Source organism: Arachis hypogaea, chromosome 16 (genome assembly GCF_003086295.3).
Source record: "Arachis hypogaea cultivar Tifrunner chromosome 16, arahy.Tifrunner.gnm2.J5K5, whole genome shotgun sequence".
Classification (NCBI taxonomy): Eukaryota; Viridiplantae; Streptophyta; class Magnoliopsida; order Fabales; family Fabaceae; genus Arachis; species Arachis hypogaea.
Window position 1 is genome coordinate 73,581,355 of NC_092051.1, and position 72,089 is coordinate 73,653,443.

Here is a 72,089-nt window from a genome sequence, read left to right on the forward strand (position 1 = left end):
GAATCTTGCCTTGCTTGTTTGGTGTATTTTCACGGAGAGACCGGTGAACGTTCCACTTCTTGTCAAGCAAGCGATGGGACAAGTCCACGCCCGGGGTAATTTGCCATTTCCAGCATTAGTATCTGATTTAGTTGCTACTGCGGGTGTTCCTTGGGAAGACATGGATACGAAGGCTATAATTCCGGCTAAGGGCGTTATGGTCCCAACCGGAAAATACTTACATCTTCCCATGAACAACCCAAGCCTTGACATAGCCCTTCCATCTACTATTCCTTCTACCTCATCATCACCACCACGGCAAAGTTCTACACATTAAAGGATAGAAGATCTACACTGGAAGATTGATAGATATGAGCGGCGCAACCAACGCCGATACACTTATATCCAGAAGCTTCTGCGTTGTGTTACCCCTAGCATGATGGAACCTGAAATATTCACATCCACCTCAAACTCAAGTGATGGGAGCTCTGATGGAGGGATAGTGAAGGTTTCGGTCCCCACCGTCCTTTGCGCATTGTTGGTAGCACGGAGGACCGTGCTAAATTCTAAGTGTGGGGAGGTCGTTCGACCGATCTCCATGGGTAACAATCTTTTCCTTTCAACACCCATGGATTTATCTTTTTTCTTAGTAGTTAGTACATTGCATGTGTAGTTAGTTTTCCTTGTAAATACTCCTTGCATGATAGTTAGTTTCTATAGAGTTACTTGGTCAAAATAATAACTTCTTCCTTAAGAAACTGTGTTTTGGGGTACCCTACCCAATTTTGATAAATTTTTTTGCAGAAAACTTGCTTTAAGAATGTATTTTTGAACATAGTGATTGAGCTAAGAACACAAGCATGTAAGTTTTGAGCCTATTATGTGGTTATATCTTCTAACCATTAATTCCCATTCTTGTGTGCATTATTCTCTCTCTGTGATTGTAATCCTTGCTTTGTCTGATTCTATATGTCCATTACTTTGTGTATGAATGCATTTACATGATTGAGGCCATCATTTCAATAGTCACTTTTCCCAAACGGCCTTAACCCTTTTATCTACCATTGCTAACCGATTTTAAGCCTATGGTAAACCCTCTTTGTTCTTAAAAAGAGAACATCAACAACCCTAAGTGAAAAACAATGAATGTCCCTGGATTTGAATCCTTGATTAGCTTAGGTAAGTTAGGGTGTGTGTCATCAAATGGGAGGGTGTACTTGGGAACTTGGATAGATATAAAGGTGTGTATTTGTAATTATAATTAGAAATTTTGGGAAGTGGGAACATACTCATGTATTGAATGATTGAGCCATGTGTATTGGAACTTTTATACATGAAACCCCAAGAAAGAGGGGACCAAAAAAAATTTGTATGTGTATCTATGAGAATGTAAGAAAAAAGGAATAGAAAAATAGAAGAAACAAAAATAGAAAAAGAGAAAGCAATGAAAAGGGACAAAAATGCCCCAAGACAAAGTGATAATAACAATGCATATGGAATGTGAATTGAAAAGAATGCATGAGTATGCAAAAAGTGAAACTCAAGGGTAGCTAGGTATTGTATTACAGTTGTATAGGTTAATCAAGGACTCAAATTTTAAGCTAACTTGACCATATACATCCCTACCTTCACCCTAACCCCATTACAACCCATGAATAATAAGACCTCATGATACTTGTAAGCATGCATTAAGTAATTGTTGATTGTTAGATGAAAGTCAAATCTTGGAAAGCATGATTAGGAGAGGATTGAGTGGCGAACCCTATACACTCGAGTGAATAGAGCGGATACACTTCCGGTGAGGGTTCGAGGCTCAACTCCTTGTTCCCGGCTTTCACAAGTGTTCATCTAGCAAGTTATATGCACTTTATGTTGATGTTCAAATTGGTAGGATTCATGAACTACATAGCATTTTCATCCCGTATGCTCATATGTGTTCTTGGAGGATAGATTTACCCTTGACCAAGTGGATAGATGATTTTACATTAGTTGTATGCATTCATTTAGGAAAATTACATTTCATAAACTCTTTCTTACCATGATCTTTGGTCTTTTTATTTTAAACATGAGGACATGCTTGGTTTAAGTGTGGGGATATTTGATAAACCCCAATTTTGTGTTTACATTATGCTTAATTTGGGGGTATTGCATCGTTTTGTGTTCTCTTCCTGATTTTGCTTCATGATGAAAAACATGCTTATTTTGCCTTAGAATTGCTATATTTTAATCCTCTTTTATTGCCATTCGATGCCGTGATGTATTTGTTGAGTGATTTCAGGAATTATAGGGCAAGAATGCCCTAGAAGAGAGAAAGAAAGCATGCACAAGAGGAAGGAACATGAAGATTTGGATTTTGGGAACTTGATGCCAGGGAATTTTGGCCAGTTTCACTGACCTTTTCTTTACTGTTTTAGGGTAGTTTCATGCATTTTCTTAGTAAATAAGCAAGTTTTGGGTATATATTCACTTACATCTTGATTCAAGCAAACATTGTGAACTTTACATGATTTTATGAGAATTATGCATGAATTGAATGATAAAATGGATGATGCATGATCTTATGATTTAGAACCAAGCTTTGATGCACTTTATTTGCTTGATTTCAGGACAAAGGAAGCAAGAAAAAGCAACATTAGTAGCCACGTTAGTCTAACTAACGTGACCACTAACGTGGAATGGGAGCTAGCTTGCAACGTTAATGGAAAAAGTGATCACCAATAACGCCTTCGAAAGCCATCATGGCCCACGTTAGTGGCCACGTTAATTACATTAACGTGGAAGCTAACGTGGAGGAAAAGGGAAGCTCCAACGTTAGTGGTAAAAGTGAATACCACTAACGTTCCAAAAGGGCATAATTCGCCACGTTAAGAGTCACGTTAATTACATTAACATGAACTCTAACGTGGGAGGAGCAAGGAATCGCCAACGTTAGTGACACTCACCTTTGTCACTAACGTTGGACTAAGCCAATATTGCCCACATTAGTTGCCACGTTAATTACATTAATGTGGATGCTAACATGGAGGAAAAAAATGATGGGCCAACTTTAGTGACACTCACCTTTGTCACTAACGTTGGAGATGGCAATCACCACCACGTTAGTGGTCACGTTAATGCAATTAACGTTAGGCACTAACGTGGGAAGAAGGGGCGTTTGAAGCATTAGTGACAAAGGTAAGTGTCACTAATGCTCTCGAAGCATAAGCATGCCCACGTTAAGGGTCACGTTAGTTATACTAACGTGAACTCTAACGTGGGAAATAGGGGCAATAAGCAATATTATTGGAAAAGGTGAATGCCAATAACGTTTGTGAAGTACCAAGATGCAACGTTAGTGGTCACGTTAGTGCCACTAACGTTGAAGTTAACGTGGATCATTTTTGGCTTGGAACGTTAGTGAAAAAGGTGATCGTCATTAACGTTCTCGAACCCACATTTTCACTTAACGTTAACACCACTAACGTCCTAACTAAGGTTCATGCCTAACTCACACTTTTTCTGCAAGCAAAGCTGATCCCACTGAAGACTATAACTGCTTCAACTAAAGATCCAAAGGCCCATATCCAAGACTTGAAGAGCCAACTAGAAGATCAGAAGAGTAGTATATATAGGAGTAGTAGGGAGCTTTTGGCATTTTGTTGAACTACACTCTATATATTTTACTTTCTCTGCAACCTCTAGTTTTATTTTGAAAATGTACTTTTCATTTATGCTTTCCATTTCCAGAGCTATGAACAACTAAACCCCTTTCATTGGGTTAGGGAGCTCTATTGTAATTTGATGGATCAATAATAGTTTTTATTATTCTTCTTCTTTTTTTTCTCTTAATTTTACTAGAAAGCTTTCAATCTTCATCCTATTGGGTAGTTGTCTTGGAAAAAAAGCTATTCATACTTGGATCTCTTCGGAACCTTGGAAGAGGAATGAAGAGATCATGCTAGAAATGCTTTCTCATGTTGGACTAAATTGGGGTTTGGATGGATATAGTGACATATAATCCTACCAACACTTTGATTTGGAAATACATGTGGTATAATCAGTGACCATACTTCATCTCTTCTCAAGAGCAATTAGACTAAGGAATTAGCTGTTGATCAAGATTTGAGAGATTGGGTTGCCAAGAAATTGGAATCCAATCACTTAAGATTGCCAAGGAGATAAATGAATGCATTGATTGAGAAAGAGATGAGAATGAACTTGATCCGGAGAATACAACATCTCCTGAGCCCAATGAATCCCTCATTTCTGATCTTATCCATTCTCTTTACTTTCTGCCATTTATTTTTATGTTCATTTCCCCAAATCCCCATTTAAGATTCTGCAATTTACTTTCCACCATTTACATTTTTCTCTTTATTTCCAGCATTTACACTTTCTGTTATTTACTTTCCCGCCATTTACATTTCTGCAAAAATCAACTCAATTTCTGCTTAGCTCAACTAGAACATTCCTCCGATTAAAGTTGCTTGACCAATCAATCCCTGTGGGATTCGACCTCACTCTATTGTGAGTTTTTACTTGACGACAATTCGGTATACTTGCCGAAGGAAATTTTTTGAGAGAAAAGTTTCTGTGCATCATGTTTATGGCGCCGTTGCCGGAGATTGATTTTGTATCAACAATGATTAAATTGGTGGATAACTAGATTGAGCATTTTTCTTTTGTTTGATTTAATTTTATTTGAGTGATTTACTTTCAGTTTTAGTTATTTTCTTCCCTTTACCCCTTACCCGTTATGGTGTTATCTTTAATTTTTTTCTACAATTCAGTTCACTAACCCACTAACCGATTGATATAATGCATCACTCACCCTAGCAGCTTTCCTAACAAGTGTAAACTCCATACAATTTCTCTCTTGCTTTTGCTCTGTTGCTTGTATGACAGGTAGAAGAAGCGGGGCTTCAACTTCCTTTGATTCTGAACTTGAGAGGACCCTCCTTAGATTAAGAAGGGGAGCAAGAGGAAAGAGAGACGTTAGTACTGAGGAAGAGGAGGAGTACTTTGAACCAAACATGGATGAGAATATGGAGAACCATCATGAAGAAGAGGCTCACAACCATGGCAGAGAAGGTCCAGTGCATCATGCTGGACAAGAGAGAAGAGTTCTGGGCTCTTACATCAATCCAAACCCAGGAAACTGTGGAAGTAACATCCAAAAGCCAACCATACATGCCAATAACTTTGAACTAAAGCCATAACTCATCACCCTTGTTCAGAACAACTGTTCATTCGGAGAAAGTGTCCAAGAAGACCCCAATCAACATCTAACCACCTTCCTGAGGATATGTGATATTGTGAAGTCTAATGGTGTTCATCCTGACACCTATAGATTGCTTTTGTTCCCCTTTTCACTCAAGGACAAAGCTTTTAAATGGCTGGAATCTTTCCCGAAAGAGAGTTTAACAACCTGGGAAGATGTGGTGAACAAATTCTTGGCGAGATTTTAGTCTCCTCAAAGAATCAACAGGTTGAGAGCTGAGGTACAAACCTTCAGAAAACAAGATGGTGAAACTCTCTATGAAGCATGGGAGAGGTTTAAGGACTTGACAAGAAGGTGCCCGCCAGATATGTTCAATGAATCGGTGCAGTTACACATTTTTTATGAAGGTCTTTCTTACGAATCAAAGAAGGCAGTAGACCACTCATCTGGGGGGTCTCTGAACAAGAAGAAGACCATTGAAGAAGCCATAGATGTCATTGAGACTGTAGCTGAGAATGACTACTTCTATGCTTCTGAAAGAGGTAACACTAGAGGAGTGATGGAGCTAAACAACGTGGATGCACTGCTGGCTCAAAACAAGATGATCACCAAGCAGCTAGCTGACCTTACCAAGAAGATGGAAAGAAACCAAGTAGCAGCAATCATTACCTCATCAGCAGCTTAAGAAGGAGTGAATGCAGAGGCAGAGGATGATCAGGAACAAGCCAACTACATTGGGAAATCACCTAGGCAGACCCATGATCTATACTCCAAAACTTATAATCCTGGTTGGAGGAACCACCCAAACTTTGGGTGGGGAAATCAACAAGATTAAGGCCAAGATTAGAGATGTCACAACCCCAACAACAATGCAGCTCACCAACATTTCACACAGAGATCATATCAGCACCCACCTAACAACACCTCTTAACATCCATTTCAAAACCAAAATGGCCCTTCTCATCCCTCCAATCTCAACTCACCATCATCCGAAGATCGACTCTCAAGGATTGATACTCTATTTGAAGGTATATGTAAGGAAATCCAAGACAACAAGGTGTTCAAGGAGGAGGTACGAGCCAATATTAAAAACCAAGGAGACACTATCAAGAGGCTAGAATTTCAAGTGGGATACCTCTCTGAGAAGATTCCCAAACCTACTGACAGCTTTCCAAGTGACACAGAGAAAAACCCGAAAGGTGAAGCAAAAAAAGTAAGATGGGAAGAATGCAAGATGGTCACTATAAGTGATAGGGGGACTGAGGAAGAGCTGAACAAACCCTTCGAACACTCTAGAGATACTTCAGCAAAGAAGCAGGAAGAGGGTCACCAAGAAACCAAGACTACACAGAAGGAGATTCTGAACCTCTATGCACCTTTTCCCCAAAGACTATGGGTGGCGTAGAAAAGAGAATATACTCAAAGTTCCTTGACATGTTTGCATCCCTTCATGTAAACATACCATTCATGAAGGCTCTCCAATAAATGCCCTCATACATTAAGTGCATGAAGGAGCTGCTGACCAGGAAAAGCTCACTCAAGGGAGGGAAAACAATAGTGATGAATAAGGAATGCAGTGCTCTCATTCAACCAGAGTTGCCTACAAAAAAGAAGGATCCAAGGAGTTTTCACATCCCCTGTGCCATAGGAGAAACAAGGTTTGATAAAGGACTCTGTGACCTGGGAGCAAGCATCAACTTAATGCCTTTATCCCTCATGAAGAAGCTGCAGATCAATGAGCTAACGCCCATAGACGTAGTCATCAAGCTGGCTGAAAAAACTAAAAAACAAGCAGTAGGAGTGGTTGAAAACGTGTTGGTAAAGGTTGGGAATCACTTCCTTCCCACAGACTTTGTCATATTGAAAATAGAAGAGAGTCACCTTCACCCAATCATATTGGAAAGACCATTCCTAGCTACAGCCAGAGCGCTTATAGATGCGGAACGAGGAGAGCTAATACTGAGGATACATGATGAACAACTCGCATTCAATGTCTTCAAACCCTCACAAGAAGCAGATCAAGAAAACAAGAAACCAAGGGAAGATCATAACAAGGCACTGGTGGAAGAAACAAGCACTGAAACACAAACTGTACACCTGGAAATCCCTTTGGTTGGTAAGCAAAACAGTCAGAAGGTGTAACAGTTAAAGGAAACCCAAGAGGAGCCAAATCCACCAGAATCATATGAGACCAGCAACAAAATTTTCCCGGGAAAGGAGGCCACAAGGAGCAGGGTAGAGTTAAAAGAAACAAGGAAGAAGACACCAAGGAGATGGAAGAACAAGAAGATTCCTACAGAGGATTTCTCTCTAAGGGACAAAGTGATCTCAGCTTATCTCCCAGCTATCCCACCTCATCTCCCCACCATCCCATCTCAGCTGCCTAAAGTCTTCACCATCAGCAGAATTCTCTCCTTAGAACATGTGGAGATCCTTAATGAAGCCAATGGAGATAGATTCACTGCGAGGGGGGAAGATTTGAAGCATTACCAACCACCCTGACAAAGACAGAACGTTAAGCTAGTGATGCTAAAAGAGCGCTTCGTTGGGAGGCAACCCAACCTAAGGTAGTTTCCTTTTCATGATCATCTCAATAAAAGGTATAAGTGGTTTTCCCTGTATTGTGAGGAGCTAAGTTTGGTGTTGCACACCAAAACAACCCAAGAGTGAGTGTGTAATTCTAAGTTTGGTATTCCACCAAAGATTTCAGTTAGAATCACATTACACTTCTTCAATGGCAAGTTGCTAGCCCCAACCATTCAGGGAAACCACTTAACAATAGTTTAGTTTCTAGTTCATAGTCGTTTTATTAATAAAAGCACATGAGGTTCTCTGCATGTATTCAATCTGTGCATTAGGCAAGGAACTAAGTTTGGTGTTCACAAAGTTCAGAAATTCACAAGCATACATGCATGCTAACTATTTCTCAAGTGCTTTGGGAACAAGCAACTTCCAATAACTTTGCAGGGATTCAATCAATCTTCTGGAAAAATAGTGCACCATCATCCAAGGAGGCGAAGAAGGACACAGAAGCTATGGATGATGACAACAAAGGGATAGCTAGAAGGCACCACCAAAAGGTTATATTGTTACTTGATTTCATATGCTTGGAAATTATCAAATTGGAAGTCTGAATGTGTCCCTGATTCATAGTTACTCTTTAGTTTAAATCACTAGAATTTAATGTTTATTTTTCCTTGCTTTTGTCATATGTGTGCTGGTCCAAGTTACCTATTTTCATCTTCATCCTACTTACTTGTATGCTTGTCCTTTGAATTTAATAAAAGAGAATATTATGAAAGAAACTAGAGTAGGGTTCATATGGTGAAATAAGTCCTCAAGGTTGGTGGTGGGATAATAGATTAGCTAAGTTGGATCACCTATAAAGTATGAGGGCACTTATGTGTATTGAAGAACATGCTTGAAGCACATTCTATGAGATTAACCAAACAACAAGATCCGAATAAGAAAAAGAGAAAAAAATAATAAGATTTGAAAAAGAACGAAATAATAAGAAATAAGGCTAGGCACCAAGGGTTTAAATCTTGAGGGATGTGTCTGTGGTGATCCTGTACCAAGGATCTGCTTGGATGAATAAATTCTTAGGAGTGCTTCATCACTTGGTAACTTGGGTTAACTAACCCGGGATTATCAACTGAAAATCCACTATCAAGAGCAACCTTGCTACAGAACATTTAGTAACCCAAAGAGGTGCTGGACACCAAGGCCTCAAGGAAAGAAAATAATAAACCATGTGCCTGTGGTGTGCATGTATGGGGGAGAGAGACTTGAGGGAGTAAGTCCTTAGGGGTGTTTCAACACCTAGCACCTTGAACCAACTGGTTCGGGAGTGTTGGCTGAAAGCTTATTTTAAAGAGTTGCCCCCTCACAGAGCACTTAGCCTAAGGATGCAATAAACCCTGAGAAAAAAAGGGAGGATAAAAAAAATAAGGATCTCATAGGATGCAATCAAGCAAGTATTCAAGAGCATGATAAGGACCTGGAAACCAGTAAAGAAATGAACCTAAGTTGCTATGCATGAAACCCCATAAACCAAGAGCTTTACTTCTATAATAAGAACTTATTTCTCTTGTTCTTTCATTCATCATTCTTCTGTTTCAGTACTTGCTTAGGGACAAGCAAGCTTTAAGTTTGGTGTTGTGATGCCAGGGCATTTTGGCCAGTTTCACTAACCTTTTCATTATTGTTTTAGGGTAGTTTCATGCATTTTCTTAGTAAATAAGCAAGTTTTGGGTAGATATTCACTTACATCTAGATTCAAGAAAACATTGTGAACTTTACATGATTTTATGAGAATTATGCATGAATTTAATGATAAAATGGATGATACATGATCTCATGATTTAGAACCAAGCTTTGATGCACTTTATTTGCTTGATTTCAAGAGAAAGGAAGCAAGGAAAAGCCACGTTAGTAGCCACGTTAGTCTAACTAACGTGACCACTAATGTGGAATGGAAGCTAGCTTGCAACGTTAATGGAAAAAGTGATCACCAATAATGCCTTCGAAAGCCATCATATCCCACGTTAGTGGCCACGTTAATTACATTAACGTGGAAGCTAACGTGGAGGAAAAGGAAAGCTCCAACGTTAGTGGTAAAAGTGAATACCACTAACGTTCTGAAAGGGCACAATTGGCCACGTTAAGAGTCATGTTAATTACATTAACGTGAACTCTACTGTGGGAGGAGCAAGGAATCGCCAACGTTAGTGACATTCACCTTTGTCACTAACGTTGGACTAAGCCAATATTGCCCACGTTAGTTGCCACGTTAATTATATTAACGTGGAAGCTAACGTGGAGGAAAGAAATGATGGGCCAACGTTAGTGACACTCACCTTTGTCACTAACATTGGAGATGGCAATCACCACCACGTTAGTGGTCACGTTAATGTAATTAACGTGAGGCACTAACGTGGGAAGAAGGGGCATTTGAAGCGTTAGTGACAAAGGTAAGTGTCACTAACGCTCTCGAAGCTTAGGCATGCCCACGTTAAGGGTCACGTTAGTTATACTAACGTGAACTCTAACGTGGGGAATAGCGGCAATAAGCAACGTTATTGGAAAAGGTGAATGCCAATAACGTTTGCAAAGGACCAAGAGGCAACGTTAGTGGTCACGTTAGTGCCACTAACGTTGAAGTTAACGTGGATCATTTTTGGCTTGGAACGTTAGTGAAAAAGGTGATCGTCATTAACGTTCTCAAACCCACATTTTCACTTAACGTTAACACCACTAACGTCCAAACTAAGGTCCATGCCTAACTCACACTTTTTCTGCAAGCAAAGCTGAGCCCACTGAAGACTATAACTGCTTCAACTAAAGATCCAAAGGCCCATATCCAAGACTTGAAGAGCCAACTAGAAGATCAGAAGAGTAGTATATATAGGAGTAGTAGGGAGCTTTTGGCATTTTGGAGAACTACACTCTGTATATTTTACTTTCTCTACAACCTCTAGTTTTATTTTAAAAATGTACTTTTCATTTATGCTTTCCATTTCCAGAGCTATGAACAACTAAACCCCTTTCATTGGGTTAGGGAGCTCTGTTGTAATGTGATGGATCAATAATAGTTTTCATTATTCTTTTTCTTTCTTTTTTCTTGATTTTACTACAAAGCTTTCAATCTTCATCCTATTGGGTAGTTGCCTTGGAAAAGAAGCTATTCATACGTGGATCTCTTCGGAACCTTGGAAGAGGAATGAAGAGATCATGCTAGAAATGCTTTCTCATGTTGGACCAAATTGGGGTTTGGATGGATATAGTGACATATAATCCTACCAACACTTTGATTTGGGAATACATGTGGTATAATCAGTGACTATACTTCATCTCTTCTCATGAGCAATTAGACCAAGGAATTGGCTATTGATCAAGATTTGAGAGATTGGGTTGCCAAGGAATTGGAATTCAATCACCTAAGATTGCCAAGGAGATCAAAGAATGCATTGATTGAGGAAGAGATAAGAATGAACTTGATCCGGAGAGTACAACATCTCCTAAGACCAATGAATCCCTCATTTCTGATCTTACCCATTCTCTTTACTTTCTGCCATTTACTTTTATGTTCATTTCCCCAAATCTCCATTTAAGATTCTGCATTTTACTTTCTGCCATTTACATTTTGCTCTTTATTTCCAGCATTTACAAGTTCTGTTATTTACTTTTTCGCCATTTACGTTTCTGCAAAAATTAACTCAATTTCTGCTTAGCTCAACTAGAACATTCCTCAGATTAAAATTGCTTAACCAATCAATCCCTGTGGGATTCGACCTCACTCTATTGTGAGTTTTTACTTGACGACAATTCGGTATACTTGCCGAAGGAAATTTGTTGAGAGACAAGTTTCCGTGCATCAGAACTTCAGCACCGGCACGCACGCGCACGCGCACTGCACGCGCACGCGTGCATGAGAAAAGCTGGAAGCGGCGCGCAATGATGGACGCATCCGCGTGGATAAGAGAATTCCCACCATCGCGCACGCGCATATGGCGCGCACGCGTGGATCACAAAAGCAATCGGCGCGCACGCACGCATAGCGCGCACGCGCGGAAAGCTCACGTGACCTCATTAAAGGAAATCGTACCTGGCGATTTCTGAGGCTCATCAGGCCCGATTTCATGCTGTTTTTTCATGGAAAAGACCCAAGGATGCTAGGGGGAAAGGGGGGATCAATCATTTGACACTTAGACATAATTTTAGCTAGTTTTTGGTTCTTTGTTCTTTTAGAGAGAGAAACCTTTGTTCCTCTCTAGATCTAGCTTTTATTTGATCTTCCCTTGTTGAATTCTGAATTGGATCTTGTTAATTACTAGTTTTAATTGTTTAATTTGAATTCTCTTGTATCATTTTGCTTAGATCTTGTGTTAGTTTTATGTTTCCTTGTTGTTTGTCATTTTATACCCATTCCATGAATCTTGTAGATCTTGGTTTGTTATTGTTGCATTGAGGATTTTCATGATTACTTGTGTTGTTTGAGTGATTGTATATTGATAAATTTTAGTGGGTACTTGTTAGTTTCAACTTAATTACAATTTAATTAGTTCTTTTATTAATGCTTACCATGTGTTTGATGAAATGTTTCCTTTGATTATGGAGTAGTTCTCTTTACTATTGGCCTAGGCTAAGGAAATTGGGTAAGCTTGAGTCATTGGGTCTAATGGATTTGATGATTTGGGAACCCTTAGTGGTCAATTTGATAGCTATTGACACTAGCCTACTACTAGGTTAATTAGTAGTGAGGTTGGACCTTATGGGTTGATGTTGACCAAACCATTTAACATACTTCAAGTATAGAAGTAGACTTAATGAGTTTAGTTCCTCATAATTGTCAAGATATGGTTATTAAACAAGGATAGTGACCTCAATTCCCATGCCTAGCCAAGAGTTACTTTTATCATTCTTATTTGAAAACCCAAAAATCTTGATTGCTTTGTCTTAGTTATAGTTACTTGTTTAGTTAGGATAGAATTACATTGGATGTTATTTGATGAGTTTGGAATTATTCACATTTTGTTTTAATTATTTGCATTAGTTTCTTGCATTCAAAGATTACTTGCTTGTTAAGATTCCTATTTTAATTTCTTGCTCATGACTTGCAACCCCGGATTTCTAACCAATGTTGAAGCACATGTTTTTCCATTCTTTGTGAGACGACCCAGGGTTTGAATATTTCGGTTACTTTTATTGGGGTTGAACTTGTGACAACCAAATTCCTTCTAAATTTGATACTCGAGGATTGTTGTTGGGAAGAGCTATACTTGCAATGGGATTTTATTGAGAAATTCTATACCAACATAGTCTCTTGAGTCGCATCATACACATAGTACATGGCCTATTGTTCTTATGGTGTACAATCTACCCCCTTGGATGAGCATGAAGCCTGATATTATGCTCTCTTTACTCATTCCTGGACCACAATCACCGGGAAATGACATTGATGTCTTTCTTCAACCGCTTATTAACGAATTAAAAGAACTGTGGGAGTTAGGTGTAGAAACATATGACTCTTCAAAAAATAAAACATTCAACAAGAGAGCATGTCTTTTATGGACAATTAATAACTTCCCTGCGTATGCTATGTTATCTGGCTGGAGTACAAAGGGAAAACTGGCTTGTCCGTGTTGTAATGATGAGACTTCTTCTATCTATTTGAAACATAGTCACAAGACTATTTATATGGATCATCAAACATTTTTACCCATGAATCACTCGTGGAGGCATAACAAAAGATCTTTCAATGTAAAAACTGAACTTAGGTCTCCACCCCAGTTGTTAGAGGGAACAACTGTATTTGACATATTGCAAGAGATAGATAACTCTTTCGAAAAGAAGCAAAAGAGATCAAAGAATGGGGTATCAAATTGGAAAAAGTGGTCAATATTTTTCGAATTACCATATTGGAAGAACAACATGTTTAGACATAACTGTATTGTCATGCACATAGAGAAGAACATAGCTAATAGCATAATAAGAACTCTATTGGATATTCCCAGAAAGACAAAAGGTCATACAGATGCTCGTCTTGACCTTAAAGACATGGGTATCAGGAAAAACCTTCAGCCGAAAGATACGAAGGATGAAAAAAAAATTAAGTTAGCAGAGGCATGCTTTTCAATGACTCTAGCAGAGAAAACAATCTTTTGTGGTGTGATGAAAGGGGCAAAATTACCAAACGGAAGTGCTTCCAACATCTCTTGATGTGTGCAACAAACAGAAAAGAAGATTTCCGGTTACAAGACCCATGATGCTCATTTCATGTTACATTACTTGTTGCAAGTACCAATCAAGAGCATACTTCCTAACCATGTTGCCATCGCTCTATTCGATTATGCTCATTTTTCTGCCGGGTATGTCAGAAGGTAATTAGCCTAGCTGAGGTGGCAAACTTAGAAGCAGAGATTGCTGAGACATTATGCCAACTTGAGAGGATATTTCCTCAAGCTTTTTTGACATAATGGTGCACTTGCCTATTCATGTTGCAAATAAAGTAAGGTTAGGTGGTCCAGTTCAATATCATTGGATGTACCCTGTTGAACGGTATATGTGCACACTAAAATCGTATGTTCGTAACAGAAGTCATCCAGAAGGGTCCATTGCTGAAGGATATTTGGCTAATAAGTGTATAAACTTTTGCTCAAGATATTAGCATGAGGATGTTCAGACAAGATTGAATAGAGTCCCTCGAAACAATGATGAGTGTGTTTCAGATGAGATGCAAACTCCCAGTTTGTTTCCAAACAAAGGATGTCCCTTGGGTGGAAAAATGGGAAATATGTTCATCTTAGATGAAAAATTAGAAGCACAAGGCCATGCATACATCCTGAACAACTGTGATAAGATTGAAGTTTACATGAGATATTTTGATTGCTTTATTATCATCTGTTAGTTTGCAATTACAACATCGTACCTTACTAACAAATAAGAATATTTGATATCTTCAGAGAGCATGAGAGTCAAGTTAATGATAACAATCCATGCAGAACGAAGTGGGAGAAAGCCAAAGACCATAGTCAACAATTCTCAGAATGGTTTAAAGTTCGTGCCATGAAAAAAGATGTGCCTGGTTGGGCAAAAGGGTTGGCTAGAGGTCCAAATAAAGTTGCAAAAAGATTTTCAGGTTTTGTTATCAATGGGTATAGGTTCCATACAAGGCACCGTGATGTGAGACGTAAAACCCAGAATAGTGGTGTCACATTAGAAGCATTGACTCCTAGTTTTGCTAATGTGAAAGATAAGAACCCAATTGAAGCAAAAGTAACCTACTATGGTAGAATAGTTAATATGTTTGAGTTAGATTATTATGGCCAATTTAAAGTAGTCCTATTTAAGTGTGAGTGGTATACAGTTGCAAAAGACCACTTTGGTCTCTCATATGTGTATTTCAGTAAAAAATGCTACCAAGAAGAACCATTTGTGTTAGCATCTCAAGTAAACCAATGCTTTTATGTGCAAGACCCATATGTGAGTGACAAATACTATGTTATGAAAAGAATTCCGAGAGATTTATTTAGAATAAGTGACGACCTTGAGTCTGATTCCTCCACAATATATGCAAGGGAGCCATGTGAACCTGAAATGATTCCAAGTCTTCCAAATGATAATGGCGAAGTTGATCTAGTGAGGAATAATCTACGAGCTACCATCCTAGATATGGCTCCAAACATGTTTGCCAAGCAACATTGTGAGGAAGACGAGGAAAGTGAATATGATAAGTTCATGGAGGATGTTGATTCTGATTCTTCTTGACATGTGTTTATCTTTGCATTTTTTTGGTAGTATTCTAAATGAATTTCTTTTGTTGGTTATTTTACTTATTTAGTTACATGCTTGTGCTGATTATATTTATTTAATTAATAGAATTACATTTTTTCTTCTTATTTCTTATGTGTGCAAGATGGAGAAAGGGGAGATCAGTAAAAGAAAAAGAGTAATTACCTTAGGTCAAAAGAACATGAAACAGAAAAGTTCAAAAAAAATAATTCTTTTGAGGTTATGGAAGCTAAGTCAAGTGCTGAATTGCTACAACAACATAATATTAAGAGAGAGAAGATCATGGCTGACAATAAGAAAGCTAGGTTTCAAGCTCAAGGCCCAAAAGATCCGACAAGAAAACAACCCATCATAATAGTGGAAGATACATTTGAAGAGTAAATTGGGGATCCAAAGAAGAAAAAGAAGGTCCAACCAAACTCACTGTTTCAAGAATGTGAGGGTAATGGGAATAATTCAAAGGCTACTAAAAAGAACCCCCAAAGTGGGAATGAGACAATGTTTCAAGCTGAAAAGAACTCAAAAACTGGGAATAAAAAAACTGTTGAAGATGATACAATGGATCAAGATGATGCAAGTTCTGATGAGGAGGGAGAAGATACAAGTGGGCTGAGCATAGAATCAAACAAAAAAGGAATGAGTATTGACATGTCTCTTAAGATGAGGAAGATGAGCAAGATGAGCAAAATGCTGCAAATATTGAGGGTAGTGGAGGACAAGCTAGTAATGAAGGTACTTTTTCTTATCTCCCTTATTGCCTAATTATAGCTTATATTACTTTTCAATTAGGCAGAGTTAAAATTCTGTTATTCTAATTGGACTTAGGCACTAAAAAGAAAACTCGTGGCAAGACCTTATGCAAAAAACTTCATGCAACTGATTTTAACGATCGACGGGAGGAGGAGTTTTTATAAGGGCAGCCTATTCGTCCAACCAAAGAGGTCGTAGCTAACCTAGGCCAATTTTTGGGTTCAACAGTTAGAAATCCCTGTTTTGTGACTTTGCTATACACTAGTTGGCATGGTGTGCCAGATAATATCAAGGAGGGCATGTGGGAGTACGCCAATGTATGTAAATATGCCTTTATGGAAAGTTTATTTATTTATTTATTTGTTATGTTGTGTGTGCTAACCTTTGGCATTCTAATGTATGTGTTGCATAGCAAAAGTTCATTCTTCCAATAAGTTCAAAGCCGTGGGTCATGTGGGGATTTTGTCGTGCATGGAAAAAATACAAGGGTGAAATTAAAAAAGCACATTTCTTAAAGTACAACACAAAGAAAGAAATGATAAAGAACCGACCATTAGAGATTCCTGAATTTCAGCTTCGCAAGCTAATTCGATATTGGAGTCTTCCCACTATCAAGGTAATGTTATGTCTTCTATTTCTTCTAGCTATCCTTGATTTTTTTTTTGTGATTAGACTTGCTATTTCAAAAAAAGGTGATGTGATTTTCAAAGAGAAAGAAAATGTGTCCGTTAAGAATAAAACCTCTTTTTCATGTTTATATTTAGGCTATGTCTATTAAGAATACTGAAAATAGGTCAAAGCAAACATGTCCTCACCGAATGGGATCCACAAATTTTGCAATAGTGCGCAAGCAGCTGGTAACATAACTTATTTTTTTGTGATTTCTCCTTTATATCCATGTTATATTGTCTTCATATAAAATTTTCTCTTCATACTCTAACGTGACTCTAAAGAGAACAATGAAGAGTCATCAAGGGCTGAAGTTTTCACAGCAACTCGCACAAGTAAAAATGGAAAAGAAGTTTATGCTAAAACACAAACAACAATTGTGAGTTATTTTGTATTTGTATTTAGATTTGTACAATATAAATGCTAGACAGATTTGTGTTTATATTAAGTTAATGTGACTTTAATTTTTTTTTGTTACTTTTGGTAGAATAAACTTCAAAGCCGCATAGAGGCAGGGGAAAATCATGAGGATGCATTTGTAGCAGTGCTAGGAAAGGACCAACCAGGTCGACTTTGTTGTTATGGGACTTCCATTACAAGAGGCTCTCTTAGAAAGGATGAGGAGATTCGCCAAGTGAAGGTTGAATACAATGATAAGGTCTCATCATTAGAAAAGAAGATGGACGGTATTTGTGGTCTATTAAAGGTGATGTTGCACCAACTCAATCCTGGAATGAGTAACGAAGAGGTAGCAGCCTTAGTGCAAGCAGCCCAAAATTCTCCTTTGGAAGCCTCAAGTAGTAGACCAAAAAATACTCCGCACTCCTCCGAAGCAACTCACATTCCACCAACCGATGATGTAAGTAACTGTCCTAACCTCGTATTATTGTCATTCCCTTGATTTAGATTATAGAACTTCGTTTTTCATGTTGAATTTATGTTGCTGGCTGAATATGGACTGTTGATTTATGTTCTAACCTCGTATTATTGGTTGTTGAATTTATCTTCTCATTGACATGGTCAAAAGTAACTAAGGAAGGTTTACCAAATAGCTAATTACTCCCTAATTACTATATTTTATCTTTAGCTATGCATGGATGAACTGATCACTAGAAATTGTTCGTGTTCCACTTTTTAAAAAGTAAAATAATAAAGAAAATAAAAGAATAGAAAGAATAGGGAAATGTGGAATTGAGAATTGAGAATTAAGATAAAGGGTGTGTGAAAGAAAGAGATTTGGCAATTTAAACCCTATATTCTCCTTTGTCATTTTGAGTTTTGACACGGCCCTTTTTTTGTTTGAGTTTTGACCATATATTCTCCTTTGTCATTTTCTCTTCCTTAGTTTCTCCCCTTTCTTTCTTGTCATTTAAATTTAATTACTACTATCCTGAGGTAGTGTAACATTAATCAGGGAAAAAATATGAATTTTAATTATAGATGGGTTGCTTACCATTCAACTAAACCAATAGCAGTAAAGTAAGTTTAAGGTTTAATCTATCCTCTGTAAAATGGAAATTGAGATATATGTTTTTTAAGGATATGATAAGATATGATTATATTTGGGAAGGTGTCGGTGAAGATAGAGAATCATATATAGTGAGACATGAAATGGATGATGATAACTCCTCTGAATATTGATGAGGGTTTGGTGTCGGGTTGTCCGGCATTGCATGATGATGATGCACCTGTGAATTGTAGCATTCTTTTTAGTTTTTAATTACTTGTTACCTACGAGTCAACTTTACACCATCTCTTCCCTTCCGAATTGCGTGTTATTCCTTGCCTCTTCCATTTCTAGCTTAGTTAATTTTGACTCGCACACCAAATCTGCTTAATAATAATAAAAAACAAAATGTAACCAAAGTTCTGAAAATTGTTTACTCATGTAAATGTTTGTTCCTCTGCTCCAATAATTTAAAATTTGTGTGTGAACAGCTCCTTTTGTGACCTTGTATACGGGACTATTTCTTTTGTGTTTGATATGTGTTTTTTGTTCTAATGGCTGAATATACAATATTGCAGGACCTAATTAAAGTTGCCTTGCCATTTTCATGTTTAATCAATTTGGATTTGGAATTGGATTTGTTGGACTTAATTGAAGTCCCTTTTATAACATATACTAACACAAGATTATTTAAAATTCTGCAGGGTAGTGATAAAAACAATAGAGCTCATAATGGATGATCACACTACTCATGAAATTTGATATTTTGTAACTAAGTATATAAAAGAAGTAGACATGTGACACTTGTTGGAATTGCAATTCTTATTTACTTGTTATGACTTTACCTTTTGGTACTTTGTCATCAAAGACTACTTTTGTGGTGACAACTTTATATATCTGTATATCTTTTTTTATGGGAAAGTTTATATTTGTTGGATTAGTTCAATATATATAATTTTATTTTGGTCTATGATTTTAAAATTATATATGAATTTTCAACGAAATATTAGGAAGATTAATGAAAAAAAATTTGACCAAACTTATGGGCACGCTTAAAAAGGGTGGCCATATCTTAATTTTGGGCTCAACAAGCACGCTTAATAAGCGTGGCCATAACTTGGCAACCGGCACGCTTTAAAAGCGTACCCATATCTGCATCTACTGCACATTTTCTAAGTGTAGCCGTATCTTTTCGTACTTAAAAATAGCCACACTTTTAGAGCATAGCCATATGTTTACCCTATCAGCACGTTTAAAAAGTATAGCCATATCTTCCTCTATCGGCACGCTTTTAAAGAGTACCCAAAGCATACATTCTGGGACGTTTTTAAAGCGTGGCGATATGTGCACTTTTCGATATGCTTAAAAAGTGTACCTATAGGTTAAGACCTATGGCCACGCTTTTTAAGCATGACAAGAGATGAAAGCGTGCCGATAGATCCACAAAAGCGTAAAGATAGAGCAACCGGCAAGCTAGCGGATGTAGCCCTTACAAAAGCGTGCCTATAGCTCAAAAAGCATGCCGAAAAGCTATCGGCACGCTTTTTTCACTTTTCGGTACGCTTTTAAAGCGTGGAAGAAAGCTTATTTTCTTGTATGTTTCCTATTTCTAGAGGATTCTCTGACTTTGGGTGCCACAAGTGTGAATGGAAAGCAAAAAGCAAGGCTTTTTCGCACAAAACTTAAAAGCTTTGCTCGTCCTCGAGCAAAAAAAAAGAAAAAAAAGAGTAGAAGAAGAAGATAATGGGTGGAGAAAGAGGGAGAGAGGGGCTCGGCCAAGTGGGGGCTTATGTGTATGAATTGCGTGTTGAGAGGGTTGGAAGCAGGGTATTTATAAGGGTGAGATGGGATAGGGTTCGAATGTGAGGGGGGAATTGGGTGGAAAATTTTAAATTTAAAGTGGGTGGGGCTTGGTGGGAGTTATGATGATTTTGGGAACATAGATGGATGTGATTGGTTGAGAGTTTATGGGAAAGAGTGTGCGGGGAAGAGTGAAAGTAAGAGAGAGAAGAAGGTGGGGTAGGTGGAGATTCAATGGGACCCACTGGACCAGAAAGGCTAGGGAATTCGAATTCCCTGTCCCCTTGTGGGCGTTGAATGCCCAGCTTATGCTCCTTAATGCCAGCTGCATGCTCTATTTAGGGCGTTGGATGCCCTCTAGGGATCTCCATTCTAGCGTTCAACGCCAGGTTACTACCTCCCCTTGGGTGTTGAACGCCCACTAGGGGTTCCCTGGCTGGTGCTCGACACCAGCAATGATGGTTTTTTTGGGCGTTGAATGCCCACTAGGGGTTCCACCCTTGGTGTTCAACGCCAGTTTGGCTACTTTTCTTGGGCGTATTCATGCCTCCTTGTCTGGCGTTCAACGCCAGCAAGGTACCTGCTCTAGGGTGTTGTGTTTTTGTTTCTAACTGTCTCTATTTCTGTTCTAACTACTGCACATGATCACAACTTAAAGAAACAAATATGAAAAATAACTTAAAGGAAAAGCAGAAATAACTAATATTGATGGGTTGCCTTGATAAACCCCGTTTTCAGGGTTTATCTTGTGTTGAATTTATAGCATTTTGATAACCTTTCCTCACATTTATTCAATGAATTAGCATAGTTTTGTGATTGTCTCCTTACTTGTGCTTAAATGTGAAAATATGATTTTTTGACCTTTAAATTGATAGTTTTAATCTTCCTTTGATTCTACTAGATGCCTTGACGTGTTCGCTAGTGATTTCAGATTGAAAAAGGGTCAGGAAAGGATCAAAGGAGTGAAAGGAAAGCATACAAAGTGGAGAAATCATGAAAAGCCAAAGATTTGAAAAAGCTCATAGGCGCGCGCGCGCACTGTGCGCCTACGCGCAGATTGTGAAATGCTTCAGGGACGCGTACGCGCACCATACACGTATGCACCGAAGGCCGCACGTGACTTTTAAAGAAGAATTCGTGCCTGGAAATTTTGGAGGGTTTCTGGCCCCATTTGGAGCTGAGTTTTTGGCGGGAAAAGGCTAAATGGACCAAGGATTGAAGGGGAAGGCATCATGCACACCATTACACACATTAGGATTTGTTTTAGTTAGTTTTAGAGAGAGAAGCTCTCACTTCTCTCTAGGATTAGAATTAGGATTAGGTTTAGTTCAATAATCTTATATCTAGGTTTTAATTCATGCTTCCATCTACTTCTACCTTTCAATTCCTTGTTGTTACACTCACCATTCTTCTATTGTTTGTAGAATTTCTTCTACTTTGTTTCTATGCTTTGTTGTAGATCTACTTTTGTTCATTCTATTTTCTTTCAATTCAATTTGAGGTAATTCATGATAATTGTGTTCATTTTGATTGTTGTTATTAATTTCTTACAATAATTGTTGTTAGATTCTATTCTTGTTGTCAATTTACTTTACTTTCCTTTTATGCCTTCTAAGTGTTTGATGAAATGCTTGGTTGGATTTTAGTGTAGATTTTGTTCCTCTTAGCCTAGGTAGAGTAATTAGTAATGCTTGAGTTATCTAATTCCTTTGTTGATTGATAATTAGAATTTGCTAATTGATTTGGATACCACTAATGCTAGTCTTTCCCTTGGGAGTTGGCTAGGACTTGTGGAATCAAGGTAATTGATGAGCGGATAATTTATACGCTTTTTGACATTGTTTTTAGTATGTTTTTAGTAGGATCTAGTTACTTTTAGGGATGTTTTCATTAGTTTTTATGTTAAATTCACATTTCTGGACTTTACTATGAGTTTGTGTGTTTTTCTGTGATTTCAGGTATTTTCTGGCTGAAATTGAGGGACTTGAGCAAAAATCAGATTCAGAGGTTGAAGAAGGACTGCTAATGCTGTTGGATTCTGACCTCCCTGCACTCAAAGTGGATTTTCTGGAGCTACAGAACTCGAAATGGCGCGCTTCCAATAGCGTTGGAAAGTAGACATCCAGGGCTTTCCAGAAATATATAATAGTCCAGACTTTGGCCAAGTTTAGATGACACAAACTGGCGTTCAACACCAGCTTTCTGCCCAAATCCGGCGTCCAGTGCCAGAAAAGGAGCCAAAACCAGAGTTGAACGCCCAAACTGGCACAAAAACTGGCGTTCAACTCCAGGAAGGACCTCTACACGTGCAACACTCAAGCTCAGCCCAAGCACACACCAAGTGGGCCCCGGAAGTGGATTTATGCATCAATTACTTACTCATGTAAACCCTAGTAGCTAGTTTATTATAAATAGGACCTTTTACTATTGTATTAGAGGTCTTTTTGACCATCTTTGGTCTCAGTTTTAATTCATTGTTCAGGAGACTATTGATCACGTTTTAGGGGGCTGGCCATCTCGGCCATGCCTGGACCTTTCACTTATGTATTTTCACGGTAGAGTTTCTACACTCCATAGATTAAGGTGTGGAGCTCTGCTGTTCCTCAAAGATTAATGCAAAGTACTACTGTTTTCTATTCAATTCATCTTGTTTCGCTTCTAAGATATTCATTCGTACTTCAATCTGAATGTGATGAACGTGACAATCATCATCATTCCCAATGAACGCGTGCCTGACAACCACTTCCGTTCTACCTTCGACTGAATGAGTATCTCTTAGATCTCTTAACCAGAATCTTCGTGGCGTAAGCTAGAATGATGGCGGCATTCAAGAGAATCCGGAAGGTCTAAACCTTGTCTGTGGTATTCCGAGTAGGATTCAATGATTGAATGACTGTGATGAGCTTCAAACTCGCGAGTGATGGGCGTTAGTGACAGACGCAAAAGGAGGGTGAATCCTATTCCAGCATGATCGGGAACCGACAGATGATTAGCCGTGCTGTGACAGAGCATGTGAGCATATTTTTCACTGAGAGGAGGGGATGTAGCCACTGACAACGGTGATGCCCTTGCATAAAGCCAGCCACGGAAAGGAGTAAGACTGATTAGATGAAGATAGCAGGAAAGCAGAGGTTCAGAGGAATGAAAGCATCTCCATTCGCTTATCTGAAATTCCTACCAATGATTTACATAAGTATTTCTATCCCTATTCTATTAATTATTATTCGAAAACACCATTATCAATTTATATCTGCCTGACTGAGATTTGCAAGGTGACCATAACTTGCTTCATACCAACAATCTCTGTGGGATTCGACCCTTACTCACGTAAAGTATTACTTGGACGACCCAGTGCACTTGCTGGTTAGTTACACGGAGTTGTGAACCATGGTCTTGGCATCATGTTTTTGGCGCCATTTCCAGGGAAAGAAAGAGCAATGAATTTTACATAATTAAAGTGTAATCACGATTCCGCGTACCAAGTTTTTGGCGCCGTTGCCGGGGATTGTTTGAGTTTGGACAACTAACGGTTCATCCTGTTGCTCAGATTAGGTAATTTTATTTTTGTTTTATTTTCAAAAAATTTTCAAAAATCTTTCAAAATTTTCAAATAATTTTCGAAAAAAAAAAACAAAAAAATTTAGAAAATCATAAAAATCAAAAATATTTTTGTGTTTCTTGTTTGAGTCTTGAGTCATATCATAAGTTTGGTGTCACTTGCATATTCATCTTACATTTTTCGAAAATTCATGCATTCATAGTGTTCTTCATGATCTTCAAGTTGTTCTTGGTCAGTCTTCTTGTTTGATCTTGATGTTTTCTTGTTTTGTGTCTTTTCTTGTTTTACATGTGCATCTTTCGTTTATTAGAGTCTAAACATGAAAGATTTCTAAGTTTGGTGTCTTGCATGTTTTCTTTGCATATAAAATTTTTCAAAAATATGTTCTTGATGTTCATCATGATATTCACGGTGTTCTTGGTGTTCATCTTGACATTCATAGCATTCTTGCATACATTCATTGTTTTGATCTAAAAATTTCATGCATTGCATTATTTTACTTGTTTTTCTCTCTCATCATAAAAATTCAAAAAAAAAATCAAAAAAATATCTTTCCCTTTTTCTCTCATCAAATTTGAAAATTTGAGTTGACTTTTTCAAAAATTTTTAAAATCAAGTTGTTTCTTATGAGTCAAATCAAGTTTTCAATTTGAAAATCTTATCTTTTTCAAAATCTTTTTCAAAAATCAAATCTTTTTCAAATTTCTTAGTTATTTTCGAAAATTCCAAAAATATTTTTCAAAAATCTTTTTCTTATTTTTATATCAAATTTTCGAAAATAACATAATCAATTAATGTTTTGATTCAAAAATTTGAAGTTTGTTACTTGCTTGTTAAGAAAGATTCAAACTTTAAGTTCTAGAATCATATCTTGTGATTTCTTATGAATCAAGTCATTAATTGAGATTTTAAAAATCAAATCTTTTTCAAAACTAATTTCTAAAATATCTTCTTATCTTACCTTTTTTCAAAAAGTTGGTTTCAAAATATCTTTTCTAACCTCCTAACTTCTTATCTTTTCAAAATTTGTTTCAACTAATTAACTAACTTTTTGTTTGTTTCTTAACTTTTTCAAAACTACCTAACTAACTCTCTCTCTCTAATTTTCGAAAATATCTTCCCTCTTTTTCAAAATTTCTTTTTAATTAACTAATTATTTTTATTTTTGATTTCAAAATTTTTCGAAAATTACTAACCTTTTTCAAAAACTATTTTCGAAAATCACTAACCCTTTTTCAAAAATTATTTTCGAAAATTCTCCCTCTCCCATCTTATTCTATTTATTTATTCATCTACTAACATCTCATCTCACATCTCAACTCTCCTCACAGTTGTGTTTCTTCCATTACACTACATTCTTTGTCTCCCTCTCTTCTTCTACTCACACAGGGATCCCTATACTGTGGTATAAAGGATCTCTATTATTATTATTATTTTTCTGTGCCCTCTTCTTTGTCATATGAGCAGGAGCAAGGATAAGAACATTCTTGTGAAAGCAGATCCAGAACCTGAAAGGACTCTGAAAAGGAAACTAAGAGAAGCTAAAATACAACAATCCAGAGATAACCTTTCAGAAATTTTCGAACAGGAAGAGGAGATGGCAGCCGAAAATAATAATAATGTAAGGAAGATGCTTGGTGACTTTACTGCACCTAATTCCAATTTACATGGAAGAAGCATCTCCATTCCTGCCATTGGAGCAAACAACTTTGAGCTGAAACCTCAATTAGTTTCTCTGATGCAGCAGAACTGCAAGTTTCATGGACTTCCATCTGAAGATCCTTTTCAGTTCTTAGCTGAATTCTTGCAGATATGTGATACTGTTAAGACTAATGGAGTAGATCTTGAAGTCTACAGGCTCATGCTTTTCCCTTTTGCTGTAAGAGACAGAGCTAGAATATGGTTGGACTCTCAACCTAAAGATAGCCTGAACTCTTGGGATAAGCTGGTCAAGGCTTTCTTAGCCAAGTTCTTTCCTCCTCAAAAGCTGAGCAAGCTTAGAGTGGATGTTCAAACCTTCAGACAGAAAGAAGGTGAATCCCTCTATGAAGCTTGGGAGAGATACAAAGGACTGACCAAAAAGTGTCCTTCTGACATGCTTTCAGAATGGACCATCCTGGATATATTCTATGATGGTTTATCTGAGCTATCAAAGATGTCACTGGACACTTCTGCAGGTGGATCCATTCACCTAAAGAAAACGCCTGCAGAAGCTCAAGAACTCATTGACATGGTTGCTAACAACCAGTTCATGTACACTTCTGAAAGGAATCCTGTGACTAATGGGACGCCTATGAAGAAGGGAGTTCTTGAAGTTGATACTCTGAATGCCATATTGGCTCAGAATAAAATATTGACTCAGCAAGTCAATATGATTTCTCAGAGTCTGAATGGAATGCAAGCTACATCCAACAGTACTCAAGAGGCTTCTTATGCAGAAGAAGTTTATGATCCTGAAAACCCTGCAATAGCAGAGGTGAATTACATGGGTGAACCTTATGGAAACACCTATAACTCATCATGGAGAAATCATCCAAATTTCTCATGGAAGGATCAAAAGCCTCAACAAGGCTTTAATAATGGTGGAAGAAATAGGTTTAACAATAATAAACCTTTTCCATCATCCACTCAGCCACAGACAGAGAACTCTGAACAAAATACTTCTAATTTAGCAAATCTAGTCTCTGATCTATCCAAGGCCACTGTGAGCTTCATGAATGAAACAAGGTCTTCCATTAGAAATTTGGAAGCACAAGTGGGCCAGCTGAGTAAAAGGATCACTGAAATCCCTCCCAGTACTCTCCCAAGCAATACAGAAGAGAACCCAAAAGGAGAGTGCAAGGCCATTGACATAAGCACCATGGCCGAACCTACAAGGGGAGTGGAGGACGTGAATCCCAAGGAGGAAGACCTCCTGGGACGTCCAGTGATCAATAAGGAGCTTCCCTCTGAGGAACAAAAGGACTCTGAGGCTCATCTAGAGACCATAGAGATTCCATTGAACCTCCTTATGCCCTTCATGAGCTCTGATGAGTATTCCTCTTCTGAAGAGAATAAGGATGTTACTGAAGAGCAAACTGCCAAGTTTCTTGGTGCAATCATGAAGCTGAATGCCAAATTATTTGGCATTGATACTTGGGAAGTTGAACCTCCCTTGTTCATCAATGAACTAAGTGATCTGGATCAACTGACATTGCCTCAGAAGAGATAGGATCCAGGAAAGTTCATAATACCCTGTACCATAGGCACCATGATCTTTAACGCTCTATGTGACCTTGGTTCAGGAATAAACCTCATGCCCCTCTCTGTAATAGAGAAACTGGGAATCTATGGGGTGCAAGCTGCTAAAATCTCATTAGAGATGGCAGACAATTCAAGAAAACAGGCATATGGACAAGTAGAGGACGTGTTAGTAAAGGTTGAAGGCCTTTACATCCCTGCTGATTTCATAGTCCTAGATACTGGAAAGGAAGAGGATGAATCCATCATCCTAGGAAGACCTTTCCTGGCCACAGCAAGAGCTGTGATTGATGTTGACAGAGGTGAACTAGTCCTTCAATGGAATAAGGACTCCCTTGTGTTTAAAACTCAAGGATCTCCCTCTGCAACCATGGAGAGGAAGCAGAAAAAGCTTCTCTCAAAGCAGAGTCAACCAGAGCCCCCACAGTCAAACTCTAAGTTTAGTGTTGGGAGGCCACAACCAAACTCTAAGTTTGGTGTTGAACTCCCATATCCAAACTCTAAGTTTGGTGTTGGAGAGTCTCAACAAAGCTCTGCACATCTGTGAGGCTCCATGAGAGCCCACTGTCAAGCTATTGACATTAAAGAAGCGCTTGTTGGGAGGCAACCCAATTTTTATTTATCTAACTATATTTTCCTTAGTTATATGTCTTTGTAGGTTCATGATCATGTGGAGTCACAAAATAAATATAAAAATTGAAAACGGAATCAAAAACAGCAGAAGAAAAATCACACCCTGGAGGAGCATCTGTCTGGCGTTCAGCGCCAGAACAGAGCATGGTTCTGGCGCTGAACGCCCAAAATGGGCAGCTTCTGGGCGCTGAACACCAGAAATGGCAACAAATGGGTGTTGAACGCCCAAAATGGGCACCAACCTGTCGCTGAACGTCCAGAGTTGTGTGCAAAGGCATTTTACATGCCTAGTGGGTGCAGGGATGTAAATCCTTGACACCTCCGGATCTGTGGACACCACAGGATCACCTCAAGATCTGTAGGACACCACAGGATCATCTTAGGATCTGTGAACTCCACAGGATCCCCACCTAATTCATCTCTCTTTCCATTCATGATCATCCCTTCTGTTTTCCATTTACCACTCACATCCATACACCCACTACCTTCAAAATTCATCAACATCTCTCTCTCTCACCCAATCCCACCCATATGGCTGAATACACACTCCCATCCATCTCCTCCATATCTTCTTCTTCTTCTTCTATTCTTTCTTCTTTTGCTCGAGGGCGAGCAACATTCTAAGTTTGGTGTGGTAAAAGCATAAGCTTTTTGTTTTTCTATTACCATTAATGGCACCTAAGGCCAGAGAAACCTCAAAGAGGAAAGGGAAGACAAAAGCTTCCATCAAGGATCTATAGCTCAGTGGTAGAACATTTGACTGCAAATCAAGAGATCCCTGAGATACCTCAGGGGATACATTTTCTTCCACACAATTATTGGAAGCAACTAGGGGTGGAACATCAAGAGCACTCCATCATCCTTCATGAAATCAGAGAAGATCTAAAAGCAATGAAGGAGGAGCAACAAAGACAAGGAAGAGACATAGAAGAGCTCAAGGACATCATTGGTTCCTCAAGAAGGAAATGCCACCATCACTAAGGTGGATTCATTCCTTGTTCTTATTTCTTCTGTTTTTCGTTTTCTATGTTATGTGCTTATATGTGTTTGTGTCTTCATTACATGATCATTAGTAGTTAGTAACTATGTCTTAAAGTTATGAATGTCCTATGAATCCATCACCTCTCTTAAATGAAAAATGTTTTAATTCAAAAGAACAAGAAGTACATGAGTTTCAAATTTATCTTTGAACTTAGTTTAATTATATTGATGTGGTGACAATGCTTCTTGTTTTCTGAATGTATGCCTAAATAGTGCATATGTCTTTTGAAGTTGTTGTTTAAGAATGTTAAATATGTTGGCTCTTGAAAAAATGATGACTAGGAGACATGTTATTTGATAATCTGAAAAATCATAAAAATTATTCTTGAAGCAAGAAAAAGCAGCAAAGAACAAAGCTTGCAGAAAAAAAAATATAGGCGAAAAAAAAATAGAAAGAAAAAAGAAAAAGCAAGCAGAAAAAGCCAAAAGCTCTTAAAACCAAGAAGCAAGAGCAAAAAGCCAATAACCCTTAAAACCAAAAGGCAAGGGCAAATAAAAAGGATCCCAAGGCTTTGAGCATCAGTGGATAGAAGGGCCTAAAGGAATAAAATCCTGGTCTAAGCGGCTAAACCAAGTTGTCCCTAACCATGTGCTTGTGGCGTGTAGGTGTCAAGTGAAAACTTGAGACTGAGCGGTTAAAGTCAAGGTCCAAAGCAAAAAAAAAGGAGTGTGCTTAAGAACCCTGGACACCTCTAATTGGGGACTTTAGCAAAGCTGAGTCACAATCTGAAAAGGTTCACCCAATTATATGTCTGTGGCATTTATGTATCCGGTGGTAATACTGGAAAACAAAGTGCTTAGGGCCACGGCCAAGACTCATAAAATAGTTGTGTTCAAGAATCATCATACTGAACTAGGAGAATCAATAACACTATCTGAACTCTGAGTTCCTATAGATGCCAATCATTCTGAACCTCAATGGATAAAGTGAGATGCCAAAACTATTCAAGAGGCAAAAAGCTATAAGTCCCGCTCATTTGATTGGAGCTATGTTTCATTGATAGTTTGGAATTTATAGTATATTATCTTCTTTTTATCCTATTTGATTTTCAGTTGCTTGGGGACAAGCAACAATTTAAGTTTGGTGTTGTGATGAGCGGATAATTTATACGCTTTTTGACATTGTTTTTAGTATGTTTTTAGTAGGATCTAGTTACTTTTAGGGATGTTTTCATTAGTTTTTATGTTAAATTCACAATTGCGTTGGAAAGTAGACATCCAGGGCTTTCCAGCAATATATAATAATCCATACTTTGGCCAAGTTTAGACGACGCAAACTGGCGTTCAACGCCAGCTTTCTGCCCAAATCCGGCGTCCAGCGCCAGAAAAGGAGCCAAAACCAGAGTTGAACGCCCAAACTGGCACAAAAAATGGCGTTCAACTCCAAAAAGGACCTCTACACGTGCAACACTCAAGCTCAGCCCAAGCACACACCAAGTGGGCCCCGGAAGTGGATTTATGCATCAATTACTTACTCATGTAAACCCTAGTAGCTAGTTTATTATAAATAGGACCTTTTACTATTGTATTAGAGGTCCTTTTGACCATCTTTGGTCTCAGTTTTAATTCATTGTTCAGGAGACTATTGATCACGTTTTAGGGGGCTGGCCATCTCGGCCATGCCTGGACCTTTCACTTATGTATTTTCACGGTAGAGTTTCTACACTCCATAGATTAAGGTGTGGAGCTCTGCTGTTCCTCAAAGATTAATGCAAAGTACTACTGTTTTCTATTCAATTCATCTTGTTTCGCTTCTAAGATATTCATTCGTACTTCAATCTGAATGTGATGAACGTGACAATCATCATCATTCCCTATGAACGCGTGCCTGACAACCACTTCTGTTCTACCTTCGACTGAATGAGTATCTCTTAGATCTCTTAACCAGAATCTTCGTGGCGTAAGCTAGAATGATGGCGGCATTCAAGAGAATCCGGAAGGTCTAAACCTTGTCTGTGGTATTCCGAGTAGGATTCAATGATTGAATAACTGTGACGAGCTTCAAACTCGCGAGTGCTGGGCGTTAGTGACAGACGCAAAAGGAGGGTGAATCCTATTCCAGCATGATCGGGAACTGACAGATGATTAGCCGTGCTGTGACAGAGCATGTGAGCATATTTTTCACTGAGAGGAGGGGATGTAGCCACTGACAACGGTGATGCCCTTGCATAAAGCCAGCCATGGAAAGGAGTAAGACTGATTGGATGAAGATAGCAGGAAAGCAGTGGTTCGGAGGAATGAAAGCATCTCCATTCGCTTATCTGAAATTCCTACCAATGATTTACATAAGTATTTCTATCCCTATTCTATTAATTATTATTCGAAAACACCATTATCAATTTATATCTGCCTGATTGAGATTTGCAAGGTTACCATAGCTTGCTTCATACCAACAATCTCCGTGGGATTCGACCCTTACTCACGTAAGGTATTACTTGGACGACCTAGTGCACTTGCTGGTTAGTTACACGGAGTTGTGAACCATGGTCTTGGCATCATGTTTTTGGCGCCATTTCCAGGGAAAGAAAGAGCAATGAATTTTACATAATTAAAGTGTAATCACGATTCCGCGTACCAGTAATTCATCCACTTGACTTTCCTCCATGGTTAGAGGTTAACTAAGTGGTAGCAATGGACAATTATGGTCACAGTTGAAGAGGATAACTAGGATAGGACTTCTAATTCTCATTCCTTCGCCAAGACCTTTTTAGTTGTTAGTTTATTTTCATTGCCATTTACTTTTCATGTACCTTATCCAAAACCCCAAAATATACAATTCATAACCAATAACAAGAACACTACTCTGCATTTCCTTTGAGAGACGACCCGAGGTTTAAATACTTTGGTTTATAGATTTTAGGGGTTTGTACTGGTGACAAACAAAATTTTTGTATGGAAGGATATTTGTTGGTTTAGAAACTATACTTGCAACGAGAATTCATTTGTGAATTCTAAACCACACAAAAATCTGTTTATCATGCCTCCCAACAAGGGCTTCTTTAACGTCACTAGCTTGACGGTTAGCTCCTTTACTGAGTTAGATAGTGGCTCAGAATTTCGCCACTTACAGTGAATTTCTTGCCTGTGCTCTCATGGATGAGTTCCACATGTTATAGAGACAGGATCTTGTTAACAATATGTGGAATGACTGGATTGTCAGTGAAGACGACTTTCATGCCAGGTGAGAGGCCTTTAATCGGGATTTTCTTTCCCCTACAGCCTTTAGGTACCTTCTTCTTACTACCTTTATTCTCAGTGCTTGATAATGGCTACCCAACACTAAACTTAGAATTGGCGTCTGAGGCCTCTGTATAGCTTTACACCGAGAGAGAGGGTTAAAACACTAAGCGTTGCACAATTTTCTCTCTTTTGTCAGAGGAAGAGTTAGGGCTAGGTATCTTGAATAAGATACAGTCCTCATGGAATTGAAGGACTAGCTCTCCCCTTGCTACATCAATGATGGCATTGGCAGTGGCTAGGATGGGTCTTCTAAGGATGATAGATTCATCCTCTTCTTCCCCAGTATCCAAGATTATAAAATTCGCAGGGATGTATAGGTTTTCAACCTTTACTAAGACATCTTCTACTAGACCATATGCCTTTTTCATTGACGTGTCTGCCATCTCTATTGAGATTCTTGCAGCTTGCACCTCAAAGATTCCCAGTCTCTCTATTACAAAGAGTGGCATGAGGTTTATGCTTGACCCTAGGTCACCAAAGCCTTCTCAAAGGTAATGGTGCCTATGGTGCAAGGAATTAGGAAGCGTCCAGTATCCGGCACCTTCTGAGGTAGTTTCTTTTGAACCAAGGCATTGAGTTCCTTGGTGAGCACTGGAGGTTCTTCCTCCAATGTCTCTATTCCAAATAACTTAGCATTTAGCTTCATGAGGACTCCTAGATAACGAGCAACTTGCTCTTCCCTAGTTTCATCTTCCTCATCAGAGGAGGAGTAATCTTCACAATCCATAATTTGTAACAAGGCATTCAATGGAACTTCTATGGTCTCCTCATGAGTCTTAGTTGCCTTCAGTTCTTCAATAGGGAAGTTTTTAGTGGGCGTTGAACGCCCAGCTGCCCCATTACTAGCATTCAACCCTAGCTGTTGTGCCACTTTGGGCATTGAACGCCCAGTAAGGACTCCCTTGCTGGCATTCAACGCCAAGAATGGCTCTTCTTTGGGCGTTGACTGCCCAGTAAGGACTCCCTTACTGGCGTTCAATGCCAGGGATGGCTCCTCTTTGGATTCGGCCTCAACGTCTACAGTGATGGCCTTGCACTCTTCCCTTGGGTTTACTTCAGTGTTACTTGGGGGAGTGTTAGGAGGGGTCTCAGGGATTCTCTTACGCAGCTGACCAACTTGTACCTCTAGATTTTTTATGGAAGACCTAGTTTCCGTTAAGAAACTGTGAGTGGTCTTAAAGAGTTCAGAGACTATGGTTGCTAAATTAGAAAGGCTTTGCTTAGAAGCTTCCGTATGTTGCTGAGAAAATGGGAATGGTTTATTACTGTTAAACCTATTCTGGTTTCTTCCACGTTGATTATTGTTGAAGCCTTGCTGAGGCTTCTGTTGATCTTTCCATGAGAAATTGGGGTGATTCCTCCATGAGGAGTTGTAGGTGTTTCGATAGGGTTCTCCCATGTAATTCACCTCCTCTATCATGAGTTAATCTGGATCATAAGCATCTCTTTCATAGGAGGTGTCTTGAGTGCTGTCAGTTGCAATTTGTATTCCTGTGAAATGTTGAGAAATCATATTGACCTGTCCGGTTAAGATTTCGTTCTGAGCCAATATGGATTCAAAGTGTCAACCTCTAGGACTCCTTTCTTCTGAGCTACCCCATTGTTCATAGGGTTTCTCTCAGAAGTGTACATGAATTGGTTGTTTGCAACCATTTCAATGAGTTCTTGTGCCTCTTCAGGCATTTTCTTCAAGTGGAGTAATCCACCAGCAGAATGGTCCAAGGACATCTTGGACATCTTACATAGACCATCATAGAAGATACCTAGAATATCTCACATAGGACATCTTGGACATCTCACATACATCCTGTGCCCCATTACTTTCTTATCATTTACATTTCTTGCTATTTATGTTTCTCCCCAGTTAAATTTCTGCAAATCTCAACTCAATTATGTTTAATTCAACTAGAACATCCCTCTGATTAAAGTTGCTCATGGTAGCCAATCCTAATGGTGGAGGAGATGCAAGGAAGGTCCTAAGAGACTTCACTGCACCCATTTTTGACTTATATGGAAGAAGCATCTCCATACCTGCCATTAGAGCAAATAACTTTGAGCTTAAGTCTCAGTTAGTCTCTCTAATGCAACAGAATTACAAATTTCATAGACTTCCACAAGAAGATCCACATCAATTCCTATCTGAATTTTTGCAAATCTATGATACTGTTAAGACCAATTGAGTGGATCCTGAGGTCTACAGGCTTATGCTTTTCCCTTTTGCTATTAGAGAGAAAGCTAGGATATGGTTGGATTCTCACCCCAAAGAAAGCCTAGACTCTTGGGAAGATGATGCGTGAAATCTGTATCACTAAAAATTTCCTTCGGCAAGTATACCAAATTGTCGTCAAGTAAAAACTCACAGTCCATTCTCTTGGTGATCCTACTCAAAATGCCACAGACAAGGTCGGATCTTCCGAATCAGAGATTGCTGCTTCATTATTCTAGCCTATACTATAAAGGCCCTAATCGGCCTGTACCTCGGCTGAACTGATGTCTCCTAGTCCCAATTGAAGTCGTGGATTAGCCATCTAAGAGATGTATAATCAAGCTTGTGGTTCAATACTATCCTATCAAGGACTCGTAAGAACCCATGTAGAATAGGGATCATAGTCAAGTTACACTCCCAAATTATTAGGATGAAGAACGAAGATACATCTTAGAATAGAATCAAGCATAGATTGAAGTAGAATAATGATATTATTAATCCATAAAAATCAGCAGAGCTCCTAACCTTAACCTAGGAAGTTAGTGACTCATAGCTTACAAAAAGTAGTAATGTATTCGAAAATATGGCATAAGGTGTTGAACAAGGGTGATCCTTGTTCTATATATAGTAATCTAATAACTAAGAAGTACAAAAATATGATAGAATAGACTAGAGGTGCAAAATCCATCCTTGGGCCCACATTGGTTGAGTACTTGGGCTGAGCTTGGTATCCATTTGGAGGAATAGGAGGTGAACCACACTGCCTTGTGCTTGTGTGAGGCATTGAAAGCCCACTAGGGGGTGGTTGGCATTCAACGCCAGCTTTGGATCTCTTTTGGGACGTTGAACGCTAGCTAGGAGGTAGCTCCTTGGCGTTCAATGCCCAAAATGGGCAGGCTCCTTCGAAGAAAAGTATAAACCATTATATACTGCTAGAAAGCTCTAAAATTTAGCTTTCCAATGCCGTTAAGAACACGTCATTTGAGCCTCTATAGCTCTAGAAATGCTCGTTTGAGTGCACGGAGGTCAGATTCTGACAGCATGTGCTACGCTTTCCTTGCCTCTGAATCAAGCTTTGCCAAAACTTCTCAATTTCAGCTAGAAAATACCTGAAATTATCATAAAACAAGAGAACTCAAAGTAGAATCCAAACATATGAATTTTAGCACTAAAACCTATGAAAATATAATAAAAATTAAACAAAACATAGTAAAAGCTATATGAAAATGATGCCAAAAAGCATATAAAATATCCGCTCATCAGGTGCCAAAAATTTAGTAAGCGAATTTGTGACTCACACAACTACACCAGCAAGTGCACTGGGTCGTCTAAGTAATACCTCAGGTGAGTGAGGGTCGAATCCCACGAGGATTGCCGGATTGAGCAAGCTGTGGTTATCCTACAGATCTTAGTCAGGCGAATAGAAATATGGTTGTTGTTGAATGCACATAAAATAAGTAAAGAAAGCAATAAAGAAATAACAAAGAAACAATGATGAGAAATTAGTTAAGTCTTCAGAGATGCTTTATCTTTCTGGATTAACTTTTCTTATTGATTACTTCAATAATGAATGATTTATTCAATGGCAAAGCTGTAAGTAATTAACTCATGTCCTCTCATCAAGTTAATCTCCCCTAAACCATAACTCCACACCGTATTTGAATAACTCATGTCCTCTCATCAAGTTAGCTCATAGTGCTTCACTATAGCCAAAGATGAAGCCCATGCAATCCACTCTCCTTTTGTTGATCCTACTCAAAACGCAACAGACAGGGTCGGATCTTCCGGATTGGAGAATGATGCTTTATGATTCTAGCCTTAGCGCCACAGAGACCTCATTTACCATGACTAACGGGATTATATGTCACATATCCCAATTAGCCCAGATACTCTCTTGGAACCTGTGATGCACACTCAAGTTGTAGCTCAATACTATCCGGGTCAGGACTTGCATAAACTCATGTAGAATAAGGGGCCACACTTCCATTCCACCCCAGATTCATATGGATGTTGGGCAAAAATTCATCATAGAATAAAATCAAACATATATTGAAATAAAACAGTAATATTATTAATCCGTATGAATCAGTAGAGCTCCTAACCTTAACCTAGGAGGTTTAGCCGCTCATAATTTACAAAAAATGTAATGTAATGTGTTTGTGCTTCTCCCCTCTTGGGAGGCATAGTCCTCAGGATGAAGAAAGTCACTTATTTATAATAAAAACTCTAACACTAAACCTAAAAGATATTGTTTTTAATTAAAAATTACAAAAGGAAAATAAAATAAAATAAAATAAGCTAAAAAGTGATAAAATCTACTTTGGGAGCCACTTGGTGAGTGTTTGGGCTGTTTCCTAGCATTCAAATCAAGTTTCGGGCGTTTTCTGCTCCCTGGCTGGCGTTGAACGCCAGTTTGGGCGTTCAACTTGGGAGGTTGGTCCTGTTTGGGCGTTGAATGCCAGAAAGGGAGTAAGTTGGGCGTTCAACGCCCGTTTTGGGCAGTCCTTTCCAAAGAAAAGTATAGACTATTATATATTTCTGGAAAGCCCTGGAAGTTAGCTATTCAACGCCATTGAGAGCATGTCAATTGGAAATTTGTAGCTCAAGAAATGCTCGTTGAAATGCATGGAGGTCATGATCTAAAAGCATTTGCTATCCTTTCTTTGCCTCTGAAACAGACTTTGCCAAATCTTGCCAATTTCTGTAGAACCTATGCACAATTACTCAAGAGGGGGGGTGAATTGAGTATTGCAACAACAATGAATCTTTTTGCGAAAGTTAAAGACAATAAACAAAAGTGTTATTGTACTAGTATTTTTCCAAGAGCTTAACTCAATTGCTAAGCATTTATAAGGAGCTTTTACTTTCCAATAGACACCAACTCAAATAAATTGATCAAGATTTTCACCAATCGGACTTAAGCTATTCCTTAAGTACTTACGAAGCTACTTTTCGATCACAATTTATTTGCTCAAAAGGTAAAAGACAATAATATTGAAGAGATGAGTTTGGAGAGATGCAAACGCTATTTAGAGTGGTTCGGCACAATCCTTGTCCTACGTCCACTTTCTTTCTCAATCGCTATTGAGAAGTTCCACTATTGCCAAGCTTCAAGGTGCTCGTGCAAAACCTTTTACAATCCGAGTCCTTAGTTTCTAACACCTCACGGTATATGATCACCACTCGTAGACTAACCCACTCCACTTAGAGATACCTTCTCTAAGATTTGCCTTGAGTACTTAGTATACTTCTTTGGTATCCTCACCGACTATAGTGTTTATAACTCTTGACTCAACCTTGGAGATCACACTCCAATTTACAAAGTGTTACAAGAAAACAATTCTCAAAGAATTGTTGAGATGAAATGAGTACTCTCTAGAAGAGTGTATGATTACAAGTTTAGCACTATTGAACCAATTGATATTGCTCTCTCAAATTGTGTATTATAACACCTTAAAAATGTGTAGAATGAAAGAATATGAACAAGATAGTTTGCAAATACTCACGTATATGAAATAAGGCTTCAATCCATCTATTTATAGACTCCCCAAACCTTAGAAACGTTGGGGAGTTAATGGGATGGAGCCTTTTTGTCAAAACTAGCCGTTTTTTATGTTTTTGAATCATTTGCATCGATGCATAACACTTTGCATCGATGCAAATGTGTCTTTGAAGCTGAAATTTGAATTTTCAGCTAGGTTGCATCGATGCAAACATCTTTGCATCGATGCAACAAGTCGTCGCATGCTTTGCATCGATGCAAGATGAGTGTGCATCGATGCAAACCTTAAAGAATGGCTTAAAATCACTTCAAAATACTTGGGATTGATCTCAAACTTTGTTGGAGTCAATTTCTATGCTTTTGTACCTTTGAAAACAAGTTTTTAAACCATTTGGCTAGCATCGAATTGCAAGATGTGCATCAAAACATTTTGTGAGTGTGTGTTGAGAGATTTAGCAATTGGTTCTTAACAAGAAGTTACCTAAGTCCTAAGACACTATACTTGTCTTCAAATGTTGTGGACTTGAGTTTCTTGTTGTTGTTGTGTTGCTTTCAACTCTTCATTCCTTAACGTTGAATGTTGGTTGATCTTTCAACATGCTTGTTCATTCAAGTTGTTTGTTGGTTTGTCTTTCATGTCGTTTGTTGGTTTGTCATTCATCAAAACCTACGAATACAAACTTCGCATACAAGCAACATGATTTACAATTTCCCCCTTTTTGATAATGACAAACCAATTTTGAGGATATGCATTTATAAATGATTTTGAAAGCAACAATAATGTACTTTGTTTTATAGAAAGCTTTGGAGAAGACTTCACAAAAAAAATTTTGCAGGAGTTCCCCCTAAATATGTGCATTTGTTCCCTTAAAGGGCGTTTATCAAAGAAAACGATTTAGATATCAAAGTTTTTGCTTAGCGGAAGTCTTTTTGAAAACATTGTTTCGCAAACTTATTTCTTCTTTTCAAATCCTCAAACTTCTTCTTTTTCAAAAGTTCAAAATTTCAAATATCCTCAAACTTCTCTTCCCCCTTTTGACATTATCAAAAAGAAAGGATTTTAAAATGTGTCATAGAAGCATGCATAAAACAATGAATTTTTTTAAGTTCAATTTCTCTATTAATGTCAAGGATGAGATATTCCCCCTTTCAAAAAGAATTTGATTTCCTCTTTTTATATATAAAACAAGCATGCATAATTCCCCCTAAAGAAGTGAAATATATTAAAGCATGCACATTAACTTAAAATAGGGGTACCAATCCTATTTTGAGTTATTCACCAAATAAGCATACAAGCATTAATCATTAAACAAAATTATGAAGGAAATATCAAAGTATTTAAACCATAATAGAAATCCTTAGCTTACTAGGAGTTAGTTTAACAGTTCATATAATCAAATAAACATAAAGCAATAAAAAGTGACTTGATGAAGAGGAGACAATCAATCTTGGTCTTCATCATTATCAGTATCCTCTTCATACGGTAGGTGGATGCCAAAATGCTCATATAAGTCATCAATACGACGATCCAAGCGACCCGTGCGATGATTTAAACCATTATAAACTTCAATTTGTTGATCCTCCATTGTTTATAATCTTCAAATTCTTCAATCTACCTCAAGATTAATCACTCATTCATCAACTCATAAACCTACAAAACAATGGCTAATTGGATATCTCCAATGCTTAAGTTAGTAAGAGATACAAAAATAGCAATATAAATACAATGAATTCAAACAAATCATATTAGATTAGAATCCAAGATACCAAGTTCATTTCGGATGTTAAAAAAACTTTCTTTACATAAAGGTTTAGTGAAGATGTCTGCTAGTTGTTTACTAGTTTCGACAAATTCAATAACCACATCACCCTTTTCAACGTGGTCTCTTATGAAGTGATGTCTAATCTCAATATGCTTGGTTCTTGAATGTTGAACCGGATTCTTGGTTAAATTTATTGCACTAGTATTATCACATTTGATAGGAATGTGATCAAGCATGAGTCCATAGTCCACAAGTTGTTGTTTCATCCATAAAATTTGGGCGCAACAACTACCGGCGGCTACATACTCGGCTTCAGCGGTAGACAAGGCTACACTTACTTGTTTCTTACTATGCCATGAAACAAGAGAGTTTCCTAGCAAGTGACAAGTGCCGCTAGTGCTTTTCCTATCCAATTTGCAACCGACAAAATCGGAATCGGAATAACCAATCAAATCACAAGTGGATCCTTTCGGATACCACAATCCAACATTTAATGTTCCTATGAGATACTTCATAATCCTTTTCACCGCACTTAAGTGAGATTCCTTAGGATTAGCTTGGTATCTCGCACACATGCATACACTAAACATGATATCTGTTCTACTTGCCGTTAGATAAAGTAATGATCCTATCATGCCTCTATACTTCTTTACATCTATGTTTTTACCTTGTTCATCTTTGTCAAGGTAGCAAGTAGTGCTCATTGGTGTGTCCATTGCCTTAGCATTGTCCATTCCAAATCTTTTGAGCAATTCCTTGCAATATTTGGTTTGGCTAACGAAAGTTCCTTCTTTTCCTTGTTTGATTTGAAGACCAAGGAAGAAGTTGAGTTCGCCCATCATGGACATTTCAAATTCACTTTGCATGAGGTTTGAGAAAAACTTGCAAAGTGATTCGTTAGTTGAACCAAATATTATGTCATCGACGTAAACTTGTACCAAAAGGATATTTTTGTTTTCAATCATGATAAATAAAGTTGTATCAACCTTCCCTCTTCTAAAACCCTTTTCTATTAAAAACTTGCTCAAACGTTCATACCAAGCTCTTGGAGCTTGTTTAAGACCATAAAGAGCTTTCTTGAGTTTAAAAACATGATTAGGATTTTCATAATCCTCAAAACCGGGAGGTTGTTCAACATATACTTCTTCTTGAATGAAACCATTAAGAAAGGCACTCTTAACATCCATTTGATAAAGTTTGAAGTTATAAGAGGATGCAAAAGCAAGTAACATCCTAATAGTTTCTAATCTAGCTACGGGAGCATAAGTTTCGTCATAATCAATGCCTTCCTCTTGATTATAACCTTTAGCTACCAATCTAGCTTTGTTTCTAACAATTGTACCATTTTCATCGAGTTTATTTCTAAAAACCCATTTTGTTCCTACAATTGTTTGATTACTTAGTTTAGGCACCAATTCCCAAACGTCATTTCGTTTGAATTGGTTAAGCTCCTCTTGCATTGCCATAGCCCAATGTTCATCATCAATTGCGGACTCAATGGTAGATGGTTCAATTTGAGAAACAAAAGCACTATATGCAAATAAATTTCTAAAAGTGGATCGAGTTGTTACCCCTTTCGAAACATCACCAATGACGTTGTCTAGAGGATGATCCTTTGAAGTACGCCAGTCCTTTGGAAGTGCATTTATTTGTGCTTGTGATGGTTCAATTTCTTCAACTTGAACACTATCCTTTGTTGAGCTTGTAGAGGCTTCATTTAAATCTTTTTCTTTGTCTTCACCATTCAAATTTAGTGAATCAAAGTTTTCTACATTTTCATCAAAATCTTTTCTAGCACAACAATGGTTAGTTTCATCAAAATCGACATGAATACTTTCTTCCATAGTCATGATGCGTTTATTATATACTCTAAAAGCTTTGCTAGTTAAAGAGTAGCCTAAGAAGATTCCTTCATCAGCCTTAGCATCAAATTTGCCTAAGTTATCTTTTCCATTATTTAGAATAAAGCATTTACAGCCAAAGACGTGAAGGTGGGAAATATTTGGCTTTCTTCCTTTGTACAATTCGTACGGTGTTTTCTTAAGAATAGGTCGAATGATAATCCTATTCATAACATAACACGCGGTACTAACCGCATCCGCCCAAAAGTACTTAGGAATATTAGCCTCATTGAGCATAGTTCTCGCCATTTCTTCTAAATGACGATTTTTCCTTTCAACCACACCATTTTGTTGTGGTGTTCTAGGAGAGGAAAAATTATGCTCAATGCCATTTTCTTCACAAAAAGTTTCAAAAAGATTGTTTTCAAATTCTCCACCATGATCACTTCTAATAGATGATATATGCAAATTCTTTTCATTTTGAATAACTTTGGCTAATCTTTTGAATGCTCGAAATGCATCACTCTTGTTTGCTAGGAACAAGGTCCATGTAAATCAAGAGTAATCATCAACAATAACTAAAGCATAGTAATTGCCACCAAAGCTCATAGTCCTGGAAGGACCAAATAAATCCATGTGCAAAAGTTGTAATGGCCTTGTTGTTGAAACAATGTTTTTGGATTTAAAAGAGGCCTTTACTTGTTTTCCCTTTTGACATGCGTCGCAAAGGACGTCTTTTTCAAAACGTAGCTTTGGTAAGCCAATTACTAACTCTTTAGAGACCAACTTGCTAAGATGGTCCATGTTAGCATGAGCTACTCTACGATGCCATAACCAAGTTTCATCATTTTTACTAACAAGGCATTTCACATCATTTGAGGAAACTTCATCTAGATTAATCATGTATACATTGTCAACACGGTGTCCAATTAGCACAATTTCATTAGTGTCTTGCCTTTTTATCAAACAACATTTTGAATCAAAGGTGACTAAGTTTCCTTTGTCACAAAGTTGGCTAACACCAATGAGATTATGTTTGAGACCTTTGACAAGTATAACATTATCTATGGAGGTAGAAGAATTTTTACCAACTTTTCCAACGCCGATTACTTTGCCGGTGTTGTTGTCTCCATAGATCACGTTTCCTCCGTTTGTAGGCTCTATTGCGGTGAACTTTGATTCATCGCCGGTCATGTGTTTGGAGCATCCACTATCAACATACCAATTTGTATCCTTAGCTCCAACACGTACCTACAAAACAATTAAAATTGGGATTTAGGTACCCAAGTGAATTTGGGTCCTTGATGGTTAGTATGAGCATAATGCCCATAAGGTGCCCATCTCGTATCTTGACTACGAAAGTTTATATGTTTAATTCTAGTAAAGCATACGGGTGCTATATGACCTACTTTATTACAATAATGACATATGACATTTAGATTATGCATCCTATGCATGTTTCTAAATGGTTGCCTAGGTTGTTTCCTAAATGCAACATCTTTTGATCTATATGCATTGTGATTATAATTTCTAAATGAAGCATGTTGAGGAGGATGTTTAAAGGCTTCATTCCTTTTAGGCATGCTTGCCTTTTGGGCTTGCGGTTGCCTAATAGAAGTTTTAGTATTTTTAAATTTTCCTTTTTCAAAACCTAAACCTTCCTTATTATGAACATGCTTTTGGTTTTTCAACATTTTATCTAAGTTCTTTGAAGATTCATTGAACTTAGCTAAAGTGTTCTTAAGATTTGTAATTTCATTTTCATGCATTTTACAAGATTTGTATGGATCACTACTTGTGCTACACTTATCTTTTCCAAGATTGATATTCTCGTTTTTCAACGTCTCATTTTGTTTTAAAAGATCCATATTCTTTTTCTTTAGGAGAGAATAATCTTGGGTAAGTTTTGTGTACACCTCAAGTAAGGCATCATATTCATCTTGTAAATTAAAAGAAGTGGAGTTGTCATCACTAACCTTTTCTTCGCTTGCCATTAAGCAAAGATTTGCAACCTCGTCGTCATCGGAGTCGGATTCATCCTCGTTCTCCCATGATATGTATGCTTTCTCCTTCTTCTTAAATTTCTTGTTTTTGTCCTCCTTTTGAAGTTTTGGACAATTGGGTTTAATGTGTCCAACTTCTCCACACTCATAGCATTTTGGTACCTTTGTTTTGCTCTTGAAGTTTTTCTTCATTGCAAACTTATTGAATCTTTTTAATAAGAGTGCAAATTCTTCATCTCCTTCTTCTTCATTATCATCACTCTCTTCTTGTAGTGATGTTGTTTTAAGGGCGAGACTTTTCTTCTTGCTTTCTTCACCTTTTTGTCTATTTAGCATAGTCATTTCATAGGTGAGAAGATTACCTCGTAGTTGATCAAATGTAAGTTGATCATAGAGCCTTCCTTCCACAATGGCGTTCACTTTGGAGTTCCATTTTGGTGTAAGGCTTGTAAGCACCTTGGTCACAATTTGTTTATCATTGTATTTTGTGCCAAGCATGCTTAGGTTGTTGAAGATCTTGGAGAGTCTTTCAAGAGCTTCTTCAATGCTCTCTTCATCTTTCATTTTAAAATTTTCCCATTCATGAACCAACATGAATACCTTTGATTCTTTAACGTGGTCGGTTCCTTCGTAAGTGATTTGGAGTTTATCCCAAATCTCTTTAGCGGTTTCACATGTAGAGATCTTCATATAATCATGCTCGTTAAGTGCACAAAGAATGAAGTTGATGGCTTTATCATTCATTGCCACTTTCTTCCAATCATCGTCACTATATTCATCTTCTCCTTTCGGTACTTGCTTTAAGACGGAGACTTCTCCTTCTTTAGCGCTTGTTGTCTTTGTTGGAATGTGATTTCCATTCTCAATCACTTTCCAAATTCTCACATCTTGAGAACGGATCCAAATTCTCATCTTATTTTTCCAATAAGAGTAATTTGTTCCGCTAAAAAGAGGAGGTCTAGCGGTTGAGTTACCTTCACTAGTGTTGTTGTTGTTAAAGCTTGTGCACAATTACTCAAGAGGGGGGGTGAATTGAGTATTGCAACAACAATGAATCTTTTTGCAAAAGTTAAAGACAATAAACAAAAGTGTTATTGTACTAGTATTTTTCCAAGAGCTTAACTCAATTGCTAAGCATTTATAAGGAGCTTTTACTTTCCAATAGACACCAACTCAAATAAATTGATCAAGCTTTTCACCAATCGGACTTAAGCTATTCCTTAAGTACTTACGAAGCTACTTTTCGATCACAATTTATTTGCTCAAAAGGTAAAAGACAATAATATTGAAGAGATGAGTTTGGAGAGATGCAAACGCTATTTAGAGTGGTTCGGCACAATCCTTGTCCTACGTCCACTTTCTTTCTCAATCGCTATTGAGAAGTTCCACTATTGCCAAGCTTCAAGGTGCTCGTGCAAAACCTTTTACAATCCGAGTCCTTAGTTTCTAACACCTCACGGTATATGATCACCACTCGTAGACTAACCCACTCCACTTAGAGATACCTTCTCTAAGATTTGCCTTGAGTACTTAGTATACTTCTTTGGTATCCTCACCGACTATAGTGTTTATAACTCTTGACTCAACCTTGGAGATCACACTCCAATTTACAAAGTGTTACAAGAAAACAATTCTCAAAGAATTGTTGAGATGAAATGAGTACTCTCTAGAAGAGTGTATGATTACAAGTTTAGCACTATTGAACCAATTGATATTGCTCTCTCAAATTGTGTATTATAACACCTTAAAAATGTGTAGAATGAAAGAATATGAACAAGATAGTTTGCAAATACTCACGTATATGAAATAAGGCTTCAATCCATCTATTTATAGACTCCCCAAACCTTAGAAACGTTGGGGAGTTAATGGGATGGAGCCTTTTTGTCAAAACTAGCCGTTTTTTATGTTTTTGAATCATTGGCATCGATGCATAACACTTTGCATCGATGCAAATGTGTCTTTGAAGCTGAAATTTGAATTTTCAGCTAGGTTGCATCGATGCAAACATCTTTGCATCGATGCAACAAGTCGTCGCATGCTTTGCATCGATGCAAGATGAGTGTGCATCGATGCAAACCTTAAAGAATGGCTTAAAATCACTTCAAAATACTTGGGATTGATCTCAAACTTTGTTGGAGTCAATTTCTATGCTTTTGTACCTTTGAAAACAAGTTTTTAAACCATTTGGCTAGCATCGAATTGCAAGATGTGCATCAAAACATTTTGTGAGTGTGTGTTGAGAGATTTAGCAATTGGTTCTTAACAAGAAGTTACCTAAGTCCTAAGACACTATACTTGTCTTCAAATGTTGTGGACTTGAGTTTCTTGTTGTTGTTGTGTTGCTTTCAACTCTTCATTCCTTAACGTTGAATGTTGGTTGATCTTTCAACATGCTTGTTCATTCAAGTTGTTTGTTGGTTTGTCTTTCATGTCGTTTGTTGGTTTGTCATTCATCAAAACCTACGAATACAAACTTCGCATACAAGCAACATGATTTACAATTTCATCCAAAAATCACCTAAAATCATCAGAAAAACTCAAAGTAGCATCCAAAATATGATTTTTGCACTAAAACCTACCAAAATACAATAAAACTTAACAAAATATACTAAAAACAATGAAAAAATAGTGTTAAAAAGTGTATAAAATATCCGCTCATCAGCTACCATGGTCCTGCTGATGCACGGAAAACTTGTCTCATAACAAATTTCCTTCGGCAAGTGTACCGAATTTGTCGTCAAGTAAAAACTCACAATAGAGTGAGGTCGAATCCCATTGATCAAGCAACTTTAATTAAAGGAATGTTCTAGTTGAGTGAGTCCAGAATTTGAGTTGAGAATTGCAGAAAATTAAATGGCGGGAAAGTAAATAACAGAAAAGTAAATGCTAGAAATAAAAGAACTGAAAGTAAATGACTGAAAGTAAATTGCAGAATTGTAAATGGGAATGGGGGAATTGTTTATGAAAGTAAATGACAGAAATTAAAGAGAATGGGTAAGATCAGAAATGGGGAGTTCATTGGGCTCAGGAGATGTTGCATTCTCCGTATCAATTTCATTTTCATCTCTTCCTCAATCAATGCACTCATTGATCTCCTTGGCAATCTTAAGTGATCGAATTACAATTTCTTGTAATTCAATCTCTCAAATCTTGATCAATAGCCAATTCCTTGGTCAATTGCTCATGAGAAGAGATGAAGTATGGTCACTGATTATACCACATGCATTTCCCAAATCAAGTGTTGAGAGGATTATAGTCACATATCCATCCAAACCCAATTTGGTCCAGCATGAGAAAGTATTTCTAGCTTGATCTCTTCATTCCTCTTTCAAGGTTCAGAAGAGATCCAAGTTTGAATAGCTTCTTTTCCAAGATAACTACCCAATTGGATGAAGATCGAAAGCTTTCAAGTAAAATCAAGAGAAAAGATAGAAGAAGAATAATGAAAACTAGTATTGATCCATCAAATTACAACAGAGCTCCCTAACCCAATGAAAGGGGTTTAGTTGTTCATAGCTCCGGAAAATGAAAACAAAGATGGAGAATACATGATGAAACTAGAAGTGCAGAGAAAGTAAAATACAGAGAGTAGTTCTATGCCAAGAGGCTCCCTATAATTTCCAACTCCCAAAATAATTCAAAGCTACTCCCATATATACTACTCTTCTACTCTTCTAGTTGGTTCTTCAAATCTTGAGTTTGAAGCAGTTATCTTCTTCATTGGGCTTGGCTTTACTTGCAGAGAGAAAGTGTGAAGTGGGCAGAGACTTTAGCTCAGGACATTAGTGGTGTTAACGTTCAGTGAAAATATGGGTTCGAGAACGTTAGTGACATTCAACTTTTTCACTAACGTTCCTCACCAAAGTTAAGAGCCATGTTAACTTCAACGTTAGTGGCACAAACGTTGTCACTAACATTTCCACTATGTCCTTCGCACACGTTATTGGGACTCAACTTTCCCAATAACGTTGAGGATTCTCCCCCTTCCCTACGTTAGAGTCCACGTTAACTTAGTTAACGTGGCTCTTTTAACGTAGGCTTGCCAACCTTCGAGAACGTTAGTGACACTTACCATTATCACTAACGTTCCAATGTGCCCCTAATTCTCACGTTAGAGTCCACGTTAACTATGTTAACGTGGCTTCTAACGTGGCCATGCTAGCCATCTCCAACGTTAGTGACAATGTTGAATGTCACTAACGTTGGCTCATCATCCTTCTCCTCACGTTAACTTCCACGTTAACTAAGTTAACGTGGGAGTTAACGTGGCTCATTGTGGCTTGTGTTGGCTCCTTCCAACGTTAGTGACAATGTTTGGTGTCACTAACGTTGTCGACAACCTTTCTTCTTCACGTTCACTTCCACGTTAACTAGGTTAACGTGGGAGTTAACGTGGCTTCTTGGGGATAGTGTGTGTTCATCCCAACGTTAGTGACAATGTTTGGTGTCACTAACGTTGTCGACCACCTAGTTTCTTCACGTTAGCTTCCACGTTAACTAGGTTAACGTGGGAGTTAACGTGGCTTCTTGTGACTTGGCCAACGTTAGTGAGAAAGTTGAATGACACTAACATTGGCTTCCCCTTTTCTTCTTAACGTTAGAGGCCACGTTAACTAAGTTAACGTGGCAACTAACGTGGCCACTTATGAGCTTTGTCCAACGTTAGTGATAATGTTAAGTGTCACTAACGTTGGCTCCATTTCTTTTCTTCCACGTTAGAGTTCATGTTAGCTTAGTTAACGTGACTCTTAACGTGGGCAATGATGGCTTCTAGAGCGTTATTGGCAATGACTTTTCTCATTAACTTTGCAAGTGACTCCCATTCCATGTTAGTGTCAACGTTAGTGTAACTAACGTTGCCACTAATGTGGTTCTTCTTTGCTTCCTTTGTCCTGAAATTAAGCAATAAAGTGCATCAAAGTTCTAGTCCAAGTCATGGGAAATGCAACATCCAATTTGTCATTAAGTTCATGCAAAATTCTCATGAAATCATGTAAAGTGCACAATGTATGCTTGAATCAAGATGTAAGTGAATATCTACCCAAAACTAGCTTATTTCCTAAGTAAATGCATGAAACTACCCTAAAAACAGTAGAGAAAAGGTCAGTGAAACTGGCCAAAATGCCCTGGCATCACCTGCAGAGTGGTTTTTATTGGACGACTCTCTTCCAAGAATCACGAAAATTTGTCAGAAACTGTGACAAATGTCAGAGAGCTGGAAACCTTTCGTACAATCCTGAGATGCCACGATAAGGAATTCTAGCAATTGAGTTGTTTGATGAATGGGGCATCAACTTTATGGAACCTTTTTCCTCCCTCATACTCAAATACTTACATCTTGGTGGTAGTAGATTATGTGTCCAAGTGAGTGGAAGCAATAGCTCTACCTACCAGTGATGCCAGAGTCGTGCTAAGCTTCTTGCAAATATACATTTTCAGCCGGTTTGGTGTCCCTGTGACATTGATTAGTGATGGAGGGAGCCACTTCTGCAATACACAGCTGGATTCACTCTTGCAGAGATATGGAGTCCGTCATAAAGTGGCAACTCCCCATCACCCTTAGACAAGTGGACAGCTGGATTCACTCTCTGGGCATATTGGACTACTTTCAAGACCCCCATTAGAATGTCTCCCTAACAACTAGTTTATGGCAAGGCCTGTCACTTACCAGTAGAATTGGAGCACAGAGCTTATTGGGCAACAAAATTCTTAAACTTTGATGCCAAGGTCGCATGAGAGAAGAGACTGCTCCAGCTGAATGAGCTTGATGAGTTCAGAAACTCTGCTTTTGAGAATGCCAGGTTCTACTAGGAAAAAGCCAAAAAGTTGCATGATAAAATGATAGCCACGAGGGTATTTGAGAAAGGATAGAGGGTTTTCCTATTCAACTCTCGGCTTAAACTCTTCCCAGGGAAGCTCAAGTCCCGGTGGTCTGGACCTTTTATGGTCAGCGGAGTGTCACCTTATGGTCATGTGGAGCTCCAAGAAGAAAAATCAGATAAAATGTTCATAGTCAATGGCCAGAGGGTAAAGCATTACCTTGGAGGCAAGATTGATCGCCAGCGATCCACCCCATCTGCTAACTCAGTAGAACCAACCGTCAAGCTAGTAACAGTAAAGAAGCGCTTGTTGGGAGGCAACCCAACCCTAAGTATCCTTTGGTTTTTCTATCAGTTGACTTTCATTTCTTTTTCATTTTAATTATGGTTTTCTTTGGTTTAATTTTGTTTGTGATTATGCAAAGTGTTTAGGACAGGAACAGGAGGGATTAGGACGAAGAACAGAACACCCTGGAGCAAAAACAATTCGAAGTGCTCTGACTCTAAAGGCCAATGTAGGTGTTTAACGCCAGAATTGGCAAGCTAAGGGCTGGCGTTAAATGCCAGGTTGGTGTTTAACGCCTACAAGGGGCTTATTTTTCACCCAACTCATGCCTCATAGGGTGCTAAATGCCAACTGGGGTAACACCCAGATTAGCGCCCAGATTATCCCAGTCTGGCGTTTAACACCCAGATTGGCAAGGGTAACACCCCGTTGTAGCGCTAAACACCGGAGCTGGCGTTTAGCGCCAGCAACATTGAGATTCAACTTTTGACTACGTTTTGACCATTCTAACTCACCCTCTCCCAATTCCAAACATTAAAACATATCTTTACCCCCAAATCATCTCCTTCCAATCATCACACTCCCTACCCAACCTATTTTCCTATCATATCTTTTCTGATTCTCATCAAATCTATCTTCCCAAATTAATTTTCTTACCCTCTCCTATAAATACCACTTCTATTTTCACATTTCACCACACATCCTTACCACATCTCTCTACTCTCCTCAACTCCCCCTTTCACATTCCCTTTCTTTTCCTCTTTCTCCCTTGTAGCCGAAACAGCAACCCCATCCCACTCACCCTTATACACCCTCCCTCTCTCTTTTCTTTCTCTTTCTTTCTTTCTTTACTTTTTTTCCCATTCCTTTCTTTTTAATTGCTCGTGGACGAGCAAAGAGTTTAAGTTTGGTGTTGGGGTGCTTTGCTTTTCACTTTTCTCACATTTCCTATGGCACCAAAAGTTGGAGAATCCTCTTCAAGAAAAAGGAAGCAGAAGGCCTGATGAATCCGTATTTGACGATAAATTTTGGATTGAATTGAGCAGATTTCAATATATAAACCCACATTTATTCACCTAAATAGCATGCTTTTGTGTTTTCTCTCTAAATTATGTCCAATTATGAAAACATGCTATTTTGTACTTATTTTAATCAATTTTATTCCACTTTCATTTCATTCGATGCCTTGAGGTTTTTGATGAGTGATTTCAGGTGTAATAGGTAGGAATGGCTTGGTAAGAGTGGAAAAGAAGCATGCAATTGGGAGAAAACATGAAGAAAATAAAGGAGAAGCACACAGTCAAATGTGCGTATGCACAATCTTCTGTGCGTACGCACAAGAGGAAATCAGCAAGTGTGCGTAGGCACACACCTGTGTGTACGCACAACTCCCAGCACGTGACTTCCTTAAAAAGTCACGTGGCTCGCGTTTTGGGAGGCTTTTTGGCCTATTTCTGAGTGTGCTGAAGCATATAAGGAGGGCTAACAGGGGGAGACAATACGATGTACATACCATACAATAAACAACACAGTTAGGCATAGTTTTAGATAGTTTAAGGTAGTTTTAGGTTAGGTTTTTCTCTCAAATTCCTTAGGATAATTAGGGTTTATCTACAAGTTTGTATTTTCCAATTTTAATCTTGGATTCTTGCTTATTTTCATTGTAAGTATTTCTTATTTTTCTCTTTTATTACACTACTTGTTCTACAATTTCTTATATTTTAATTCACTTTATCAATACATATATAGTTTTGCAATTTTGAGTTCTAGTTGATGAATTTGATGTTTTAGTGGTTATTATATGTTTGTTGAGTTGCTACTGTTTACTTTGTTTATGGGTTGTTCATAGCTTCAAGTATTTTTCCAATTTTTCCATGTTTTATGATTATGCCTACCATGTGTTTGATGGAATGCCAATTTTGATTATGGAGTAGATTTCCACCCCTTGGCTTGGGGAAATGATTATATGGAATACTAGAGTCATAATGGCCGACATTTAGTGATAATTCTTGGGTTGTTAGTTGTTATTATTACCACTAACACTAGCTTTTTACTAAGGTAATTAGTAAGTTAGCTAGGATTTGGGGATTAAGAACAATTATGCTCACTTGACTTACACTTCGATGTTAAGGGTTGACTAGGAGAGATTAATCCATTATAATTATCATAGTTGGGATTATGACAAGGAAGGGATTCCATAACTCATCCCAAGTCAAGGTTTCATTTATGTTTTGAATCATCCTTCAATCTTTTTAAAGTTTTACTTCTCCATATTACATACATAGTTCTTTAATTCCTTTATTAATTTATTAATTGCAATTTTGATTGTTCTTTTATTTCTTAATTGTTTGCTTCATTATTGAAAACCCCTATGATTTTCACAACCAAAATTGTGTGCTCTTGGTCACTAGTTCATAGGGAAGACGAGGCGAGGTTTAATTACTCTCGGTTATTTTTATTTGAATTAAAATTTGATTGGGAGGGTTACTTGTCGGTTTGGACTATGCTACCAATGAAGAAATTGTTTTGCTAAATTTTCGAACCGTCGTTTCCCTCTCCATCAAGTTTTTGGCGCCGTTGCCAGGGATCTAGTACAATGAGTGCTATAATTTTGGTTGTTGTGAATATGTGAATAGTGTGAATAGATACTTTTTGGGTTGTTTGTTTGCTTTTGTTAGTAATTAGGATTTTGTTTCTTTTGTTAGTTGATGTCTTTTGTTTTTATTTTCTATTTTTCTCTATAAGTTATCACCCCTTTGACTTGGAGTTTGGTTGTTATGATGTTATAGGAAATGGCAAGCTTAATGATGGTGTGCACTAAGGGTTAAGCTATCACTTGATGGAGGAGCCACATTCATATGGTCAATCCTCATGGCAATCTCCTCTTTCATACCACTATGATCGTACTTCATCCTATAGTGCATACCAATCACCATGTTCCTATGAAGCCTACCCTCAATATTATCCTCAACCACAACACCCTCAAGCCTCACGACATCACCAAATACCTCCAAGGGATCCACTTCCATACCCATCTCACAACTCACCTTATGAACCACCATCACTCCAACATCACCACTCCTATAATCACCTTGACTAACTACCTCCATATACACTACCTCAACCACAACCTCCTATATTATGAGCCTTTTATCCCACTACAATCTCCCTTGGATGATAATAAGCAACAAAAATCGGTCAAGCGTCATCAAGCCATCATGGCTACTTTGACCGAAGTCTTAGCTCGCTTAGACTCGCCACATTCATGCCACAACAAAAGCAATTTTGTGGATGAAGGTGAAGAACCAACCTCAATTGAAGAGTACAGGGTGAGGAAAAGTTTGGAACCCCAAGTGGAAGATGAAGAGTTGAAGCATGATTCGCCACAAGTGGATGAAGTTGAGCTTATTGAAGTTGAAGAAATGGTTGAGGATATGGGGAGGATTGAACAAGAGATGGAGATGATCAAAGAGGAGAGCAAGAGAGCGGAAATTTCAAGTCTATTGGAAGTCTCCCTTCCTAAGCAACCATCCGATACACTATTTAAGTGGGTAACAATCTCATCCTTTAACTTTATTTTCCCACATGAATATGCTTTTTTGGAAACGGACGGTTAACTTAGGGTACTTTGTGATGTGCTAAGTGAGAATGAGATCTATGTTCGGTGGCATTGTGGATTAAGGCTAACTAGGGTTGCACCCTTAAGATTTGAGTCCCAACGGTGGTGTAAGGCACAATTGAGTAGTTTTCAAAAGAGGAGTTATAGCCTTGGTGAGAATTCAAGAATGTGGTCACCCCGTTGGAAGGTTAAAGATCAACAAGGAGGCACTACTAGAAAATTAGTTCTTACAGACGGATATTTTCGACGGATTTTATCCCACAGAAATACAGACAGAATTTTAGAGGGATTTTTTTGTCGGAAAACAAAAAAAATAAATTAGCATAAATTACAGACGAAAAATAGAATCCGTCGATAATTTTGTCGGTAAAATTAATTTTTTCCTTGAGAAATAGTTACAGACGGAAAATCCATCTGTAATTAAATAGACAAAACGCTGCGTTTTATTAAATTATTATGGACGAATTTTCCGTCTGTAATTTAAAATTTTCTGTCGAAAATATTGAATTAAAGGTAAATGTAACACGAGCTTCTTCCAAATGAAAGCTTCTTCTCCACTCCGTAGCACGAGCTACTTCTCTCCGTGGCTTCTACTTCTGCTTCTTACGCCGCTGCCGCTGCCGCTGTAGCATCGCACAATCTCTCTTTGTCATCCCTTGCGTCGCACGAGATCCCTCCGCCGCCGCTCTCGTTGCATCTACTCCCATGGTCGCGGAGCTCTCTCTGCCGCCGCTCTCATCGCATCTGCTCCCTCTCACGCCTCTTCCATTTAAGCTCAACTCGCTCTCTCAGTTCTTCTCGTAACCATCTCAAATTTCAGGTATATATATCCTGATTTTGTGATTCTGTTCTTCGTGATAAATCTTAGGGCTCAATTTTTCTGTGCCAGTTTTAGGTTTATCATACTCTGCTTTTGTGCTTTTGTACCTGACAAGGTATTAGGTTTATCATACTCTTATTTTATATTGAGAAGGTAGTTGTAGCTATAGTTTACTCAATCCGATTCGAATTGAGTTTGATAGGAATATGTGTTTTCCCTGGTTGTTGCAGATAATGTCTGTGCAGTCAAGGAGTGATAGCGTTAACACTTCTCTTTTTGAAAAAAGAGAGCACATAGAGAAGCTGCATTGTACTTGCAATCTTCTCCGTAAAGTTCAGGTATTAGAGCTATTAGATATGACCTTTTCTGGTTTCACATTGTTCTTCACTGTAATACTTATGTTTCCATGTATTTTAGCTTGGTGATACAACTTTTTGTACTTTTAATATTGCATGATTATATGTTCTATAAATATGGCTCACATGTTTTTCATCCTTGTTAAAGAATAGTTCATATATGATCTGCCTGATAGACTTAACAAGTGCATCAAATCGGAAGCTTATGCAGATGTGGTTAGGTTTTACACTGGAACAATGCCAATTTTAATGGTTAGTTTGGATGATATAGCTTGTAATTCCATTCCTTGATTACTTTCGCAAACATATAAATTAAAGTCATAGATGAAATATCTTAGTTTATTCTTCTCTGTCTCAGGCATATGAAGATTCATCTTTCCGGGATTGCAAGCCAACCTCTGAGGAAGCAATGGCTACAATAGCAAAAATCTCTCCTTTTTTTATTTTTTGGTTTCCGTTACTATTTGGTTGCTGAAAAATCATAGGAAATTGAATTCTTCATTTTTTTTTATAAGTCTCACTTTTTAGTTTGATTGGTTAAATTAGCTTGACACTTTTCTTTTAACAATGTTTTGGTTGCAAATATAGAAAGAAGAAAGTAAAGAACATGAAGCAAGTTTTATATCAGTGTCCTACTCTGATAAACGGTTTGGATACGAAAGAAAAGAAATTAAAAAAGGATCTGAAATCATGAACTCATGTTCTTTGAATTTGGTAAATGGATAAATTGGGATTTTCATTTTTTGATGGAATGCCATTACCTTCCCACCCCCTCTTTTGGTGCAGGAAGAGATTGTTTTTGTCTTATTCCTACTGGAGGAGGCAAGTCGATGTGTTATCAGATTCCTGCACTAGCCAAAATAGGAATTGTGCTTGTTGTTTGTCCTTTAATAGGTGAATCATGTTCATATTTCCTAATATATATAGTTGTGCATCTTTGTTGAGCTGAATTCTATGTGGTAATTCACTTGGTTTTTGCATGCTAGGCACAATTGTGATTTCTGACTTTTGTTCTATTGACAGTCTTAATGGTAGGTATATTTCTAGCTTGATCCATTTTATTTTACATTTTTTTGCTATATTTAATTTCTGAGTTCGGGCTTTGCTATATTTAAGTTCGTTTGACGATTACAAATCACTTTCATCACCATGTTCCTGATTCAGCACTAATATCTTCTCTTTTCCTTCTGTTTTTCTTTTTAATTTTGAAATATACAGGGTGATTACATCAATAATAGGGTATCTAGATCAGTTTGGCACTTCAATTCCTGTTAAGGTGATTTTTCTTAGCCTCTTTAATTGTGAGTAATTCTGAAATATCTACTTCCTACTGACCATTTTTCTTTTTATCTTTTTTTTGGGTTAAATTTAAAGGATGCAGTCAGATGTGTTTGGAGAGGTGTTCAAGCTACTCTTTCAGGATGGAGGTAGTGTCCACCGGAATTAAGTTATATAATATATGACTTTTGAGATAGTAGTAGTTGTGTCCTTTAAAATTAGAAATTAATTTTGACGCGAGAGGATGTATGATAAACTCCTATTTTATGGTTTATCTTGTGCTCAATTGATTGGTTTTTATAAAGTCTTTGCACACTTATTCATACAAAATGCATGGTTTTATAATTCCCTTCCCAATTTTGTGCTATGATTGAAAACATGCTTCGTTGCTCTTAAATTTTACTAATTTTAATCCTCTCTTATTACCATTAGATGCCTTGATATATGTGTTAAGTGTTTTCAGAGATTACAAGGCAGGAATGGCTTAGAAGATGGAAAGGAAGCACGCAAAAGTGGAAGGAATACAAGAACATGAAGGAACTGCTAAAGCTGTCCAGCCTGACCTCTTGGTACTAAATCGACCATAACTTGAGCTACAAAGGTCCAAATGATGCGGTTCCAGTTGCGTTGGAAAGCTAACGTTCGGGGCTTCACAATGATATATAATTTTTCATATCTGCTCTGAAGCCAGGCAACACGCACGCGTGGATCACGCGGACGCGTGACCTGGCAAAAACCCAATCCACGCTAACGCGTGGACGATGCTCCCGCATGACTTTGCAGTGACCTGAACGTACCAGAAATCGCTGGAGGCGATTTCTGGGCTATTGTGACCCAGTTTTCAGCACAGAAAACACAGATTAGAGGCTATAAAGTGGGGAATCAATCCATTCATTTATACAATTGATACAACATTCACAATTCATAATTTTAGGTTTAGATGTAGTTTCTAGAGAGAGAGGCTCTCTCCTCTCTCTTAGGTTTTAGAATTAGGATTTCTTTTAATTTATGGTTATTACTCCATTCCAGGTTCAATGTTCCCAAATTTAATTTTATGTTCTCTTCTACTTTTAGTTACTCTAATGCTTTTACTTGTTAATTACTTATGTTGCCAAATTGGCTTATGAATCTTTCCATGTTAGATTTGAATATTCTATTTAATATAATTTGAGGTATTTTAGATTTATGATTACTTTATTCTATTTATGGTGCTTTCAATTTAATTTAGATTTTTCTCCTTTTGGTTTTGGTTGAGTAATTGGTAACACTTGAGTTATCAAACTCAGCAGTTGATTGAGAGTTGGAAACTGCTGATTGACTTGGATCCATCTAAAGCTAGTTTTTTCATAAGAGTTGACTAGGACTTGAGGAATCAAGTTAATTGGTCCACTTGACTTTCCTTTATTTAGTAAGGGTTAACTAAGTGGGACCAACAACAATTCTCATCACACCTGAGAATAATAAACACACCTCCCTAAATATACCTTTTTACATAACCAATAATAAACACACCTCCCTGCAATTCCTTGAGAAGACGACCCGAGGTTTAAATACTTCAATTATTATTTTTATTGGGTTTGCTTAAGTGACAACGAAACTTTTGTACGAAAGGATTCTCTGTTGGTTTAGAAACTATACTTACAACGTGATTATTTTTATAAAATTCTTTACTAGCAGAAATCAGTTCGTCAAAATGGCACCGTTGCCGGAGAATTACAAACGTGTGCCTTATTATTGGTTATTGTAAATATTTTCTTTTTGTTTCTTTGTTAGTGTTTCTAGTTTTAGGAGTTTATTTTCATTAATTTTTGTTTTTATTTTCTTTTGTTACTATGAATTCTCACCCCTCTGGTTTTAAGTTTGGTTCCAATGTTATTGTAAGGAATGGAAACTACAATGAAAATAGGCATCAAGGTTGGAAGAATCAAAGATGGGAGGAGCCACAAGAATTTGATCGACCCTCTTGGCAACAACCCCCTGCAATGCGCTATAACCAACAACCATTCTGTGATGCATACCAAGACAATAGTTATGGTGGACCCTTTCGTGACAAACCACCTCCACCAAATTACCATGGTTAAGAGCCATTCCAGGGAGCATACCAAGATGATTGAAGAACGGATCTTTCGCGTGATCTAGAATTTTCACAAATAAATTCCCGTTGTAAGTATAGCTTTTAGACTGACAAGAATTCCTTTCTTACAAAAGTTTGGTTGTCACGAGTAACAAAACCCAATAAAACTTTATAACCAAAGTATTTAAACCTCGGGTCGTCTTCTCAAGGAATTACAGGGAAGTATGATTTATTTATTGGTTATGTAAAATAGTATATTTTTGGGTTTTTGAAATAGGGAACAAGTAATTTAAATAACAAGAAAAATAAATCAATAATTAATAAAATCTCTTGGCAATGTATAAGAAATTGAAGTCCTATCCTAGTTATCCTTATCAGGTGTGATGAGAATTGGATTCTGCTCCCACTTTTAATTAACCCTTACTAAACAAAGGAGAGTCAAGTGGACTAATTAATTTGATCCTCAGGTCCTAGTCAACTCCTATGGAAAGACTAGAGTTATTCGAGTATAAATTAACCAGCAAAGAATTCCAATTTCAATCAACAGCTGAGTTTGATAACTCAAGTGTTGCTAATTACTCAACCAAAGCCAAAAGGGGAAAATAAATCTAAATTGAATTGAAAGCATCACAAATAAAACAATCATTAATCTGAAATACCTCAATTAATATTAAATAGAATATTCAAACCTAACATGGAAATGTTCATAAGCCAATTGGGCAACATAAGTCAAATACAAATAAAAGTATTAGAGTATATAAAAGTATAAGAGAAATATAAATTAATGGAACATTAAACCTAGAATGAAGTTGAGATCCTAATCCTAAACTTGAGAGAGAGGAGAGAAGCTCTCTCTCTAAAACTACATATAAATCCTAAAAATTGTGGGAATGAATGTATGATGATTGGATGCATTCTCCTACTTTATAGCCTCTAATCTGTGTGTTCCAGACCAAAACTGGGTCAAAAATAGCCCAGAAATCCCTTCCAATGATTTCTCGTACGTACAGGTCGTGGCAAAGTGACATTGAAGCATCGTCCACGCGTTCGCGCGGATTACGTTTTTGCCAGATCACGCGTCCGCGTGACCAACGCGTTTTCGTTGCTTGGCTTTGGGGCAGCTATGGAAAATTATATATCTTTGCAAAGCTCCGAACGTTAGCTTTCCATCGCAATTAGAACCGCGTCGTTTAGACCTTTGTAGCTCAAGTTATGGTCAATTTAGTATCAAGAGATCAGGCTGGACAGCTTTAGCAGTTCCTTCAGTTTCTCGTATTCCTTCCACTTTTGCATCCTTCCTTTCCATCCTCTAAGCCATATTCCTGCCCTGTAATACATGTAATCACTTAACACACATATCAAGGCATCGAATGGTAATAAGAAAGGATTAATATTAGCAAATATAAGGCCAAAGAAGCATGTTTTCAATCATAGCACAAAATCAGGAAGGAGAATGTAAAACCATGCAAATAGTATGGATAAGTGTGCAAAGACTTGATAAAAACCGCTCAATTGAGCACAAGATAAACCATGTAATAGTGGTTTATCAACCTCCCCACACTTAATCATGCTAAGCTTAAGAGAACTAAAAGAGTGAAGGGGAATGGTAGAATGTATGAAATGCAACCTATGAATGCAACTAAATGCACAATGTTTTTTCCTACTTGGTTAAAAGTAAACAAATCCTTCAAGAACAAATATGAACTGGATTTCACTAATTCAAATCATAAAAAATGAAGTACAAATAGACTTGCAAGAAGAAGATAGCTCATGAAAGCCGAGAACAAAGAATCGAGCATCGAACCCTCACTGGAAGTGTATACACTCTAATCACTAAAGTGTTTAAGGTTCGACTCTCTTAATTCTCAATTAACTTAAACTTTCCAACTAACTTTAGACAATCCATGTAATCATAATACCATATCTAACTATCTATTAACCATGTTTTCCACATATTCATGTATTCTAATTTCAAGTACAGTACATATGCATTGCTTTCACCACTTACTATGGGGCATTTTGTTCCCTTTGTGCTTAATTGCTCTTTTTTCTTTTCTTTTTCTCACTTTTTTTCTTTTTTTTATTTTATATATATATTTTTCTTTTCTTTTATTTTTCTCAATGCATATGATTAAATTATTGGATGCATGAATCATGTCCTAAATATTTCTTTCACATTTTCAGAAAATTCTAACATACTCAATTCTCAAACCAAATGTTTCCAAACCCAATTTCTCCACACTTAAATCATAAGCACTTTCACTAGTCTAAGCTAACCAAGGATTCAAATTAAGGACATTATTGTTTTCCACTTAGAGTTAATGATGTGCTAAAGTAAAGAACAAAGGGGTATAATAGGCTCAACATTGGTTTGCAAAGGATAATGAAAGGGTAAGGCCATATGGGTGTGTAAGCTTAGTAAAACAAGGGCCTCAATCATATAAGTGCATGCATACATCAAACCATGGAAATATAGAATTAAGCAAGACAAAGATCACAAGTTTTATGTGTTCGAGTTCTAAATCATATTCCAGTATAAAATTGCTTCAAACAAGTTTAACAAAAAGTTTTAATTCAAATTAGTGAAATATTATAAAATAATTTCTTGGAAAAGAAAATATTACTTTAACCAAGTGGTGGTAAAATATGCACAAAATCAAACAAACATGCGAATGCAACAACTAACTACAAAGAAAATTTAAACATTGGTGTTGGGACAGGAAGGTATTAACACACGGAGATCGGTATCGACCTCCCCACACTTAAAGATTGCACCGTCCTCGGGGCATGCTAAGATGTACAAGTGGACGGGTGGTTCCGCAACTAGTGCTCTTTTTGTTCCTCTCCTTACTGGTGGTTTGAGAGTAGCTTTCTCTTTACCTTTCTTGGTGGCCATCCTAAAAAGGGAAAAAAGAAAGTAACATCTAAAGCTAAGGGTTCGAGCAAGGGAGCGAACATTATGGGTGGTAATCAATGCACTGTAAGGAGGATGTCGTTAACACATGGTCTAGACTGCATGTGAAAAGTTCATCAAAGGTAATATAGCAAGTGCATGTGATGGCAATTAAATACAAGATGTTTATTGGCATGCTGGCAAAGGCATGAGTAGCATAAATCAAGCATTCAATGTCCAAGTTAGATTACCAAGTCTTTCAAACTAATAATCTGTTTGTATTGACAATTAAATTAAATAAATAAAATATAAAAGGGGTTTTGTAAAAAATAGGCATTAACATAGTAGAATTGAGTAATTTAAAATAATGCACAATGCCATACGGGCTTTTTCACAAACGCTTAGCATGCATGGTAAATATGTTGTGGAAAATATAAGATAGAACATGCAAGCAACCCTTTAAGGAAGTAATATTAATTTTCAAACAATATATAAATTAACAAGCAGAATATAGAAATAAATAATGATCCAAATAAATTTCTAACACCAAATAAAGGAATAAAAAGAAGGAAAAAAAGAAGATATGCATAATGAAAGTAATAAGAAAACATGAATAAAAGAAAAGGAATAATAATGAAGTAAAGAGGGAAGAAGAAAAGAACCTTGATAATGGATGTAAAAAGAAAAGAAAAAGGGAAAAGTAAAAAGTGAGAAAGAATAAAGAAGGAAGAAGAGAGAAGTAAGAAATAATAATAAGGGAAAACAGAAATAAGGATTTGGGGAAGAAAAGATAAGATATTTTGGCTGATGGAGATAATCTGTGCGCCGCATGCGACGCGGACACGTGGGTGACGCAGTCGCGTGGTATGCGATGTGTTCAAGTGGCACAGACGCGTGGGTCACGCGGTCGCGTGAGTTGCTTTGTGCGAATGGCGCGAGGGCAGCGACGCGTTCGCGCAACTCTCTCTGTTAAACTCATTTTGCCAAAAATTAGGGTGACGCGATTGCGTGGTTGACGCGATCGCGTGGATGGCCATGTTTGGAGGACAACGTGGCCGTGTGGGGCACGTGGTCGCGTGATGAGGCTGGTGCTTCTAGCATCAGTCTAGCCCAGCTCCATCGCAACTTGCTGTCATACACCTCTTTTACGTCGATTTTTAGGGTCACGCGTTCGTATGGGTGACTCGGACGCGTGGACATATTTATGCCTAAGGCACGCCTCCAGCCACGCTTTCGCATGACTTTGTGTCCAATTCTCTTCTCTTCCAAACACACTGGGGATGCTACCGCGTCAGCGACACTGCCGCGTCGCGTGCGTGTTTTTTTTTATGTAGTATGCAGAATGCAAAATGATATGGATGTTATGAGTAATTCCAGGTTCAATAAAAATAAAATAAAATAAAACTTAAAAACAAACTAAACGAAATAAAATTAAAATTGAAAAAGGAACGATCATACCATGGTGGGTTGTCTCCCACCTAGCACTTTTAGTTAAAGTCCTTAAGTTGGACATTTGGGGAGTCCTTTGTTATGGGGGCTTGTGCTTGCACTCATCCAGGAATCTCCACCAATGTTTGTAATTCCAATGGCCTCCAGGTACCCAAACTAGGCGCATAATGTCTTCAAGCAAGTTGAAGCAAGTGACAAGGCCCCAAGAGTGTTGATTTCTAGACTGAATTCCTAGGTCCCAAACCTTGCCTTTGCACCCATCTTTGTGTTGATCATCATGATTCCATCCGGGTGGCACGCAATTGAAATTCTCACTGAGACATCCAAACAGCTTCCTAGACCCATTCAATTGAGAATTGTACCAACCTTTGTACTTCAATTTGGAGCATGCAACCATATTGAACCTGGCATGACAATTCCTACCACTGACCATCTCCCGCTTGCTCTTATAGCCTCAAAGAACTCTAAACTAACCATCTGTCTCAAGCAAAGCATATTCAAGTGAGCTAATTAAGGTTAGAGACGAGAGATTTACCCACTTTAATGAAGGGATGGATGGTGATGGCTTTGGGGGAGAGGTCTCCAACAACTTTGGCAAGGTGATTTCCAGCTCCATTCCCTTGAGCTCTTCCTTGACAACTTCCACCTCTTTCCAAGCTTCTTCAATATCAACCTCTTCCTCTTGGTAGCTTTCTTCCAATTCAATCTCTTCTTCATTGCTTACAAAGGGCATGGGAGGTTGTTCTTATTCTTCTTTAATCTCCATGTCAAGTCCAATAGGAGAGGATTCCAATGTAGATAAGAATTCATCAATGATTGAATCCATCTCTTGATCATTCCCTTCAAAGTCTTCAACCATGATATGCTTTGGAGGTTGTACACCCTCCTCAACATCAATTGCAAACGTCTTAGAAGGAGGCTCTATGACTTGAGTTTCCCATGGAGGTTCTGCATCTCCTAAGTCTTTAACCACTTCTTCTTCTGCAACTATTATGGCTTCCTCCACTTGTTCCAATACAAAGCCATGTTCCTCATTGTCCATCGGAGTTTCTAGTATCTCCTTCATGCTACGCTCTTCTTTTGATTCTCCACATGTAGCCATGGGAGTACTTTGAGTGCTCAAATGTTGGGAAGCTAATCGATTTACTACCTTGGTGAAGGCAGTTGCGAATTCTAGTATATCCCTTTTCATCTTCGCTTGCCCTTGAAGAAGGCCACGAAGGATGTCATCCATTGGAGATTGGGGTGGATACGATGGTTCATTACTTGGGAGGAAGGGTTCATGATAAGAGGGTGGTTCTCCCTGATAAGGATATGGAGATGGTGAATATTGAGGTGGTGGTTCTGGGTGTGGTTCATATGGTGGTTGGTGTGGTGGATAAGGATTAAGGTCGTATGGGGGTGTTTGGTGGTAAGGGACTTGCGAGTGTGGTGGTTCAAAACTACGTTAAAGAGGAGGAGGTTCATAGATATGTTGTGGTGGGTATTGAGTGTCATGAAAAGGTCCACCATAACCATTGTCTTGGTATGCATCATGGAATGGTTGTTGCTTGTAGTACATTGGAGGGGGTTGTTGCCAAGAGGGTTGATCAAATCCTTGTGGCTCCTCCCCTCTTTGATTGCTCCAACCATGGTGCATGTTGGCATTATAATCTCCTCTTCCTGTAACATAATTATAACCACGCTCGTAGCCAAAGGGGTGAGAGTTCATAGCAGAAAAGAAAAACAAAAACTAGTAAGAATAAGTATCTAAGTCCTAAAACTAACAAAAAAGCAAAATGCAAATATTTACAATAACCAATTATAAGGCACACGTTTGCAACTCCTCGGCAACGGCGCCATTTTGAAGAACAGATCTCTCGCGCGAGCTAGAATTTCACAAATAAATTTCCGTTGTAAGTATAGCTTCTAGACCGACAAGAATTCCTTTCTTACAAAAGTTTGGTTGTCACAAGTAACAAAACCCAATAAAACTTTATAACCGAAGTATTTAAGTCTCGGATCGTCTTCTCAAGGAATTGCAGGGAGGTATGATTATTATCGGTTATGTAAAACAGTATATTTTTGGGTTCTTGAAATAGGGAACAAGTAATTTAAATAACAAGAAAAAATAAATTAATAATTAATAAAATCTCTTGGCAAGGTATAAGAAATTGAAGTCCTATCCTAGTTATCCTTATCAGGTGTGATGAGAATTGGATTCTGCTCCCTCTTTTAACTAACCCTTACTAAACAAAGGAGAGTCAAGTAGACTAATTAATTTGATCCTCAGGTCCTAGTCAACTCCTATGGAAAGACTAGAGTTATTGGAGTACAAATTAGCCAGCAAAGAATTCCAATTTCAATCAACAGCTGAGTTTGATAACTCAAGTGTTGCTAATTACTCAGCCAAAGCTAAAAGAGGAAAATAAATCTAAATTGAATTGAAAGCATCATAAATAAAACAATCATTAATCTGAAATACCTCAATTAATTTTAAATAGAATATTCAAACCTAACATCGAAAAGTTCATATGCCAATTGGGCAACATAAGTCAAATACAAATAAAAGTATTAGACTAAATAAAAGTAGAAGAGAAATATAAATTAAAGGAACATTAAACCTGGAATGAAATTGAAATCCTAATCCTAAACTTGAGAGAAAGGAGAGAACCTCTCTCTCTAAAACTACATCTAAAACCTAAAAATTGTGTGAATGAAAGTATGATGATTGGATGCATTCCCCCACTTTATAGCCTCTAATCTGTGTGTTCCAAGCCAAAAACTGGGTTAAAAACAGCCCAAAAATCGCTCCCGTTGATTTCTGGTACGTATAGGTCGCGGCAAAGTGACGCGGAAGCGTCGTCCACGCGTTCGCACGGATTGCGTTTTTGCCAGGTCACGCGTCCGCGTGACCCACGCGTTCGCATCACTGGCTTCGAGGCAGCTATAGCAAATTATATATCGTTACGAAGCCCTGGATGTTAGCTTTCTAACGCAACTAAAATAGCGTCATTTGGACCTCTGTAGCTCAAGTTATGGTCAATTTAGTACCAAGAGGTCAGGCTGGACAGCTTTAGCAGTTCCTTCAGTTTCTCGTATTCCTTCCACTTTTGCATGCTTCCTTTCCATCCTCTAAGCCATTCCTGCCCTGTAATCCCTGTAATTACTTAACGCACATATCAAGGTATCGAATGATAATAAGAGAGGATTAATATTAGCAAATATAAGGCCAAAGAAGCATGTTTTCAATCATAGCACAAAATCAGGAAGGAGAATGTAAAACCATGCAAATAGTATGAATAAGTGTGCAAAGACTTGATAAAAACCACTCAATTGAGCACAAGATAAACCATGAAATAGTGGTTTATCAATGATGAATATGGTGGACCCCCTTATGGTTACCAACAAGCCCCACCATATGCTTATGAACCCCTTCCTCAACATAACTCTGAACCACCAAACTCACAAGCCCCTTTACACCATTCACCTCTATATGACCCTAATCCTTATCCACCACACCAACCACCATATGAACCACACCCAGAACCACCACCTCTATATTCACCATCTCTATATCCTTATCAAGAAGAACCACCTCCGTATCATGAGCCCTTTCTCCCAACAAATGAACCCTCCTATCCACCCCAACCTCTGTTGGATAACAACACACTCATCTATAACATCATTAGTCTCACCTCTACACTCCAAAATCTTATATCCCGCATGAGCCAACCCTCTACCTCCAATATTCAACCCTCAAGCTCTAGTGCACTTCCTTTTCAACCACATAATGATCTTTCCATTCCATCACCACCCTCCATGGAAGAGCACCCATATCCATCAATCCAAGAGCAAGATGATCCCAATTATGCTATTGATATGGAACAAGAAAGAAGGAATCATCTTCGCGAATCCATACTTCATAAGAAGCTAGAGGAGGCCCTAAAGGTGGCGGTAGTAGAGACCCTTGATGTCGAAGGAGTGGTTGAAGAATTAGTGAAAGAAGACATCAAGGAAGAGTCTGATTTTGTCTTAAAGCAAGAGGAGGCCCAAAATGTGGAGGTAGGAGAGACCCTTACAGATGAAGGAATAGTTGAAGGGAGTTGTCATGGAAAGGAAATCATTAAGGATGAGTACAATTTTATACTAAAACAACTGGACAAAGCAGTAATTATTGAAGAGGAAGAAGTGGTTGAAGACTTGGGAGATGCAGAACCTCCATGGGAAAGTCCAGTCATAGAACCTCCTTCCAAGACGTTTGAATTTGATGTTGAAAAGGGTGTACAACCTCCAAGGCATAGCCTAGTTGAAGACTTTGAAGAGGTTGATCAAGAGATGGACTCAATCATTGATGAATCCTTATCTACAATTGAATCCTCTCCCATTGGACATGACATGAAGATTAAAGAAGAACAAGCACAACCTCCCATGCCCTTGGAAAGCAATGAAGAGGAGATTGAATTGGAAGAAAGCTACCAAGAAGAAGAGGTTGAAATTGAAGAAGCTTACAAGGAGGTGGAAGAATTCAAAGAAACACCTTTCCCAAAACCATTACCATCCAATACAACATTCAAGTGGGTAAAATTATTATCCTTGACCTTTACTTTCCCACTTGAATATGGTTTACTTGAGACAGATGGTCAACTTAGAGCTCTTTGTGGCTTTACGAGTAAGAGGGAGATGGCTAGTGGTAGGAATTGTCATGCAAGATTCAATATGGTGCAAAGTTCAAAGTTTAAATGCAAAGGTTGGTGTAAAGCACAACTGAATGGGTCTAGGAGGCTGTTTGGATGCCTTAGTGAGAATTGCGATTGCTTACCACCCGGATGGAATCATGATGATCAACTTGAAGACGGGTGTAGGACAAGATTTGGGATCCGGGAATATATGAGGATTAAATTTGGGAGCTCAAAGCTTGTAAAGAACTCCATCAAAGCTTCAGAAATTTACTTGGTATTGATAGAGCTTATTGGAAGTCCAAGCATTGGTGGAAGTTTCAAGACGAGTTCAAGCACAAGCCACCATGACAAGGAGCTCACCAAATGTCCAACTTAAGGACTTTAACTAAAAGTGCTAGGTGGGAGACAACCCACCATGGTATGATCGTTCTTTTTCAGTATTGGTTTTATTTTATTTTGTTTTATTCTTAGTTTTATTTTATTCTATTTTTCTTAGTGTTCATGCATATAGTCTGCATTTGCATCTGCATTCTGCATAAAAAAAAAAAACACGCGACGCGCAAGCGTCGCTGACGCGTTTGCGTCATAAGCGCTTTCGCAACAAGAAGAAAAGAAGCAGAGAGTCACGCGGAAGCGTGGATGGAGGCGTGCCTTAGGCACAAATATGCCCTCGTGACTGCGTTGCTGACGCATCCGCGTCATGTTGAAAAATAGCCTCCCCACGCGTCCGTGTGACCCACGCGACCGCGTGCCCCTGCAAAATCGACGTAAAGAGGTATATGGCAGTAAGTTATGATGGAGCTGGGTTGGAATGGTGCTGGAAGAACAAGCCCTATCACGCGAACGTGTGCCCCATGCGTCCGCGTCGTTTTTCAAAATATGGCCATTCACGCGATCGCGTCACTCACGCGAACGCGTCACCCAAATTTTTGGCAAAATGCGTATAAAACAGAGAGTTCTACGTATGCGAGGCTGCACTCGCGCCAATGGCACAAAATAGGTCATGCGATCGCGTGACCCACGCGTCCGCATCACCTGAACTTATCACACGCCATGCCATCGCGTGCTCCACGCTTCCGCGTCACTTGCGACGTACAGTTTATCCAGATCAGCACCAACTATCTTATCTTTTCTTCCCCAAAACTAAATATTTTCTTTCCCTTCTTATTTGTTTCTTCTTTCTTCTTCCTTCTTTATTCTTTCTCAATCTTTACTTTCTCCCTTCCTTATTTTTCACATCCATTATCAAGGTTCTTTTCTTTCTTTCTTTACTTTTTATTTTTCATTTATTATTTTTTATTTATGTCTTCTTCTTTTTCTTTTTTCTTTTTACTTTCATTATCTATATTTTCTTTTTCTTTCTTTATTCCTTTAATTGGTGTTAGAAATTTAATTGGGTAATTATTTTTTTTTTATATTTTGCTTGTGAGTTATTGTGGAATTGTTTGACAATTTATATTACTTCTTCAAGGGTTGCTTGCATGTTCAATTTAATACTTTCAATAACATATTCACCATGCATGCTATGTATTTGTGAAAAAGCCCGTATGGCATTGTGCATTATTTTTATATTACTCTATTCTACTACTCTAATGCATGTCTTTCACAAAACCCCTTTTCACATTTTATTGATTGAATATAATTGTCAATACAAATAGATTGTTAGTTTGACAGATTTGATAATCTAAATAGGCATTTAATGCTTGATCTATGATACTCATGCCTTTACCAGCATGCCAATAAACATCTTGCATCTACTTGCCATCATATGCACTTGCTATATTTCCATTGATGAACTTTTCACATGTAGTCATGACCATGTGTTAACGAAATCCCTCTTTACCGTGCATTGATTATCACTTATACCATCCGCTTCCTTGCTATAACCCTTAAGTTTTAAAATTACTTACTTTTTTTCTTTTTAGGATGGCCACCAAAAAGGGTAAAGAGAAAGCTGCTCCCAAAACACCAGCAAGGAGAGGAACCAAGAGACCTCCAATTAAGGCGCCTCCATCTACAAGCGTCAGTTGGAGTAACCCGTCCACTTGTACATCTCAGCATGCACCGAGGACGGTGCAATCTTTAAGTGTGGAGAGGTCGATACTGATCTCCATGGGTTAGTTACTCTTCTATCTCAACACCAATGGTTTATTTTCCTTGTTAGTTGTTGCATTTGCATGTTTGATTGCATATTTATTTGATTTTGTGCATATTTTACCACCACTTAGTTAAAGTAATATTTTCTTTTTCAAGATACTTTTTATAGCATTCCACTAATTTGAATTAAAATTTTTATTGAACCTTGTTTGAAGAAATATTATTTTGGAACATGGTTTAGAGCTCGAACACATAAAACCAGTGAAATTTTGAGCCTACTTGATTGGTTGCATTTTATCAACCAATATTTTTTTTTTTGGTGTGTGTTGTTCTCTCTAAAATTGTGATCTTTATCTTACTTAATTCTATATTTCCATGGTTTGATGTATGCATACACTTATATGATTGAGGCCTTTATTTCACTGAGCTTACATACCCATATGGCCTTACCCTTTCATTATCCTTTGCAAACCAATGTTGAGCCTATTTTATCCCTTTTATTCTTTACTTTAGCACATCATTAACTCTAAGCGGAAAATAGTAATGTCCTTAATTTGAATCCTTGGTTAGCTTAGACTAGTGAGAGTGCTTATGATTTAAGTGTGGGGAAATTAGGTTTGGAAACATTTGGTTTGAGAATTGAGTATGTTAGAATTTTCTGAAAATGTGAAAGAATGTTGAGAACATGTTCATGCATTCAATAATTTAATCATATGCATTGAGAAAATTAGAAAAAAAATAAAATAAAATAAAATAATAAAAAATAATAATAATTTGAAAAAAAAAAGATAAAAAGAAAAGAAAAAGAGCAAATAACAAAAAGGGGACAAAATACCCCAAAGTAAATAGTGAAAGCAATACATATGTACTGTACTCAAAATTAGGATGCTTGAATATATGGAAAACATGGTTAATGGATAGTCAGATATGGTACTATGATTACATGGATTGTCTAAAGTTAGGTGGTAAGTTTAAGTTAATTAAGGATTCAGATTTTAGTCCACTTGGCCAAATACAATCCTACCTTGACCCTAACCCCATTACAACCCTTAAAAGACCTCTTGATATGTGTATCTGTGCATTAAATTTTTGTTGATTGTTAGATGAAGAGCAAGCCTTAGAAAACAAGGTTAGTAGAGAATTGAGAGAATCAAACCTTAAACACTTGAGTGATTAGAGTGTATACACTTCCGGTGAGGGTTCGACGCTCGATTCTTTGTTCCCGACTTTCATGAGCTATTTTCTTCTGTAAGTTTACTTGTACTTTATTTTGTGATTTGAATTAGTGAAATCCAATTCATATTTGTTCTTGCAATGTTTATTTACTTTTAACCAAGTAGGTAGAAATATTTTGCATGTAGTTGCATTCATATAGATAGGTTGCATTACATACTTTCTACCATTCCCCTTCACTCTCTTATAGCTTCTCTTGAGCTTAGCACGAGGACATGCTAATGTTTAAGTATGGGAAGGTTGATAAACCCCTATTTTATGGTTTATCTTGTGCTCAATTGATTGGTTTTTATCAAGTCTTTGCACACTTATTCATACAAAATGCATGGTTTTACAATTTCCTTCCCGATTTTGTGCTATGTGAAAACATGCTTCGTTGCTCTTAAATTTTACTAATTTTAATCCTCTCTTATTACCATTAGATGACTTGATATGTGTGTTAAGTGTTTTCAGAGATTATAGGACAAGAATGGCTTAGAAGATGGAAAGGATGCACGCAAAATTGGAAGGAATACAAGAAACTGAAAGAACTGCTAAAGCCGTCCAGCCTGACCTCTTGGTACTAAATCGACTATAACTTGAGCTACAGAGGTCCAAATGACACGGTTCTAGTTGCGTTGGAAAGCTAACGTCTGGGACTTCAAACAATATATAATTTGCTATAGCAGCCTCGAATCCAGGCGACACACATGCGTGATCACACGGACGCGTGACCTGGCAAAAACCCAATCCACGCTAGCGCGTGTACGACGCTCCCGCGTGACTTTGCAGCGACCTGAACATACCAGAAATCACTGGGGGTGGTTTCTGGGCTGTTTTTGACCCAGTTTCTGGCCCAGAAAACACAGATTAGAGGCTATAAAGTGGGAGAATCAATCCATTCCTTTATACAATTGATACAACATTCATAATTCACAATTTTAGGTTTAGATGTAGTTTCTAGAGAGAGAGGCTCTCTCCTCTCTCTTAGGTTTTAGAATTAGGATTTCTTTTACTTTATGGTTATTACTCCATTCCAGGTTCAATGTTCCCAACTTTAATTTTATGTTCTCTTCTACTTTTAGTTACTCTAATGCTTTTACTTGTTAATTACTTATGTTGCCAAATTGGCTTATGAATCTTTCCATGTTAGATTTGAATATTCTATTTAATATAATTTGAGGTATTTCAGATTTATGATTGTTTTATTCTATTTATGGTGCTTTTAATTTAATTTAGAATTTTCTCCTTTTGGTTTTGGTTGAGTAATTAGTAACACTTGAGTTATCAAACTCAGTGGTTGATTGAGAGTTGGAAATTGCTGATTGACTTGGATCCATCTAAAGCTAGTTTTTCCATAGGAGTTGACTAGGACTTGAGGAATCAAGTTAATTGGTCCACTTGACTTTCCTTTATTTAGTAAGGGTTAACTAAGTGGGAGCAACAACAATTCTCATCACACCTGATAAGGATAACTAGGATGGGATTTCCAGTTCTCATATCTTGCCAAGAGTCTTTACAATTATTAATTTATTTTTCTTGCCATTTAAATTACTTGTTTCTTATTTCAAAAACTCAAAAATATACCTTTTTACATAACCAATAATAAACACACCTCCCTGCAATTCCTTGAGAAGACGACCCGAGGTTTAAATACTTCGGTTATTATTTTTATTGGGTTTGCTTAAGTGACAACCAAACTTTTGTACGAAAGGATTCTCTGCTGGTTTAGAAACTATAGTTACAACGTGATTATTTTTATAAAATTCTTTACTAGTAGAAATCAGTTCGTCAATGTGGGTAACAGAGAATCACATGATATAGAGTTGGCCATTCATATGACAGAAAAGTTGAATTTTGAGGGCCCAATCCATATCATTATCATATTCACCTCTCTCTCTCTCTTTGTTTCAGTTGTTCAGTTCAGTAAAACAACTTAACAACAGTAACTAATAATTAGGATACGATCATACAAAGACTGGCAATTTTGGCATTTACTTTAGTAATTGAAAGTCTCTATATATTCGCACATTCTTTTATGAAATCAAAACTAAAGAGGAAATTAGTATTACCTCTTGGTTCCTTTGGCTCCCTTCTCGTTTCTTTCATAATTTTATAATACCTGCTCTTATTACTTAGGATCTATTTTTGTCTACCGTTTCCTTTTAGTGGAAACCACCATGTGAACATTCTATTCCATTTTGTTAATTTTTTTGTTATTTTGTATGTGTATGTGTGTCTGGTGTGTGTTTTTCATTTGTATATTTCCTAGATTGTTATCGTTAATCTCTCCTCACCATTTAATTTCTTTTGTACTTACAATGTTAAATAACTGTCTTAGGTTCTTGGATCTTAAATT

At 37.7% G+C, this 72,089-nt stretch overlaps 1 protein-coding gene and 2 non-coding genes across 3 annotated transcripts; 1 reads left to right on the forward strand and 2 right to left on the reverse strand.

Annotated features, from left to right (window-relative positions):
• Window positions 1–5,444: 5,444 nt before the first annotated feature.
• On the reverse strand, window positions 5,445–5,551 carry LOC112761730 (small nucleolar RNA R71). The gene has a single exon (XR_003182110.1). It is a non-coding gene; the product is annotated as a small nucleolar RNA R71 (small nucleolar RNA).
• Window positions 5,552–13,075: 7,524 nt separating this feature from the next.
• On the forward strand, window positions 13,076–15,448 carry LOC112757158 (uncharacterized). Its single transcript, XM_025805764.1, has 3 exons — window positions 13,076–13,742; window positions 13,917–14,061; window positions 14,644–15,448. Exons 1-3 carry the CDS (start codon window positions 13,076–13,078, stop codon window positions 15,446–15,448), a joined length of 1,617 nt encoding a protein of 538 aa, XP_025661549.1.
• Window positions 15,449–25,690: 10,242 nt separating this feature from the next.
• Window positions 25,691–25,798, reverse strand: LOC112760212 (small nucleolar RNA R71). The gene has a single exon (XR_003180663.1). It is a non-coding gene; the product is annotated as a small nucleolar RNA R71 (small nucleolar RNA).
• Between the last annotated feature and the right edge of the window lie 46,291 nt (window positions 25,799–72,089).

Bases quoted from the DNA above. Each gene is read 5' to 3' on its own strand.
- LOC112757158 (XM_025805764.1), top strand. From the start codon at position 13,076: ATGAAGCCTGATATTATGCTCTCTTTACTCATTCCTGGACCACAATCA. The intron at 13,743-13,916 runs GTATCAGGAAAA...TGCAACAAACAG, and splicing joins TCTTGACCTTAAAGACATGG to AAAAGAAGATTTCCGGTTAC. The intron at 14,062-14,643 runs GTAATTAGCCTA...TGATATCTTCAG, and splicing joins TCTGCCGGGTATGTCAGAAG to AGAGCATGAGAGTCAAGTTA.